This window comes from Egretta garzetta, unplaced genomic scaffold, assembly GCF_000687185.1.
Source record: "Egretta garzetta isolate BGI_Z169 unplaced genomic scaffold, ASM68718v1 scaffold57, whole genome shotgun sequence".
Lineage (NCBI taxonomy): Eukaryota > Metazoa > Chordata > Aves > Pelecaniformes > Ardeidae > Egretta > Egretta garzetta.
This window is the reverse complement of record NW_009260180.1, coordinates 576,642-636,732: the sequence shown is the minus strand read 5'-3', so window position 1 is coordinate 636,732 and position 60,091 is coordinate 576,642. Positions and strand designations below refer to the sequence as shown.

General features: G+C 40.8%; 1 protein-coding gene across 1 annotated transcript; it reads right to left on the bottom strand.

Annotated features, from left to right (window-relative positions):
- Positions 1-9,826: 9,826 nt before the first annotated feature.
- CUNH7orf50 (chromosome unknown C7orf50 homolog) lies at positions 9,827-48,747 on the bottom strand. The gene is made up of 6 exons (XM_009641829.2): positions 48,678-48,747; positions 47,067-47,116; positions 44,492-44,667; positions 22,706-22,787; positions 15,881-18,338; positions 9,827-9,897 (listed from the first exon to the last, which is right to left on the bottom strand). The coding sequence occupies exons 1-5, from the start codon at positions 48,745-48,747 to the stop codon at positions 18,156-18,158; spliced, it is 561 nt and encodes a 186-aa protein (XP_009640124.1). The 3' UTR covers positions 9,827-9,897; positions 15,881-18,155.
- Between the last annotated feature and the right edge of the window lie 11,344 nt (positions 48,748-60,091).

The window sequence follows — 60,091 nt, the reverse complement described above, 5'->3', positions numbered from 1 at the left end:
TTCAGGGTAGAGAAGCATCACTCATCCCATGGTACAGCGAAGCAGCAGGTCCTGCAGGTGAAGAGACTTGCTCCAGGCCACGCGTGAAGCTGGGTGGACAGCATCTTCCCTCCTCTTCCACCTCCTTGTGTCCTTGCAGTGAAGCATTTTCTCCCAGTGAAGGGAAACAAAACTTCATGGGCAAAAAAATCAGGACCCATTTGTTGCCCCTGCGGATTGGGAGCTCTGTTGCTTATCTCTGCGCTCTTCCCATTTATTGACACTTTGAATCTGGGCCGTCCTAAAGACCTATATGGTGTGCAGACAGAAAGCTACTCCTCCTTACGTCGGGGAGCCCTATAACCTGGCTTGAATGATTTGCCAGCCCTGTGTAAAACACCTAACAAGTTCTTAAAGGCCTGTAAAACTGTAAAACACCTCTTACAGTCCTTACGCTTCCTTACTGCAGGCTACATTATGGAAAACTGAATAAAATGCAGAGCTGCTGACTGCCTCTTGGTTTTTTCCCCATCAGAGGCTGGCGAAAAACTCATTCACTGCTGCAAACTCCAAAGTTGTAATTCGGTCTCATGCCTCCCTCTTTCATGAGCGGGTCTTTTAGTGGGGGGCATTTCTTCCTGCTCCCATCCAGGTACAACCAGTCCCACTTTCACTCTATACACAATAACAGGAATATTAGAACCATGTCTTGGAGAGCTGGATTACTGAATCAATATGAAGTCTTTGTTAAAAGATCTGCTGTTCCCCCTGGTTTCTGGCAGTATCTAACAGAGCAAGACCTGTCGGAGACATTCATGGAAACACACATCACTTCTGTGAAGTCACCCCCATCTCACAAATGATGCAATGGCCTCATAGGTAGGAAAACAGCACTTGATATCTTTTTTTGAGCCCTTTTAGATTGCAAGGATTTTGTGCTGCTCCATACTGTGATAGGAGATGGTATCAGCCTTGAGGATGCTTTGGGACCGTTCCAAGGTGCAGGAAAGCTCACGCTTACACTGGACACAACGCTCATTCAAACCCAGGCTCTTCCATCCACCGCAGGCAGGCCACGGGCAGACCGGAGAGGATGCGATCTCGGCTCATACCCAGTCCTCTCTCAAATCGTGCACTGCTCAGGAACATCCCAAACCTACTTGTGCTACAAACAACTGCATCTGTGGTAAGAGCAGGAGACTGGGAGTCTGGATACGCGTGTCCGCATCCTTGCTGGGACAATGACACGTCTGTGTGGCTTTGAGGAGCGCGGCGCAGGGCTGTGCCCCGGGACGGCCCCAGAGCCTGTGTCAGGGCCGGGCTGTGAATGCAGCCCTTGTGCCCAGAGCCCCACGGCCGGGGCTGGCTCAGCTCCCACCCTTTCACTGTAGTCATTTCTGGGAGGTGTTTTGGGCTCCCCGCAGAAAGCAGGTAAGTGAGGAGACAGTGTAGGAACAGCATCGCCTCACCCCGTAAGAATTACCAAAAGTAAGAGGCAGAGAGATGTCACTCTGACACTAAAAATGTCTTTATGATTCCCAAAGAGAAGGGAGTAAGGGAGCAATCAGCCTGCCTCCCTGCAGAGACCCAGCCAGCGGGAGGGAAGGTTACTCATTACCTGCGGGGTGAAGCAACCCGTGAAAGGGGCAAAGCTGGGCAAAGATAACAGCATCTTAGACGGCCTGCAAAAGCATTTTCACCCAAGAGATTCAAGTTAAAAATTAAAATGAAAATTAATCTTTATCTAGGAGTAAATGATCTCTTTGGGAAAAAAAAAATCAAACCTTCCGAGTCAGGGCAGGGTCACATCACAAGTCACAGGAGAAATTATGGAAAGGGAAGCACAGAAAGAAAAGCCCTTACGCAGGGTGCCCCGGGACCGAACCACCCATGGATTTGTAGTTGGGAAAGGAAGTCATTCCTTGGGCTGTGCATAATTATTTGGAGGTCAAGCCCTTCCAAATCAGCCACTCTTGGGCAGAGAGGACTGGAAAGCAGAAACCGAGGTCTCCTCCTCTGCTTCTGCCCTTGGCGCCAGCAATGGGCAGGTGGGGTTAAAATTCAGACTGTGGTCATCACCATTTCTGGATGTATTTACCCGACGAGCACTGGGCTGAGCTGTTCCGTCTCCCTGGGGGCCAGCCTGGCAGAAACTCTGCTCTGAGACCTTTTACTCTTTTCTGAGGCTTCAGGGTTTTCTCTTCCCCATCACACTGGGCTCCTCCTTCCCCAGCACCACTGGCAAACCCACCTGCAGCACATTTTAAAGGAATATTTGCTGTACTTTTTAAATTCTCTCTCCCTGGCATTCTCATCCCATCTACCTGGTCTCTGATCCTTGAAGCTTCAATCCCAGGTTTTAGCTGGCGCTTAATTATGCACAAACGTGACATATTTAAGATAAATACTTCTTCACTCCTCTCTTTCTGCACGAAGATTTCAGCTTCTTCCCCTCCCATTTCTCTCTGAAAAAAGCAGCCTCCCGCCCCGATCTGCTCCCTGATGGTACCCGTGGGCAGCCCTGCCCTGCCTGCGCTGCATTTACCTGCACAGAAAGCTCTGCACATCTGAGCCTGTGCCTGGGTGGCAAAGCCACATTGCCATCCCCCATGCTGTGGGAATAGCCACTTCTGCTGCCCACATTGCCCTGCACCAGCCCGGGACGCATCGTCATCCCCCGCCGCTTTCCTGGCATCGACAGAGCCCGAGACCAGCAGTTCTTCCAAGGCAAACACAAAATCACGGGCAGGCAAAGCCTCCCACCTCTGCAGTCCCACGTTGCTACACACCAAACAAAAGCCAGCCTCGCCAAGATAAAAAGGTCAGGCCTCCGGGGTGGAATTTCAGGTTGCAACCATGAAAACACCATTCCCTCTCTCTCTTCCTGCCCTGCCCATGAGTGGTTTTTTCCTCCCCATCTCCACGCAGCCCCCCTTCAGGCAAGCACGAGAACACCGAGGGCTGTGCCCTGGGACACCAGTGGGACCCACGGGAGGCAGCAGGACCCACGCAGAGGGCAATCAGCCGGGAGGGAGCCAGCAGCCCTCCGGCGTGGGTGGCCTCGGCAGCGCTTTCTCTGCTCCGCGGCCACAGCTTGCAGGCAGCCACAGGAAAAAGCTAAGCCCTTCTCCATTTATTTTTCTTGCAAGCTGTGTTTTAAATGTTACCCTGAACGGCCCTTTGAAGCAGCACGAGCTGCCTCAGACCTTTCTCTTCAGCTAATTAACACGTGCCGACAACCATGACAGCCCGGTGCAGCAAAGCCGGGAGAGCCCCGAGCAAGCTCTGGCCCAAACCCCACTGCCCAAACCCCTCCACGCCTTGCACAGCCAAAATGCTGTTGACCCTGAAACCAGCAAGTGCCTTTAAGTCATTAATCCATGCACAAGCTTTGTCTTCTGGGTTGGAGCTGCCTATCGTGGACTTGTCTCTCGTAAGAGAGCTTGGGAACACCAGATCTTACTGGGTTTGGAGGGGTTTGGGGTTTTCTGTTAAGAACTGCAGGCCAGGCACTTGTCAGAGAAAGGTTAAAGTGCTTAGATGGTGTTAAGTGGAATACAAGCTCCTCCAGCCCCATGTAGACGGTCTTTTAAAAAGCCCCATCATATTTCTGCTGCGCTCTCGGGCCCATCACTCGTTCCAGGGATGCGAGCTGCTCTCCAGCGACAGCACTTCACCCTTCCCTTGAATGGGAAGTGCACTCCAGCAAAAGAATTGCCATTATCCTCGGTTTATATAGGCAAAATCCAAATGGAAAATGGAAAGAATCAGTTCAAAGGCCGCATGAGACAGTGATAGAAACAAAAGCAGAATCGCAGTCATCGCAAACAGGTGTATGAAAAAATGCAACACAGTAAACGTGCCCCCAGCAGATCACGAAGTCACTCAATCCATCACAGTTAGGATGTTTTGTCACCCATGGCGCACTTGAGACATGATTTGCAGTTGTAAAATCCCGCCTGTGGTTTTCAACCTGTAGGCTCAGAAGTGGCCACACTGAGAAACAAGCCCATCTCCGTTTGGTCGAGAGCCGCTTGAACGGAACCCAGACCTCCCCTGGAAGCATTTTAGGGATTTGCAGATTGTGGGGTTCGGAAATGCTCTCATATCCCTGCACTGCATCACCAGCCAAAGGGGCACCGGGCTCCTTTTGAGGTTACAGATTAATATTTATCCCAAGCAGTAATTTTAAGTTAAAATGTAGCAGCTTTATCTGACAAGGTGAACAGCACGGACAGTCCTCAACTGCAGCAAGTGGATGAGGCGCTCGCCTGCTCTGAAGGAGGATTACGGCCCTGGCCAGCTTCCTTTCCCTCTTGTTAGCAGTTCTACAGGCACCAGGCAATAAATCCTTACAGGTTGGCTCCATAAACCTTTAGCCAGTAAAAGCCTAATTAGGTCAGAGACATACGGTCTTGAGCCAGTAAAAAATTCAACATCAGTGGCTACAATGCTGTTAACCTCACAAAATGCGGCTGCATGACAGGAGCTGCTGGCTGAGCACTGAAAATTGAATCACGTTCAGTCTTCATCAGTAAAACTTTGGCTCTCCTAAGCCAGCAAAGAAGGGAAAAGGCAACACTTCTGCTAATGCAAACGGCATTTTTCTTGCTATCGTATCAACTATGAGCGTGAGGATGGTACAAAAGACACTTTCTGAACAGGCTTTCCCCAGCCATTAAAATAGTCTTAGAGCCCCAAAGCCTTAGTGGAACAGGAGATGGGAAGAGAAGCCAGAAACAGTCAGTACACCTTATGCACTGTCATTTTATAGTTACCGTAACGTAAACCTAGTTGTTGAAATAGAATCTTCTAAATCACTGTGAAGAATTTGTAAGTATTCTCCTTTTTATAAAGAAGAGCCCCCTGTAATCTCAAAAAGAAATTCCTAGGTCTTCATCTCAGCTCTTGACTACCACAACCACAGCTGAGCACCTCTCTGCAGCTTGGCTGGCCTGTTATCCCAGACCCATGAACCACGGGGTGTCGATCCCGCATCCCCACCACATCCCCACTCTCCAGGCAGGTGAGCGGCCTGCGGGAAGCACCACTTGGACCCAGAACTCGTTGGATCAAGGAGCTTCCTAACTCCAGAGACCAGCGGGAGTCCTCAAGCTTGTCCACCACAGTTTAACTTTCATCGCATCTCATTTACTTTGGGCTTCTGCCGAGTGGAAAGGGACTCAAAAGGAGCTGAGCTCTGGGATGAGATGTCTTAGGGAAGCTGCACCAACTTCACCGCAGCCAACTCTTGTCCCTCTGACATCAGCGGACTTTTACCATGAGTTTATATTGCAGCTTGCCATTAACAGCAGCACGAATTTGGGACGGTTTTTTGGCTCAATCCCCTACACCGGCTCTAACAACGCTCACTTTCTCTTTCAGCTGTCCCGGTGACGATGTGTCCATGATCCCTCTGTGCCGTGTTCACAGTTTTGCTGGACACAGCAGTGAATCACGCACCGCCGTCACCAGCTCCATGGGGGATTTCTGAGCAAGTGCAGCTCCATCTCACACCCTGCCCCTACAAAGACTTGCGCAGGAGTGGCACTGTCAGCATTTAGCCCTAATTTGCAGCATTATGGCCCTGTAGTGAACACAGGGAAGTGTCTTTAAAAGGAGACTGCTTTCTAATTGCTTCTTAAAAAAGCCTTTAACATGGACTCTCTTTGGCATGACTCAAGGCTGCATTTCTAAATTCAGTTTCTCCCATGAAGTTTACTCTGGCTGTTTGGTTGGGTTGCATCCACATGCTATTTTTATTTTTTTTGATCACCAAGCCTGTTTACAGCATAGAGGAACAATATGGGAACAGAAATAAAGCTGGGACAGGCCCAAAGGAATGAGACCATTAATGGTATTGCCAGCATCCCTGGCTTGAAGAGCAAGAGGCCCTGCAGCTGTGCAGTGCCTCGGTGAGACTCAGTTCGCTGCTCCCTTCTGGTTATGTGTTTCAAACCTTGGTTGTGTTCAATTTACCCATCATCTGCAAACTTAATACCAAACAGAATGCCTGCATGTCCTGAAGCTGCCAGTGCCATATCTGCGGTACCTTATATTTTTATTATATTTTATTTATAATATTTTCTCAGATAGGAAGGCCAAGGGACTGCCTGTCACAACAACATCACTTTTGGCTTCCTTAAATACAGTAATCAAAGTATTTTGAACAGTAGCCTACCGCTACTGAATACTTTTCTGTCTCAAAATAGACACAAGCCTCCTCCCACCTTCTGCCACGAGCTGCTTGGTCACTCTGAGGTTTTGGTGGTTCAGCCCCGTTCCCTTTGCCACAGGCAGCGAGCACAGCCCATCTGGTTGCTGAGCCTTTGATCCAAGTGCTACCAGCTTATGCTGTGAAGCACGGAGTCAAAAGGACACGAAATGTTAGCGGGAAAGCCTTGAAAAAGGAAATATTTTCTATATTTGCATTTACATTTTTAATATAGTCGTGTTGTCTAGAGGCCAGATTTGGAATGGAAACCAGGAGCCTGGTTTCTATTTTCAGCGCAGCCGCTGATTGCTCTGTGTTGCTGGCAAATCTTTTAATCTCTTTCTCTCTGTTTTTCCCCTCTGTAATAAAGGGATGATCAGACCTCCCCAGCTATGCCTTGTGTGGCAGCATCCTCTGATGAAACACGGCAAGGACGAAGTATTAATAATCATTCCATACAGAAAAGCCAAGGGGTCGCAGGTATTTAAGTACAGTTTAGTTATTCAGTGCTCCTTCATGCATGCACCATGCCTTGATGTTAATAGAAGTTATATATTAATATGGAATGGAAAAGTAGGCCCTTCAGGGCAAAAAAACCCCATAACCAGAGCACCACTGAATAAATACAATATAAAGATGAAATCACTCCAAATACTGAACAAATTGAAAGGCAAGGAGATATTAAAGAGGAGAAACAAAGTCACCCAGCCCTCCTCCCAGCTGGCATCTAAGGGTGGCCTCAGTGCAAAAACGTGGATGAAGGTTGTGTTCAATTTACCCATCATCTGCAAACTTAATACCAAACAGAATGCCTGCATGTCCTGAAGCTGCCAGTGCCATATCTGCGGTACCTTATATTTTTATTATATTTTATTTATAATATTTTCTCAGATAGGAAGGCCAAGGGACTGCCTGTCACAACAACATCACTTTTGGCTTCCTTAAATACAGTAATCAAAGTATTTTGAACAGTAGCCTACCGCTACTGAATACTTTTCTGTCTCAAAATAGACACAAGCCTCCTCCCACCTTCTGCCACGAGCTGCTTGGTCACTCTGAGGTTTTGGTGGTTCAGCCCCGTTCCCTTTGCCACAGGCAGCGAGCACAGCCCATCTGGTTGCTGAGCCTTTGATCCAAGTGCTACCAGCTTATGCTGTGAAGCACGGAGTCAAAAGGACACGAAATGTTAGCGGGAAAGCCTTGAAAAAGGAAATATTTTCTATATTTGCATTTACATTTTTAATATAGTCGTGTTGTCTAGAGGCCAGATTTGGAATGGAAACCAGGAGCCTGGTTTCTATTTTCAGCGCAGCCGCTGATTGCTCTGTGTTGCTGGCAAATCTTTTAATCTCTTTCTCTCTGTTTTTCCCCTCTGTAATAAAGGGATGATCAGACCTCCCCAGCTATGCCTTGTGTGGCAGCATCCTCTGATGAAACACGGCAAGGACGAAGTATTAATAATCATTCCATACAGAAAAGCCAAGGGGTCGCAGGTATTTAAGTACAGTTTAGTTATTCAGTGCTCCTTCATGCATGCACCATGCCTTGATGTTAATAGAAGTTATATATTAATATGGAATGGAAAAGTAGGCCCTTCAGGGCAAAAAAACCCCATAACCAGAGCACCACTGAATAAATACAATATAAAGATGAAATCACTCCAAATACTGAACAAATTGAAAGGCAAGGAGATATTAAAGAGGAGAAACAAAGTCACCCAGCCCTCCTCCCAGCTGGCATCTAAGGGTGGCCTCAGTGCAAAAACGTGGATGAAAAGGAGTGCCAGGTACCAAGAAGGGACACAAGTGGGCCCATAAATGGGTGTTCCCAGTCCTCCATTTTTTTACCCCTCTGGCTTCTTCCTGAGGATGTGTCAAGGAGGTGGGTAAAGGACTGAGCTCCCTAACTGAGCAGATGCTTTGCTGTATCACAGTTGCACATGGAATCAACCCTATAAATTATCCTATCGGTCCCTGCCTGCATCCTCCAGGTCTGCCACATCGCCACTCCTCCTTGCCTCCCGCAGAACCGCCCCAGGGCTCCCTCCATGCAGCCATCCTGTGCCGCCAGCTACCAAACCCTTTCCGGGCTGCTCAGCAAAGCCGCTGCCTTTCGGATCCCTGCAACCTGGTCCCAGCTGGGCTACAGTTTCCTGGGCTCTGCCACATCTTCTCAGCCCCCTGTCTGCTTAATGCCAACTGCTGCACCTCTGGCCAGATGTTACCTGCTCCTCACACCCACCGTCCCCATCACTTGTCTGAACGCTCTCTTGTATGAATGAGCTCAGACGCTGCTGTCAGGACCGGGGGATGAGCAACGCCCTGCTGTTCCTTTCATCTAAGCCACCTTTGCTCATTTTATTTACATGAGCAGCTGCACTGGCAGATTTTTGGGAGGATTTGGGGGATCTTGGCGATGAGCAGTCTGCAGCAGAGATCTCTCCACTGGACCACTGCAGCCGCAGGAGGGTGTGTCTTTAAAACTTTGAGCATCCTCCTAGCTCTGCCTTCGGTCCAGTTATTAAAATAATTTCCAAAAAATCAGTGTTACATAATGTTGTGCAAGTCAAGCTGCTTATTTCTTTGCTCAGCTTCTTGGATCATGCTGAGATAACGTGCATATGCTTTTGGGGCAGAGACCAGCGTGTATTTTAAGAGATGCTTTAGGATCAAGACAGTCACCACTAGCTCGTCACATTTGCTGTTCAGGATTATTGGGCCACAAGTGACCTTTCAGATTCTTAAGACTTGGATTATGAAGGGCTTTATATACTAAACCTAATGACCTGAGTTATAGCCTTAGCATCCTGACAATCAGAACAGGACTATAAGCATTTTACTTTCTTCTATCCACAAACCAGCTTGGGACGGATTTTGAATCCATTTCAAGGGTATGTCAAAGCTGTGCCCGTTATAATGTTGAGTTGCAAGAAAGATCAGATGACCCAGGTAAAGGTCACGTCTGAAGGAAATGGCAGGATTTTCTAGATAAGCCAACTGAGACATCTGTCTTCCTTCCTCTGAGATAATTATTTTCTCATTTCCAAATATTAAAAAAATCACTCTGAAATGGCACATTTTAATCTGTGGGGCTGCAATAGCAGGACACAGTATTTTGCCATTTTCAAATCTCCGCAGCAAGTTTTGTGGGACCAATAATTATTTTCCTGTAACTGGCTGAACTGGAAATACCTTTCAGCTCTCAAACCACCCCCCCCAGGTATCAGCAACTTACAGGGCACCTGGTCTCAAGGCATGCATGCTGTCATTGCCATTTTCAATCAGCATTTACACAGTTCGATGTTACAGTGAAATGAGCTTCCTGTTTAAAATGCCTCAAGCTTGTGCTCTCCATTACCTGTGTCCAGTTGCCCTTTGCCAGGACGGACGCTGGAGCCCGCAGAGCATCCTCCAAAGCGCTCCTGCAGATGATTCAAAACACCAGTGGCTTGCAGCCGTATCGCAGGTCAAAAGTTTAATTTGACCATTAAAGCAATTTTATGAGGTATACAAGACCCGCAGCAGTGATGCAAATAAAGGTTGACTGATGCATTCTGCTGGCTGAAACGCCGTTCTGTTAGCAAGGAAGGGGAACATCGGCACAAGCGGAGCAGAAAGGCGTGCAGGACGTGCTGTTTGCAGAAGGACGGCATTTGTCGCATTCCCTTCGTGCCTCTCTTGGAGTAGCAACCATCTGTAACACTCCTGTAGGGAACAGCATAAACCAGGGCTCACCTGCCACGCTTTCATCTTCGAGCGGGACCCCCCAAAAAACCCCAAACAAAAATGAACTGAGACACTCTGTCTGCTCCGTGTTAACAGGGCAATTCAACAAGACTCAGTATTCTCTCATTAAACAACGTCAAAGATGTACTCTTGATCTCTGTGGTGACTTTTTTCTTTCTCCCTTTGTCCAAAGACAGCTGAAATAATAATAAAAGGATTTAGAAAACAAAGGGGAAACCCCTGGGGTTTTTTTTTTAGAGATCCAATGAATATTTTCTAGGACTGAACCAATCTGTGGAAAGAACCGTCAAGTTCGCTGTAGTTTTCCTTCCAAACACTGTGCTCCGCACTTGGCAGTTGTAGCTGTTCAAAAGAAAGGGAATACCATATAATCAAGGGCCGAGAGCTATTCCATGCCATCGTGCTGCACAGGTGATCATCTCTGAATGAGGTTTATTTAAATATCACAGACTCCGGATCCAGACAGCTACACCTCACCTGTTTCGAAATAAAAGTTACGTAACTTCTGCATTTCTTAACCTTGATGAGCTGTTTTCTTCCTCATCTTTGCTAATTCCCTCAGCTGAACTTTTCTGCCTATCTGTTAAAGCGAGTTATAATCTGCTCAGGAGCTTGTATGGGAAGGAGAGAAGGATGCTGGTGCAATATTCGTAATGCAACCGTCTGCTCACTGCAGATTTTCCATCTCTGAGATGAAACAGCATTATTAAAACCACTGGAAATTAAAATTATCTAACATCATTGTTTCTACGAGCCGCATTTCACCGTGACCGTACCTTCATACCCTTCAAACCACCACAGCCAACTGCATGAGGGGTGGCGTGGTCTCATTAGCAACTCACTAATTTGGCCAGAAAGTGCTCATTTACATGAAGGCACAGCCTAGAGAGCAATCCTCCCGGAGGTGATAGCGTCTGGAAACCCAAAACAAGGAGCAAGGGGAGGTAAATGCACAGACCGAATGCTGGAAAGCACCGACGCACATTTCCCTAGCCAAACAAGAGGCGGATGCTCATGAGCGTTAGCAGAGCACTGATGACCTTTTGTGCGAAGGTTTCTTTTTAGTCATCTAAGGCAGTTTTAAAAGTGCTTGAATGATCTCTGCCACCTCCCCCGATGCCTACAAGTCACACACGCTGTGGGGTGAGGCTCAGACCGGCATCTCTTCCAAGCAAAAGCACCGCTACACATCCAGATGTAAGGGCTGAATTTGCTTGATGAGACATCTCCCCAGGGAAGAGCTGATGGGGACTGAACCCAGAGTCATCTTGGGAAGGAGTTTGGGTTGAATTTTAAGGATAATTCAGTTCTTATGGACCATGATATATTGAGACCTTTAAATTCCCCATGACTTCTGCTATCCTAGCTGAAGTGACAAGCACCAGAAAGCACTTTTTCACAAGAAGATGGATAGTGGAAGCAGATCATTGGGTGCATGGAGATGGTGTGAGTAGAGCTGAGGGCCTAGAAGGGGAGTGTGAGGACTTGCTGCTGGTGAATGCTCCTGCTTACAACAGGCACTGGACGCTTCCAAAAAATTTTGGTAAGGGTTACCAAGGAACAGGCGTACTGACCTGAAAGGCATCATAGCCTACAAAGGGAGGACGGGTACAGGCAGGGCTGTGCAGTCGAACTGGAAATCCGCATTGCCTTCTGCGGCCCTCAAAGCTGCCACTGAAACGGGAGAATTTGGCTTGGGCACAGGCTTCAGATTCATCATGGACAGCACCTCGCGTTGAGCACGATCAGGAGGAGGAGAAGGTAATTTCTGTGATCCTGTGCAGTTTGCAGGACGCAAAAGAAAACTCGAGCACTACGTCCCTGCTGATTGCTTCGCTAACTGAACCAGAGCAGGCGTCTCCTTCGTGGGACTGGAAGCGACCTGCAGGCAGGCGCGGTGGGGTGAAAACGCTTCGTACTTCTGGGGCGAGTTTCAATTTCATCCACAGTAACTTCAACAGCTTTTCCATCACCCATTTTATTGCAATAAGCAGCAGATCGTGGCCAGGGGACTGCGGCCGTCCAGGTTACAGGCTGCTTGCAATGCACGGGCACTCATCGTGAGAAGGGACTGGAGGTCCTTCCCGGGGCTGAGACACCACCAGTGCAGCAAACTGGTTTGATGCTGCCGATGAGCATGCTCAGACACTGGAACTTCACCCAGATTTCGCCTGTTTAACACCCACAGTTTGTACAGAGGGCCCTCCTTACAGTCAGGCCTGGGATTTTCAGCCAGTTTGCCCCCGAGCAGTAACCACAAGTAAGGGTTCAGGGAAGCTCCATATTTATTCTTTCTGGCGTACCATAGTGCCCCGTTAAACAAGGACAAAAGATTTCCTTATGCAATAGGGATGCTATTTGTTATTTTTAACCTGATGGCAGCCAGAATTCGTGCCAGGTGGCATTTTGCCTTAACCAGGCAACTTCAGGAGGCTGCATTCCCGGCGGTCATCCTCGCCCGCTGGTATGCTGGGTGCCCATACATGGTTTCTTGGCTGTCTGTCGTCGTGTCTATCTGCTAGCATATATTTGTGACAGCTCACGGAAATACCGGTCTTATTTAACAAGATAATTCAGGGTGCTGGTCGGTCATTCCCAGGATCCTAAGGAATTTCGGCTTCTACTATCTGTGTGAAATCCATTAAGTCTATTTACACGTATCTATGCTACCAGAGAAACACTACGGCTGTAGCTTAAGCTTTCAATGTGCCAAAATAGCTTTAAAACAGTTTGTTTAGTCAAATTAAGCCCACAGAAAGTAGACAAATAAAATGTTTGCAACTCTCAGCAGCCCAAGACTGAAAATGGGCGCCAAGGCCAAGGGAGGCATTAAGCTGAGCGTCCCAAGCCGCTGAGATCCTGCAGCCTCATGTCTCAAAGTGCTCCACAGACAAACGCTGCTTTCACTTGGCAAGTTCCATAAGCAGCATCGTTGTACCCGATTTGGGCAATTTCATGGAGCTTAGGAAAGTCTGGCTGATACAAAGGATGCTGCCAAAGCCTGGTGTAGCTCTGGACCAGTCCAGGGAAACACTGCATGAACATCCTTCTTCGGGTCCAAAGGAGCTCAACAGCAAATGATGATTTGCACAGTGTCATAGCTCGCTCTAGCTCCTAATAAAGCAAGTGAGAGCGACAGATCCTGTGTCCCAGGGCTTGCAATTTTATAAATACACGTAGGACCATGAGGAGAATAGATTTAAGTTCTCACAGCAAAAGGCTACATGATATTTCAATTAGCAGCAAACCTCCTTTAAAAAATCTGAATAACTAAAGCTAACAGGAAATGTAATTCCACCTTCCCATGAATAGAAGGGTAACTGGTAATCTTTAATTACGTACCCACATAATTTAGGGGTTTTTTGCTTGTTTGCTTCTAACACAATCCCCGCTCATTCAGTCTCCAGGCTGGAGGCGCAGCAGTAGAATTTGAATTCTTCTGGCCATTTATATACATGTGACATTTCTTGACCATTAAGCATTTGATTTTGAAACCCATTTAACTTTTTGACGTAGGTGTTTTCGTGGGTTTTGTTGGGGAATGCCAAAAATGTTCTGCATGGCGGGGGGGAATCAGTAAGAGCAACTGTATGACTGCTCTGTTCTTAACCAAAGGGCTCTCCCTCTGTGTCTGCAACAGCAGCCAAACTTTCTTAGTAGCACAAGCTTCTTATTCAGCTTTGTTTTGACAAAGAAAGATAAACCACTGTTTTGCCTTGCCCTTCCCCCACTATTTACTCATTAGTTTCATTTAGTTTGGTATTCTCTGCTCCTTGTAGGAGAAAATAATATTTAAAAAAAAATAAATTCTTTTTTACCATATTAAGTTGTTGACCATGCATGTTCTTATGAAGAATTTAAAATAGAATGTAATCATAAATCACTGCTAAAATGAGCTTGTCCTGCAAAGGCAAGGACATTTACTTGTGTCCTTGTATGACTGGAATCACTGTAAACAACTAATATTCTTATTTGCGGGGACAGAAATAACGAGCTCATTCAGCGGTGCAGAAAGGAAGACATAAAAGGAAACCAAGGACTAAACCAGAATAAGCCACTGGAAAGTTTTATGTCAACAAAACTGGATTTAAATTAAGTAACATCAATTCAGTATTCTGACTGTAAATGAATCAGAACATTAAAATATGTTTTAAAGGGAACATTTGTGATGAAACACCCATGACTAATTCCTATACTAAATGAACAGGAAAGTTCCTGCTTATTTCTTCTGTGCAGGATCAAGTCCACACAGCAAAGTTATTTCTCTAGCTTTAGTACTACTTTGTAGACCTAAATTTTGAAAATGAGAATAGCAGCAGAACTGCAGGGAGAACACCGAATAAATGACTTACCAGTGATACACACCGGAAAGTACGGAACTGATGACAGTTAGAGGTCGCATCATACTACATTCACGTGAAGGAGTAGAATGAAAATTACACAGACAATTTCCACTCTTATGTTTTCTAATTTTCTGAGTGCTTGACTTGGTAACTTAAATCTCTTTGATGATTGTTTTTTTCTGACACCGATTTGCAGAAATGCAACAACTTCAACGTTCGTTACTTCGCCTTACTCAGTGGCAAAAGTTTAAAAAAACTCCAACAAAATAAACCCAAGCTCAAACCAACGAAGTACATTTCTAAGCTATTTGAAATGATGGGAGATGAGTCAAGCGTCACCCTGCTTTAAAATCAATAGAAACACAGCAGAGCTATTCTCCAGGGAGAGGAAATAAGGAAATAAACTACACGTTCAACAGCTACGATACACCCTTTCCAAATAAGAACACAGAATTCATTTACCCGGTAATCTTACCACAGTGATAACAAATTAAAATTGTGGGCAGGCGGCAGAGAACCAAGATGATATACAATCCCTGGAAAGGATCAGCCAAATTAAAGGGAACTTCTTACATTGTCAAATTTTGAGTAATTAGAACTTCCATTAGAGGCACAGCTCCAGCTTTAAGCAATTCTAAGTAATTAATGTTCCTTTATTTTGCCTAGAAGTCCTGACTTCAGCATTCTCTTAGGATAGAAATTCTTCTAGCCAGAGCCACACAATACAGATTAACTCAACTAGAAGACAATTAGAGTAGGCAGATGAAGATGCAATTTGTCAGTCTGTACACACTGTTACTTCTAGCCTTGGACGCAGTTTTTATTAACACAGCAGACTGATTTAAATGGAGGCAGAGACACAATTTTGTGCTATCTGTATCCATATGATTGCCTAAGCTACAAGCAATGCTGAGATTTGAAAATTCTACATGACCAAATGACCAAACAAAGTGCATGAAGTGACAGATTGTATCTCCTGTACAGCTCTGACCAGGTACAGGAATTCAGTAACTGATTATACACTTAATAATTTAAAATGCATCGTTCAAAATATATGGTGAAGGAAATCTTGCTACACTTATTCATCACCCAGTGTAAAACCTTAAATTAAAAGCCAAGCTGAGCAGGAAGCAGAAGCTGGCCTGGTGGCTAGCATATGGAAAAGATGGAATCTGATTGCATTTGCATGCTGTGTTGGGTCAGCTGCCTGGGTCCTCACAATCTTGTCTTTAAAATGGGCCTAGCAATACGTATCTCCCAAAAATGTGTTTGGTTTTGTGTCTGGTGAGTGTTTTGAAGAGGACTTGTTTGCCAATCAGCTGAAGATTCTTGAAGAAAAGGGGCAAAATAAAAAGCGAGATGTAATTAAACGTCCTTTCCTATTTGCACTTATCAAGTATATGACAACACTTTAACTATTTCATACTGAGCTTTGAAACCCAAGACACACAGTAACAATACAAAGCAGAAGTTTTACAAGCCTTTTACACAATTTCCAGACACCACTGATCCTTGAACAGTACCACACACCAAGAGACATGGGGCAGAAAGCATCATACTTCACTTTCTTTACCAAACACAGCCATAGCAACAATTACCTTAGTTTTCAGCTTCTGAATTTTCCATAACTGCAAGAAGCAGAGGCCAAAGACCATGTCCTTCACCCCATAATTGGTAGCACTGCAGGGAAAGCTGGAGCTGCAGCTGAGGAAGCGGAGTGCAGAGCAGGACCTCCCTCGCGGAGGGCTATTACCGCACTGGTGAGAGGCTCGAGCTGTTCTTTTCCAAATGTTATTTTTCACATGGACTCCAGATCGGCAGGCCTTATGTGCTTTTAATATTCATTGATAGAAAAAGAAATATGACATTCTTGATCTACAAAGCCTCCCTTCTCATAGATTTGCATATGGCCAGCACCAAGGTCCAAGAAAGGCAAATCTTGCCAAATCTGTCAAAATCATCAAAGGTTCACATCTTTTTGCCCGGATCTTACCTTTACAATCCCTTTTACAAGTCTCTTTCAAAATATGGTTCCAATGTGTTTGTGCTTTTAAGCTACAAGGTATATTGAGTGCACAGTGAGGACCTACATTTCTGTGTGACAGAGAAACCTAAAGTGGTGATTTTCAAATATCTAAGGGAGAACACAGAGTCTTCTCTGACACCAAAAATGCAATCAAAGTCACAGAAAGACACTGAAGACTTCATCCCTGAGAAATTCTTACTTTTCCTGATGGAAAGAAAAAAAGTGTCAGCTTCTGCTTGGAGTGACAATAGTCCTTCTCAGCTGCGTATTCTCAGACATAAAATATAAGAACCAAAGATCTTTCACTAGTTCTCTTAACGCCAGTATCGCTTCTTTTTATTACAGACACTTTTCACCAACTTTTGCACCGGAAGCTCAGTTTTATACAGCTTTGGGCCTCAGAAAGACTTCGCCACTGCATGCATCTCCTGCAGCCCCCATCCAACTGTCACCCCATGGTACAGGACCAGCACTGATGGTGCTGGTATAGCACCAGCTGCTGATGAACCACCAGCAGCTCAATGGAGAGGGCTGCTGCTGCATACTGCTCGCTGTTGTGTTAAGCTCCATTGCAGATTACTGTGTTAGAGCAGGGCATACTGGTCTCAATTTTTTTTTTGGCTGCAAACATCATCTTCAAGACGTCAAAAAGCATAATTTATTTGTTACTGGCAATATATTTCATACTTTTAAAGATTTGTAGTAATCCATGACTGTGAAGGCTGTCGAAACCACTCAAATGCTTCTTATTGAAAAATTAGGCCTGCATATCCATAGATCCTCCCCTCCTTCACCCATCCAAATTAAAGCCGTAATTCCCAAAGACAGCCACTCTTCTAAAACACTACACATCTCATATAGTTGTTATTAATAAAGTATGAACAATGTTTGCAGAAACATTAAAGAATCAGGTTACGAACGCTGTCTGAACACAAGTGTTATTAAATCAGCCGATCATCCAACTTTTGAGTAATTAATGTCCTCGGTTTTTACTTGAAAGCCTCGTTTTCAGCGCGTTCATAGGAGACAAATGTCCCACGTCAAAGCAAATGAACACAAATTAACTCTTTTGGATGCCAATTACAAGAAAAAGATGCAAATGCAGCATTGGCAGGCTAGATACAGAATGTTGCAGCACAGCACTTCTCATTGTAGGCTAAGTTTAGGTACAATCAGATGATTTCACTACATATGGTCAAAGGATTTGATCTGTTCCCATCTGTGCATTATCTGAATATCTAAACAATTGCCATAAAGCATTTGAAAACCTTAAAATATAAAAGGAAAACTACCAAAGCTGATGGTATCTCCAGATCACTGCATGAAGTACTAACAAGCAACTGTGTTATACAACCAGTGTTCAACAGACTGAAAACGATCTTTCCCAAATCCAAATGACATACTTCTAAAGCTGAAAGTGATAGATTACAGCTGGCTGAGCAAGCACTGTACTGTACGCTCATTTTAAAAGCCACCATTGTAAAAGACCCTCCAGGCTTTTCGTTGGTTCCTTTGCTCTTCTTATTAAGAACTGCAAAGCTCTTCTTATTTAACAGTAATTACATGGGGAGGTGGAGAAAAACTAACAAGAGAGGTTTATTTTTCTAAAGATATGCAGTACATTATTTTTAATCAAAATAGCATGTCTATGGAACAAATATGGTATTTTTATTTCAAATAAAAACATGATAAATATTTGCAACTGGAAACAATTATGAGTACAAAATCTGAAAATTTAATTTTAGGATTCTTATTAGAAAATATGTCTTTACAACTAATTTATAGTATCTGTATAACACATCCTACCCTTCTCTCCACCAGACAACCATTAAGACACAAAAATACCCTCAGGACAGCAGTTGCAGAACTTGTCGTATGCGCTCGCACTTCTCCAGCAGGTTTGGGTCTTCTGCATTGGAACCATCAAATTCCTTCATAAAAGCTTCAGCTTTCTGCACAGTTAAGTCTCGCGCACTACCTTGAAGGCCTTGCAGATAATCCAGTAGAATTGTGAAATACTTGTCTGGAACCTTTAAAGAAGAAAACAAGGAAGCAATAAAACCTGCTTTATTTTCTTCTCTCTCAGTACTCATTCACAATCTTGTCAACCCATCACCTGAAAGATAATTAGGGGAACTGCATGGGCTTTTGTGTTTGCCAATGCCCACCTCTGAGGGGAAGTGTTTCTTGCCAAGGTTCAAGCTGCCGGGAGGGATGGACCATGGCGAGAGGACTGTCATGTGCTCAGATGGGCAAAGCATCTGAGAGGAAATTCTAAGCAGATGTGAAAATGCTGATCAGCAACTGCAAACACTCCCTTGACAGTGAGCTCAAGGCTGCGAGGGTTATTGGGAGGAAAAGAACCACTAGTCAAATCCTGCTTTTGGAAATACGTATGCAAACCTTGCTAAATTCAGTGAGAACTGCATGCACAAGTATGAGGAAAGAATTTTGCTGGAATTACCCTTACCCCTACCCAAAATTATTTGTTTGCTAAGATGAGATATGCACCATCAAGCACTTTGAGACAATGCTTATACAAAGGAATAGAACTTGAAAAACAAATTGAATTCAGACATAAGGAAATACTTTTAGATCAAGCTGACTACAACTGATACGCTCTACTGACGTGTCTGACATTAAAAGCAGTTTAGTCACCTACAGTTGCATTACCGCCATTTCACTCCCTTTCTAATTAACCAGTCATAGGTTAAATTTGAGCTTATCTGGTACAACATAGAATTCAAATGATCATTACATTAAATAATCTTGGCAACAACCTAGCAAAGACTTCTGAATGATTTATTTAGCATTTCAAACCAATGTATTTTCAAAAGCATTAGGTGAACAGATCGACATTGAAGCAGATCTTAACTTTATGTTGTGTATCTGTGGAACAGGTTTCAGCCAATAAGGGAATATTTTTGCTGTGAATCAGGAGATGTGAAAATGACCTAATCCTGCAAATATTTTTCTCCATGTTTAACTTTACACATGTAACTTTAAAAGGCATACTTGACATGAGTCAAGTTAAACACATACGCAAGTATTTAAAGGACTGGAGACTAATTATTCGAGGGCTGTTTCTATTCTGCAAAGTATCAACATTTCAGAGAAGACAGAGCTTCAACAGATACTTAATTTACAACTTATTTCTCCATCGACATTTGGCAGCATAACTTTGATCACTAAAACTTCTATCACTCCAAAAGAAGAGGAAGAAAGAATATTCCAACACTGCCTTCATCAATCAGGGATATTACAAAGTAATAAATCAAAACTGAAGTCTGCATTCAGCCTCATAGCTTATATATGGAAAACCTTCTAATTCTTCACACAAACACTCTTGTGCTAAAGAAACAATACAGATACAAAAAAATATTAATTTTACAGTGACTAACACTGAAATGGATGATATATGAAGTGCTGCTATAATATACAAATCAAACACGTTTAAACACAATAATAAATGTCTGCATTTTTGAAAGCTTCTTACTCACAATAAACTGGTACTAATAACACGACAAAAACATTCAGACACAAACAATTTCAGCATGGCAGTGCTCCTTTAACGCAGATGCTCACTACCAGGTTTTTAAAGCTCAGCAACATTTCTATGCTTCAAACCTTAGCCAAATCATCTATATAATTTACACCTCTTGTTCCCAGACCTCGTGGTATAGTCATACCCCACTCTGCGGAATTACAGTTATTATTATACCATTTAAGCAAAGTGTTTGAAGAGGCAATTAAAAGCCTACTCTAAACTTAGAAATACTATGTGTGCAGACAGATATGTGGCTGCCTGAAGCCTAGAAAGCATTTAGCATTTGGCCCTAAGGATAACTGCTTGAGTGTGCAAAGAGTCTGATTTTTTTTCTTTAATACAGCTACTAGGTTTATTTCAGCAGGCGCTTACAATACATATCATGTAGGCAAGAGAATGTATTTTTCCTCCTAACTTACACTTAAAATAGAGCCATAGCAACAACTAGACAACAGGACATAAAAAGTGCCAGCAAAAAGTTAATGAAATCCAAATTTTAATTCTTAAAATACAGTAGCACACGAGCTAAAATTTCAGAGATACTTGGCGAGGTTTTACAAGGAGGAACACAATCCTTCCCTACGATCAGCCTGAAATTGGATATCAAGATCTCCCATCACGCCTCTAGCAAGTGGAAGTGATGCTTATGGGTTTTTATTATTATTCTTTTCTTAAACTCTTTTGACCTTTTTCTCCCTCACACACCAACCTTGCCTCTGTTCTAACGAGCTAATATGCACTGGAGCTGACTAATATGGAAACATCCCAAAGTGAAATAATTACCATCATTGGGAAAAAGGGAGGAAACACTACAAAATAGTAAAAGGGAAAGAACAGTTATCACTTTTAAAATTATACCATGTAACTCAAGAGTTTCCAGACTTTTTAGACTTGCAGATGCCCATAAATTTACAAAGCAAATACAGATATCTGCAGCGTGAACTTCAGCGTTCTGCCACCAAGCTTGCTTTTCTCAGATACCTCCTGAGGAAGCTTCAAAAACCCCTCCAGGGCCTTGCAGTCCAGAAGCTGAAGACAGCTGATATAGTTACTTTCTAAAAATGCTGTGTCAGATGACAAAGACCAACAAATGATCTAGTGTTTATTTTATACTGGATCCTGAAGAAGTATATATGCCGTAGGTATACAGGCTTGGGTTGGAAGCTGTCAGCCAACCACCAGATGGACTTTAAGGGGACTTAAAAAAAATACTCATGTTGCAAAAGACTTTAAAACCTCAGCTTTTTTCTTACAGAAAGAGGCCTATCAGTACAGGAAATTCAATTCACTCCTTTGCCTGCCTTTTCAGTAGGCATCCAAATGACACCATGAGATCAAAGATGTGGCTTAGGAAGGAAGGAAACTCATGTCTCCTTTTGTATTTTAGTCATGCTTGGATATCCAACGGATTTAATTCTGTAATGTACAGGAAGTTGAATTTGGGTATAAAAATATATTCAGAAGAAGCTCTTCTGCCCTCCCTACAGTCCCGATGAAGAAAGAGACTTCATCATATGCTTAATTATAAGCACTTCAGCAGTTCTAACTTTACTGAATCTGGATGCAGATGTTAATCATTATCTAAAGCTCATATTCAATGCATCTCTGATTATTAAACTACAAAATATGTTAATTTAAATAAGTCATAGCACTTTCATCAGATTTTAAAAAAAAAAATGAAGTTTTATTTCAGCATTGAGAAATAAGGAGTTAAGCTGTGTTTTGATACATAAAACAAATAGCACTTACAGTTAATTATTTCCCAGTATATTTCAACACAACCCCCAAAGTAAACAGGTAAAGAGTAAAAAACATCATTCTGCCTGTAAAACAATTTCTAGGCAGCTTTAAAGAGCATAACATTGATTTTGGAAGGCTGATAAAGACTTTTAAAGGAGAAACTTAAAAATAGAAGACAGTGCAAATACCCTAGATATCTACAAGCAAATTTGTATTCTGCAACTAATCTTTTTAAAGTATTGCACTGCGTGAACATTTTTGCTTTCATGAAACTCTGCTTTTAATTATCTGGTTCTCTAGAAGTATTTTTAATCATAAAGGTAACACCCTATGTCAGGTGATTGGCTTAAGAGCTGCTGAGTAATTTGGGTCAGGAAGACTGGTATGCTTAAATGCTTAAGTGCACACAAAAAATCAGCAAAAACTAACTGAACGTTGACTAAATGAATCAATAAGTAAAGCACTGTGCAAATGGCTGGATGTTTGTTCTACTACACAACAAAATGAATGACCTGAAACCCCCATTCAATACCACAATGGTCAGACGCTTATTGGAAATTCAATCTATGTTGGTTTTTTAAGTTATGAAATGAATGGATTTCAGTAATGATGCAAGCCTAGCTTCTGGTTATACTTTATGTTTTTTAAAATCAACATCAGGTTTCACTTATATTTTAATGAGAAAGCTATTTTAACATCTTGGCAATATGGCTGTACATCTTATATTGAGGCAGAGATATCTGAAGCAATGTAAGAATCATGGTTTACAGTATTGGGTTCCACATTTAGAACTTCAAATTAAGGACAGGACTCAAATTCTCTTTATATAAAATATTAATCTGCTCTATTTATGCTTGACATATATCAAATATAAAAATCTAGCATACACAGGAAAATTATCAACAATAAAATAGAAATACTAATTACAAGCAATTAAAATGATTCAGCATTTTGGTTAAAACCAAAGTAACTGATTCATAAATTATTAAAAAATTATTATAAAAGTGCATGGCTAGTACCAGCAACTTTTGGTTAATAAAGAACAGCTATAACTATTGTATAAAACTTTGTGTCATATTTGTTAAGAGAAAAAGCAGCGTTAATACAAACCTTCTCTTTATCATACATGTTCCAGAGAAGCCAGGTTTGTCTTTTCTTTTGAAACTTCCATTCTTCTGGGTTTTCAGACCAGCTGTAGTAAAAAAAAAAAAAAAAAAAAAGCTTAAATGAAGTACTGTGTGATTGAAACATTCATTATTCATAAAATATTTCCTACAATTACTCCAAGTGACTTTGTATGCACAACATGGAGTTTTATGACATTGTGTGAAAGAGATAGTAGCACGCATTTTGTACAAGTGGCAAAAAAGAACACAGGAACGGCTACCTGGCTTCTCTGCAAAAAGATTATAGGAAGACATTATGGCCAAGAATGTTATGACTTTTCATCAGAAAGCACCAATTCTTTAATGTTAAAAGTCCAGTCCCACCCCTCAGCTTTGACCAGTCCTCTATGAGAGGTCATTGCCCTCATTTGACCCACAACAACAGAGCACCCTAAATCCTTACCCCAGCTGCAGGACCACCTGAGTATTTGGGGAGGTGGAGTGGATGAGGAATCAAGTCTTGGTTTCAGAAAGCTGATGTTTCACAATAAATTCATATGAAATTAAGCAGTCTCTAAAGGACTGGAAGGAGCGACTCATGCTACAACGGTCACCTCAGCAATGGCTGAAGCCCATCACAGATGACTGTTCCACAGCTGAGAAAATTCATTCTTCAGGAGCATATGTTTTAAGGCTTGGATTTGTCTAAAGGTGTGACTTAAATATTGATGTTTACAGGATAGAAAAATGTTTTTTATGTCTCGCTCTCCCCCAGGAATTCTGATTCCAATATTTAGCTCAACTTCAGGCTACTTCAATACTGCTTAAACTGAGCGGGTAGAACAAATGATTAACATCTGCAAATGTTCTTTGACTATTTAGCAAATGCATTTTAAATATGCGAAATTTTAGCTGGGTTAAAACTGCACATTTATGCACGTCATGAACATTATTTTAAAGCTAGCATATTATGTTTTAGATGAAGAAAGAGACATTTATCTCTATGAACAAATGAGCAAACGAGCAAATCTCACTATAAAATAAAGACTGCTTTTTGAAAGGATCTACTTGAAAATTAGCATCTTAACATGTACAAAATTTGTCAGTACACTGAAATATCATTTAAAGATCCAGAAGAAAATATATGAGGAGAAAAACCAGAAAATTTTACACTTATTTTTCTCTAAAGAAAAACACGTCTCAGAGGGTAGCATGCAAGATGTTCCAGCTTGTTTTACACAGCAACAGAGAGCACAGAAATCAATTGAAAAGCCAGCTGGGTATGAGAATTAGTATTGTTTAAACACTGTCAAGTCTAATAAAGCAAAAGAGTCTTCATATTTGGTGAATGCTGCCCCAGCAAATACATTGTTCAGTCAATTCAATGAAATAGAAAAAAACAAGACCACAAATTTGTACAGAAGGGTTTCATGGAAGCTTCTGCAGAAAACCCAAAAGAAAAAAAATATTGTCTTGATTTTCAAATTCAGGATAAACAAAAAGCAGCAATACCTCATTACAGTTATCCCTAGCGAAATTCAATTAAAATGTCTATAAGCAACATATAAGGTAAATATCAAACAGATATCAGTAAACCAGGAAGGATGGACAAAACACTAATAACCACAATATATCATATTTTACATGCTCAAAATTACATCCACAAATGAGCTGATTTAGAGGTCTCTTTTGGGACACTGTCAATGAATAAGTAAAAGTTTGCAGAACAAATACTGCACAAGGACAGGAGCCCAAAAGCTGACTGCCAACAGTTACAGAATCAAATTAAAAATATTATGATGGGGCAACCATCCTTCTCCCATCATAACCAAACTAGAAACCAAAGTACTTGCAATATAAAGATCATTCAACGCCTGGTGTCACTTGCCTTCACAGCAAGATGCTCAACAGGACGACAACCATCAGAACTACACCACCTGTGATGCCAACAGAATGAAGTAAAAAAGGCTTTTCTTGTGGGTGTAGTTGGTGGGGCAAACTACTTGCTCATTTGTACCCAATTTCTCTGTTTGCCAGACAAACACAGTAGCTTCTAACTGAGAAACTGGAACTTCTGCAGGAAGTGACTGAACTTCTATTACTCCTTAAAAAAAGAAGATGACAATAATGGTGCTTGCTGTTAAATGAAACCCATTATTTTATAAAGCTCATCCTTCTGAATGGTTACCTGGAAGATGTTATAGGAAATACTGTGTATTTTCACAGCACGAAGAAGAAGGTAAGTTTAAAATTCTTTTTATGTTAAATAAGCCTGGAAACAGTTTACGCTATAATCTTTGCAAGGTGACAAGAACAAGCTGAATGACAGATCTGCAACCGCATCCTGTGAAAACAGTCCCTCTTCTAATGAAAACCTTTAACACATGTTTTTATTTCTTTAAACTACACTATGTATTTATACATAGTTATACATTGGTTAGACACACCACACAGTACTCTGAATATTTTATTCTCTGCTAATTTTACGTTTCTGTCACTCACGCTATCACCTGAGTACTGTCAGGCATTAACTTGAAAAATACAGCCTGATTTCACTGATCTCCTATAAAGCTATAGGATGTTAAAATACCTTTATTACCTAGTTTATAAACAACTGAGACCAACAAATGAGTGCACTATAAGGTTAATTGCTCTTATTAGCCTATTACCAAAACCATATGCTCTCTGCCACACGTTAAGGCAAGCCGTCATACCCCTGCATCTAAGATCCCACACGGACTTTTGCTTTAGTGAATTCTCTTGTAGAAACAAACAAAAGTTTCAGCTGGACTTCCTGAAAGGTTTCACTCCATATACACCATAATAATTCATATAAACAACAAATACTTTAATATAATCAACCACACAAAGTATGTTTGTGCCCATTATAGTGCTGGAGCCTCGCAAACCATTTCTTTTGTTTTGCATGCTGTCCTATAATAATCAAATGCTAAATGAGTATGGTTAAAAAAGCAGTATTTTCCTTAATAGACTACGGGTGTATTCATATTTTCAGAAAATGCTCTCGTGTTTTTAACTGGTACTCTATCTACGGATGCATCAATTCCTGCTTCTGCCCCTCGAGGAAAATGGTCCTTCTCTTGACCTTAATTCCTATCAAACTGTAGCCAAAACACTCAAGATAATGGATGCACAATCTTTAAGAAACATAACGTGGCAGTTGCTCCCTTTAATTGCACCACACCCCCCCCAGCAGTTATTAAAATAAAACCTTTCCACTGATTCCTATGATGGCTTTTTTCCTACTGCTATGACAGCTTTAAAACCTATGGGAAGTCTCGCTCTTTTATCAGAGTGACATAATTAGTACATTGTTAGAAATGCTCAGCTTTTAAACTACAAAACTTAGAGCTCTGTAACACAAGAGTGGTCTGATTTTGCTGTTTATATGCAGATAAGCTTCCTTGACATAATACAGCAGTAGAAAAGGCTTTTCCTTTGAGAGATTAAATATACAGAGTAAGACCAACTACATTATAGTTTAAAAAAACCTTTTTGTAGACAATCACAATCTCTTTCCCAGTTTGAATTCATTTGGTGGCCTTTAGGAGTATCTGTGTCCAGATCTAATATAAATTATGGAATTGGATGAAAAATATACATGTATAAACCACATATTTTTCCAGTATGCCCAGGGCTAATTTCCAATATATTGTACAAACACTAATTGCCTTCTTTACACAGTTAATGTTTGAATCTTTCTTAAGAGCTCTAGCTCAATGAAAAAACACATTGGTTGACTTTAGTTAAAGAGAACTTTTATGTTTGTGCAAATGATCTTCCTAAATGCCTTTGAAATTGAAGATACAGAGGAAATGAATCAAATTAATCAAGCAGCTTAGGGAGTTTTACATTTGGGCTTTTGGTTTTTAGCATGACAGTCTCATGTAGAAAAGCTGCCTGAGATTCTCACTGGTCTATCTCATGAATGACATTTAGTCTCTACATTAAACCAATCTCACACAAATCTATTCCCAAAACATGGCTGAGTTGTACTTTCCAAGCTGCACATCACAGATGTAATTTGCCTTTAAAATCCTTACCCACCTCCCTTCTTAACACTGTGACAGAAAATAGGACATTTTCTGAGCATGGGCAGCATAAGCAGACAAACCAAAGACTACTGGTAGCATCCATGGCAGAGCACTCTCTGGGATGTCCCAGCAGAAAGGGAAGGGGAAGGGAAAGTAGTCAAATTGCTTCCAGAAGCACAGTAAGAGAAAAACATTATTGTTACAAATTGGATTCAGGAAGACAACACAATGCATCTGCTTAAAATACCGGCCAGGACAAAACACTGAAGCTGTCACAATTACAAAATAACCTTCTATATGTAGGAAAGCATTATGCTGAGGAACCAACCATTTTATTCATTCATCTGAAAAGATTATTGGGTGGAGGACAAGTCTTAAGAAACCAGGAAGAAATAAAGACGTGACTGTCGGAATGGGAAGTCGGCTCGGAGGAACAGTGGAGTCTCAATATGAGTATGGTCGCTCTCCTTTATTGCGCAGCTAACAAAAGCATATATAGGCAGAAAACAATAACATACACACACGTCACACTGTGGTTGGTAGAATGCCACTACACACACGCCTCCATCGCTACCGTGATTGGGACAGATCACCTGTCCATGCGGAGGGGCTTCTCCTTCTCTTCCGGTCATAGTTCCGCCCACATCCGCTTAAGAGCAGCGGCTGGCGAACGGGACTAAGGCGTGCTCATTCTCACTCAGCCACTCCTCCACACGTGACTGCTGAAAATCTTCCAGAAGACAGGAGAGCACTGTTTCATGTGAAATGCAAGGGCATCTGCACATAATTTTGGGCCACTGACTGCCCAGCCCACCTCTGATACACCTTCCAGCCTGGATAGCTATCCATGGTAGAGCAGACTGTCACCAAATTTAGATTTCTCCAGCAACAGCCCAGGCTTACCATCAGGGAATTAATTTGAAAGGTTTCTCCACCCCTGAGGACCAGGTCAATGTGGAGCCTCCTCTTTTGGTCCTGTGATTTACCATGAGGACCCTTATGCCTTATTCTCTCAAGCTTCACTGAATCTCAAAGGACGGACAAATCAACAGATCTGGTTGATTACACCATATTCAAGGCTACATTGAAAAGATCTACTGAAAACATTAAATGAGTATACTGCCAACACTGTACAGGAATTGCCACATTCTTCTCACCCCATTTATCTGGGTCCTTTTCTGGTTTGATCCACTCAGTTATTCATCACCCTGAAACCTGTCTTTAAGGTTCACCTATGTTCTTCTACATGCCCCACATGGAAGGATGAACAGAAGTTGCAGCACGTGATTAAGGCTTGCAGGAATCAAGCACTTTATTCCCCAAGGATTCTGCAAACAGTGCAAAAGGTATCATTTTGGCACTCACTGCCCTATCTGTAAAATGTGGATAACAGGTGCTTCCTCAATAAAGAACAACCATACTCTAAAATATTCCCTTAAAGATATTTAAAGCCTTGCTGAAACACTTGGCACTCAAGTGATTTGCTGTTAATATTTCACAATGCAATACATACAATAGCAGTGACTTTAAAATACCATGCAGTTATGTTTAAGGCAAGCTCACTGCCCTTTTAAGTCCTGAATTTGGAAACTCTGCACACTGTTATCAAGTCAGTTCAGGAGTGACTGTAATGCTACACATGGCCAACAGGTGAGCACGGGAACCCAGCACCTCAAAGAGGCTCCCTGGAACCTCTGGAAGCAGCATGGAGGGAGCAGAAATTTGGCATAAGCTCGTTCTTGTGAGAGAAGAGCCATTTTATGGATGGAGGTTTTATATGGATATATAAAAAATATATGGATGTGGATGGAAGTTTTATATATGCCCTACAGTGCACATAGTGAAGTAGGAATAATAAATTTTTGTCCAGTCATAACACATACAATTATTTAAAGGGAAATGTAAAAGTGTTTATTTTTATTGGGGGTATTCAGAGTTTCTTCTATTTCTCTCAGGGGCACTTAAAACTAATTTACTTTTAAAATGTCTGTCTTTGTCAATACCTGCATGCCCAGAAAGCCGCCTTGTGGTGTTTCAGTGCTCAATGCAAGATAACAGGAAATCTCATTTCACGTGCATGCAATGCTGATTTTCCTCATTTGGAAAATTTAAATTCTAAATAGATTTTCAAAGACTTGACTGAAATGGCTGTAGTTAAAATCACAGATACACTAATCTGTGGCAGGACTCAAGATACAGACGTAAGAGAGAGTCACAGACTTTATTTTTAACTGTTTTTCTCGCATCATGGATGACTCTGTTTATCTCCTAACTCCAATTCCTGGAGAAAGTTAATATATTTATACTGATATTCTCAAATCCAGTTTGGAAGCTAATTGAATTATGACTGAGATAAAAGTTTTCCTTATTTTCCTGGAAGAGAAGAAGAGACACTAATGAAGCTCTTTTGCCAGAAGAAAACTTTCTAAAATTGTCAACAGATTTTAGAATCAGTGCCACATTTTTGGTTGAAAATCCTGGCACCATTTCTCAATCTGTGGTTTAAAAAACAATTTTTAATATATTCTTCCATCTGGTTTAGATGCAGGATAATGACTAAAACTTGTGAAAATGCGAGGGGAAGAAGCTTTTTTTTATTTTGCTTTTTTTTTTAAAATTTAGAAATCACACATGCAGGAAGAAATAAACGTGCTTTTTAGTGTCACATTTTTGTCCTGATGTCCAATATAGGGACAGATTGTACCTGATTGTATCTGTACAGCAAACTACACGGGTCAGAGAAATTTCTTAGAAAGTATTTATAAAGGAAAAGGAAAGGGCCTTTGTGCCTTAAAGCAAAACTTTGATGAAATCTACATAAAATGTTTATCACAGCATATCTTTTATTATATGCACTTTTATCACTTGCCATTGTTTGTAACATTTTTGTATTATGTTTGCATCCTGAAGCTTCAGCCAAGCTAGAAATCCCCTTCCTCCCCCACTACAGGCACTGCTCAAACGCAACATGAGACATTCCCTTGAAGAGCTTCGAGTATAAACAGATGAGACAGATGATAAGTGGAAAGGAAGGTTGACCCAGAAAATTGCAACAATGCCTCAAAATCATACAGCAGGTCACCAGCAGAGCTCATCTCTCATATATGGTACAACACACGTAGGGCATCTTACCGTGATTCAACTTGTCAACTTTTCCTAGACACCAACCTACCTGCAAATGCCACCAGCATTGCACTGGGAAAAAAACATTTTCCTTTTTTTTTTTTTTAATTCTTTTTCTAGTACAATTATTTAGTTCTTGGTATCTGTATTAGCCTGCCTGCAGCAAAACTGCATTTTGATCTGAAAATATATACAGCAGTAATAATATGCTGAGAGCTTTCTGTTGTTTTCAGTAATAACAAAAAGGTCAGCAGTAGGCTTGAAAGACGACAGTTAATATTACTATATCACTAAGCTAAACATGTTTTTTATTTTACATACATTCATAAAAAACAAACAAAGCAGGAGTTGAATTATCACAGAAGAAGAATAAAAACCAGAATTTGAGCCCTTCCAGCCAATCTGTTCTGCTCCTGCAAGGAATATACAACTAAGTGCTATCCCAACGCTGCGCTGAAGTCCCATCTCCTCTCCAGATGTCTATCTTTTCTTGCACTTAATTCTGGTCATACTGGTGCCCAGACCAGAAATAAGGGAAAGGAAAAATGAAAACAACTGTTATGCCTCCCTCCCATGAAGAGCATCCTGGGGGGTACGAGGAGATAAAGAGGGCCCCATAGTCTGTATGAAAATAATGTAAGAAACCAGCTGCAAGTAAAATCGTTTCCAAAAGTTGGCAACAATCCATTTATATAAATACTTGCTGATGATCAGATGAGGGATATGCTACCAGACCCAGGAAAAACAAATACCGTCACTTCTCTTCTGTCTTACCATTACACCACATAATGCCCAACTGTGGTACAGAATACTCCTGCCAAGGCACGGATTCAAGCTTAGTTGCAACCGGTAGCTCATTTTCACTGTTTTTTTAAATTTTAAATCAGCTTTTGTAACTTTGAAAGATTCTCTCTCCTAGCATCTCAAAGAGAAGAGATTAAACAAATGAAAAAAATGATTTCTTAATCTTTAACTGTTGCATTTCAAAGGAAGGATGTGAAGAACATGTAAATTGAAATCAGGCTGAAATCACTGCTTCTGACTCTATAACTCCATGTTGCTGGGTGAAGACTGGGTTCTGCAGTTGTTCTCAGCTAGAGCAAATAATCACTGGATTTCACTGCTCACCAGGATAAGCAATGCAAGTCCTTTCAAGCTAGATCTAGAAGATTCAATTCTATTGTTCAGTACCACTAAACTACACCAGTAACACCTAGTAATGGGTACACAGCTACTGGAGCCTTATATACCTTAACCTTTGCTCTGGGTGTCATTACAAAAAATTTCTACAGTTTCAGCAGTGCTAGGTCGTACCCATACTAGCTATACTTAGATTCTTACAGTGTTAATTAAAGAAGAATTATCTGCTATGAAAAGTCAAATATTTACTAACATAATAAAAGAAGTCTGTATAATTTTTAAGGTCTATCTCAAAGCTAGCAATGATAAAAAAAATACTTTGGGCTTTTAATAAGGAAACACCACAAATGTATGAAAGTGTCATGGTTTTCCATACAGTGATGCTGCAAGAAAATGCTGGAAGAGAAACCAACTTCATGGGAAAATTTATCACTGAAAGTTTTTGAGGAGGGATGAAGAAATGACCACTTGGGAGAAGGATTTGAATACTGAAGATGTTGGCTGATCGATTTTACTTTGAAGCAGCCAGGATGCCAAAGTGCCAATTTATTGCTCAGTATGTGGAGTTGAAAGTTTGTGTTATTTAGTTATTATGCATGAGCTATTTCAAGAAGCCCTGAAGCTACAAAGCAAGGCTGGCACCCTATGAAGGTGTCTGATCCAGCTGGGCCCCTGATCAGCAATACTGCTGTAAATGCATTGCTTTTTTGTAATCAGATGTCTTAAATTTCACTTCAGGTTGGGTGCTTCTGTGCTGTTTTTACCTTTGCAAAGACCTAATGGACTTCCATAGTCAACAGGATCAGAAGTGCTCTTCTGCAGTTCCAGACTCCCAAGTAACATTCAACTGCAATGTGAAAAAGCAATGCTTTCTCATTATGCTAACGAGACGCCCATGTGTCAAATGCCTACCTGCGCTAAGTCCCAGCACCATACACATTTTTCCTTTCTGACTCCCAGCATCCAGGACATCTAGCCCCAGTTGCAGGGAGCCCAACTGGCCTGCTTTCCTCTCTGCAAGATTCAAATCGTGTTCCTGCAGACTTCCCAACAGGGCTTCCTTACATCCTTGGGGAACAGGAGCCTCTTAGACCATGGAGCGTAGTCTCAGTGAACGTGAGGGGTACAAGGGGTGCAACCCACACTCTGCAATCCGGAGGATGGCCAGGCAGGCTGGGTGCCAGCAGCATCTGTGAAGAAGTAGCTCCTGTGTCTTCTCCTTGCTTGACAAGCAGAGATACTCATACTGACAAATAGCTGGCCTCAAATCAGTCCAATCCGTTGTGATGTCCAGGGGCTCTAGCTGAAGCCTCCAGGAAAGGAGAAATCCCTCCCTCAAAGGGGAGCTAAAACTTGAGCCTATGCTGTAGGACTGGCCCCTCACCTTTTCTACAGTGCTGGCCCATTCTGGTGACGATATTTGGCAGGCATACAGAAGACACCCTGGATTATCAGATTCTTACCTAGCCCTTTTACTTAACTGACTCCTCTTAGGACAGTATTAAAGAATGGGTAATTATTAATTTGGATGCCAGCCCTACACGTTGCAGAAATTACATTTGCAAGCTTTTTTTTTTTTTTTTTTTAAATGAAATCCAAGTATTTTTATTGCTAGCTGATTAGACATAGCTCATCTTTGTTACTGGAAGCCCCGTGAAGCCCTCTCCAAATAACTCATCACACAGATGGCTTTTACAGTGCATGTGAGAGGATACCACAGTTGAGGTTATTCTGGACCAGCAGCAAGAACATATATAGAAGCTTTCAAGAAACCCGACCCATCAACCATCTTTGTTATTTTTTACATCCCGGTTTGGATATCCCACAGCTGCATTCATTAGGAGGTGTGGCAGAGGCAGAAGGAGAGAGAGTGTTGTAGACCCCTGGCCATTTGAATCTCCGAAGTTGTAGCCTTACAGAATGATTTACTCTTCTTTTTGCCGAAGAGCTCTAAAAAGGGCCAAGCCAATGAAAACACCAAGATCAACCTACAAGTGTACAGCAGTTGACAGCCCACTCGCATTTTCTTGATTTAGCTGATACGTTCAGGCATCTCACTGCATAATAAAATCTGCCGCCGCATTACGGTATTCAGGACAGTATCAGATTCTCCTCTTCTAATATCCTGTGATGTGCACTGCACTTCTAAGATTTTAAGTAATCTACGCTTAGAGAAACTGATCTGCCAATTACTGCTTCCTGCAGATGGCTCTCATTCCAATTCAATTTTATTCATATAAAAGTAATTACTGATACCTTTTTGGGCATCATCATATTAATAAATGTGCGAAGCAGGAGACGAGTTTTATTAAGGATCCAGTTTTATTATTTAAAAAATACTGCTTGTTATTCTAACTCTGGCTAGGAAGCCTTGACAGCTCCCTGGAGCTAATTGATTAATAATCATTGCCAACTGTATTTTAAATTTTAATTTTGGCTTTGGCTGGATAGATTAAACGATCCTCTAGAGCTACAAACCTAGTCTCCACTATTTTGAGTATTTGGGCATTGGATGAAGAGTTTAAATGTGTTTGAGGAAGTGAGCAGCAGTGTTAATTCTCCAAGATCTGAATTTTATGACACAGAGAAAACATAAAACCTTCCTTTTGCATTTCTGCCATGTCAAGAACATAGTCTGAATGGAAGAAGATGGGAGAGTAGAAAATGCCTTTCCCTGAATCCAGAAGATGGGTTAAAGATGGGATGCCTGGGCTCGGAGCCAGACGCTAGGCAGGGGTTTGGAGAGCCAGGGGAGAGCAGACTCCGGAGGTTGGGAGGAAAGACCTGTGCTTCACACTCCTTGAACAAACACTCACTGCAAACCATATTTTATTCAAATAAAGTAAATAATCCCTGCAATCTGCTTCTAGTTTAAAAATACCAAAAAGTAGTTCGTTGTAACACTTATATGTGAAATGGATAACTTTAATTATTCTGGTTTTATTTGACCTGAATAGTGCACAAGTTTTCCTCAAGAAAAATGGAAAAGGTCAAAGCGATTGTGTGAAGTGTTGAGCACTCACAATTTCAGTGGGCAATGAAGGTGGCTAGTCAGGGTACTGTCCTGAAGCAGACTGGCCTGTTATTACAGGCTTCTACTTCTGAATCTCCCTAATGTATCTCACGAGGTTTCTAAAAGTAATTTCAAATGAAATAATATATTAAAGCTGCTTAATTATTCAATTAGATGCAACCGTTTTTGTGTAATACTATGGACAGATGAAAGCTGGATCTCAACAAGAAATATCTAATGACTACATTTAATAAACTGTTAAGAAGATTCATTTATACTAAATTTTATTTTACGGGAAATGAGAGTCATTAAGAAAGGATGCATTAAATTTTCTTAACTAGGTTTGGAAATAAAGATGTTATTTTACAGGAAGGAGAATCAGGCAAAGAAACCTTAACTATTTTTAACCCCAATATTTATGGCTGTAACACGCATAATCTAGTTTTCCCCATCTGAGGAAGCTCTTTACAGCATGACAGTTAATTACTGCTAATACAATTAATAGCTGCAACACTATATATGTGAAAATTTATGAGGAATCTTAAAGATCTAACTGAAAAAATTATAAATAAGTAAAAGCAAACTAAACTTTGAAAAAAATCAATTCACCAAGACTGCATAGGAAGCCTCCTCAGGCACATGAGAACAAGTCATCTTAAGGGCCACCAACCTCATCTGATACAAGATCATATGCAGGAGAAAAATCTTGTATATGTGGCTGAGAATAAAAATGCTGTCTGTAAACCGCAGCTGGCTAACTCGGGAATTTTTGTTCCTAGTTTTATCAGCAGCAATGAAGTGGAATAAAGCTGCTCTGGTCATTTGCAGCAATACCGCAAAGGATCACAACTGCAAGGAGACCCCAACCATGGAAGACAGAAACCTCTTCCAAAGTAGCCAGAAGGATTTGGAATATTAATCCACCCACTGCACGCCTACCCAGAGATTAGTATAGATGCTAGTGGCTTTTAGGAACGTCTTGAGATGCCACTACAGAAAAAAATCCATGCAACCTCCTCTTTCAAAATAAGGAATTGAGAAAAATCCTACAGGTCTGTTGGGACCAGACATTGGTATAGGGCCAAAGAAAACAGAGCCTGTGTTCAGATGAGAAGAAAGTTATGTCCAGTTCCCCTCCTGTCACTTGCTTGAAAGGAGACCTTTGGATAGTACAAGGACTTTGGAGAGTCAAAAACTTCATCACTGCTTAATTTATCCATCTGAAAAATGGGGTAATATAACAATTTCTCAAAAGCTGTCATAACAAGAGTGAATAAACTAGTGTCAAAATATTTTTCATTTATTTTGTCAAAATACAGTCCTGATATGCTATCAGGAAAGGTATTCTGGGAAAGCAAACTACCATTACTATGACAGGAAAAGATAGAGAAAATATTTTTTAAAAAACAAAAATAAAAATCCCTTTAAAGATGGGCATGGTTAGTCCATAACATACTTTTCAGCTGATCCTGTAAATGATAGATGTCAGATGAAAGGATTTGTGAATTCATGTTAATGATGCTATTAAATACACTATTTCCCTATGAGAATGTTTGAACCAAATGCCCAAGTAAATATTTTGACAGCTTTGTTTCACACTGAAAAAATGGTAGAAGCGCAAAGAGATAGAAGGTTTCCAAGTAAATCACTCTGCAGCTTTTACTGAAATATGCTTTGAGATGTGTACTTGTGACCTTCCATAAAATTAATTCAAAGATTTAGAAAGACAAATTATTTGGATTTGAATTGATTTGGAGCCGTAAAGAAGGATTAGAGTTTCCTAATCTATTTCTCCCTTTTTGTTAAATTTAGTGACCATTTATGGTTATGGAAATTGCAAGAAGAAATCTTTTTCCTCTGCCATAAACTAAATAGGACGATGAACAGATTTAGAAAGATAGAACAGCTACTGACTCTGACCAAGAAAAATTTAGCATTGACATAAGCTTCCCTTGCTTCCTCCTCTTAAGCCATACATTAGCGCTAAGCAAAGGGGTAAGAAAGCTACTCCAAAACCATTCTCTGTAGAAAGGAGTTTACCCAGAATAATATTAACAGCTCAACCATAAGAGGTTTGGTTCAGGGAAAGTAGTGATAGTCCACCTGCTTTTCCAAAGCTCATTTGAATGAGTTGCATCATAAGCATTTACTAATTTGGCTGGAAAATCATGCAATCATTGACGTTTCTGAAACTTCCTACTGCTGAATGACTTGACAATACCACAGAAATCTACCTGCAACATCTGAGAACTTCCATGCATAACTAACCTTAGAAGTCTTAAAACCCGACATTTCAGAATCTTCAAAGCAATCACCTGTTTTCTCTCCAGAAATGAGGGTTGCTTACCCAGCAAGCTAGAAATAGCAAAATACATCCAACAGTATTTGTAAGTACCTAGGTTCTTCAAAACTTAATACACTAGTACGGACAGGACTTGCTAGAAACAACTGAAATTATGAAAAATAAATAAATAAAAGTAATTCTGTTCATCTGGAACATTTCCAGGATAGTATTAGAGATACCCAGAATGTATTCCTATGGTTCATTTTCTTCCCAGAAATTCTTGGTAAAAATAGCTGAGATTGGCTCCGAGCTACTTAAAGTTGGTTTTTATTCTTACGTTTGGTTGCTGTTTTTATAATTATGTAGTAAATAATACTATCATTTGTCAGCATTAGCTTTAACTGACAAGTTTATCTTCAGTAGCAGCTAAAGAAGCCTCAGTGCCCACTCTGGCACTAGAAGCAGTATAACTTATACATCAGCTCCGTGCAGTTGCCTGAGCTCATTTGCTGTCAGCCATGACTTCTTAATTCAGGCTCATCTGGGTTTTAACCTGGTTATTCAGCTTGCAAGTCAGTCCCAGGTCAGTGTTTCTGCACAGCACCGCGTCATGCAGGAACCTCCCTCTGTTCGGCACCGGCGCAGGCATCTCTTTAACCACCTGCATTGCAAAGATGGACTCGTGTGGAAGAGCTGCAGACCAAAACTGTTGCCTGCCTTTTTTTGGTGAGCTTTCTTCAGGAAAACCCTGGATCTCCGTCTGGATAGCTGTAATACTTATAGATGGAAAAAGAGATGAGGTATACATAAGGAACAGTAGATTAAAAGTAAGATGTTAATGTGCTTCTTGCAAAGCAGCAAATTGTTGTATTAGAACCATAAAAAGCAGCTAACCCACCAAGACGTTAGTACATTTTAAAAGCAATTCCTGCACAATGTGACATCCTGTGGATGTCATGCGGGGGTTAGAAAAACACTGGCATGGCTCCAACACAGTTCTGCGTATCACTTGCCACCAAGATACAGAAAAGTGAATCCAGAAGTCAATGAGTGTATCACAGGGACTGAAAATCATCAAGTCGGGCTGCCGGCAGACATCTTGATTAAACAGGCAAAAGCTGTATGGTGCTATTACCGAGAGTGTAACGTGACATTCACAGAATCCTAAATGCAGAGTTTGAATAAGCAGATGATAATGAGAACAGTAACATCTGGAAATGTGTATCGTAAAGCCAACTCTGAAACGATAGGGTATCTGACTTGCTGCAGCCAGGCTGAAGTAGGATGAGAAGCACTGTCCCTTTTATAGTCAGTGGTGAAAAATTTATGATGGCTATAGTTGGCATGTTTCTGCCAACACTAGCATTAACACAAAACTGAGTAATAGTTGGGGGGGGGGAGGAAAAAAAGCAAAGGTTTTCGCAGCAAATTAAATGTGAAATCTCAATGTGCTATGGCTCACTGCTGAATCCAACATTGCTGCCCATAAACCAAAGGCAGAGTGACGGGGAGCAGGAAGGAATCACAGACTCCCAGTCCCTTCTGCGTGAGGCTGGAAGGCGGCTCCAGTAAAACAGCGTGCTTGGTTCCAGGTCTTGCACTTCCAGAACAATCACAGACACAGAAGTTCAAAGAAGAGCAACAGAGCACATCAGCATCTGGAAGGAATAGCAACAGATGAAGGATTACGGATATTCTGCTTCACTAAAGGGGCAGTGAGATTGAGAAAACCGATACAGCCATGTGAAGGATGTAAATACCAGGAAGGGAAGAAGTTATTTACAAAATGCGGGGCAATACAATGATTTAAAAAGCCTTGCTCAGTAACAGGTCCAACATAGCAGAATAATTTTTCTGCTTCATATAACCTAACAGCAAGCCTTGCCTTCTGCAGAAGATAAAATGCTGAAGTACATTTATAGAATAGCCATCAGAAGCACCAAATCTGTAGAGTGAATATGCCCCCTCCACCTACCCCCACAAGAATAACTACCAGCATACCAGCACCCTAAAAATAGGAAAGGTGTAGGCATTGCAACAGAGAGCTTTGTAGAGTTTCTGAGTAATGCCAGGGCTGCTAGGGAACTGCAAACAAACTGAGGTGGCTTCGTCAGATGCCATGGGGTACTGAAGTTACACAATGGAGTGTAGGATAATGCCAAAGTAACTCACTCTTAATGAGATTAAACTACTTTTCTCTGCCATGAACATAGACAGTGGCTTCCTTTAAAATGAGGAAGATGTGTCCAACAATTAGCAACAATTGGAAAACAGTTTTACAGACATGCTGATTTAGGTCAAGGAAAGGAATCCCACTTAGAGGCAGGTCAGACCCTGAATGAAGTTAAAAGTCAAGCAATATAGAAAGTTGGAGAAGTGCTAAAACAAATTCACTGATCTCTAGAGTATTAGGAAAAGTGCAAGCCTTTGAAATCAGATAGCAGCAAGCGCCTGCCCGAGTTCACATAAAACAGCCACAGAACAACACCAAATGCAAATTTATCCTGTATCCGACTCTCTGGATTCATGAGGCTTCTTATGGAACTAATGAATGTGACAAAATGACTAAAACCATGTATGAATAGGTTAATTATATCCATAGTTAATGCTTGCCCCAGAACCTTTAAAAAATAGCCCTACGATTATTAAAGCAAAACTAGCCTCCATCACTATTCCCCTAATCTTTGAGGAAAAGCTGCTCTTTCAAGACACCTTAAAGCCCCAGCTGTTAAAGGGAATTCAGCAACATTGCTGCATCTAATTACAATAGCTTCTCTTAAGTTCACATGCTATTTTTGCTACTGGCTAATTGAGATTCATCTCTCGAGCAGTTCTCCAATTGTTTATGAAATTCAAGATAACGGATGAGCTTTTACATGTACTGCACCTCCTTAGCAGGAAGGAAACTCAGTCTCCATCCTGGAGGGTGGAGGAAGGAGAAATGACACTAAATGCTAATGTTAGTTACTATCAAACCCAAAGTGTCAGTCCTTGAAAGGAGGAAAAAAAAAAAAAAAAAAAAAATCTGTGTATGTTTACATTTCTAGGGCATCAGTTACTCTTAATATCTAAAAGCTTAAGCCATTGATGGTGAAACATCAACACCAGTGCCAAGTTTGAAATTAATGAAGATTAAGGCCAGCAGCAATGAGAATGACTGAAGTTCAGAATCAAACATCAAAACTCATCACTGACCACAGCTAAAAAAAGTACTTAAACTGTGAGAGGAAAATCAGCTTCAAAATGTTACGGATCAATGAAGCAAATTAAATCTGACACAAGCCCACTCAATGTAAATTTAGAAACTATTTTTCAACATTAATGAGCGTGGTTGTATTTGTGCAGAAGCTCTCTCAATATAGTCACCTGGTCCCAAATGTGGTAGGATGAATGGTTTTGTGATTTCCTGAAGGGCCACCTTCATCTCAGCTGTTCAGCCACAAATCTCAAATGTTGCTGCCTTCTTTATAGCCCAGGATAAGCTTCCATTGGTTCCTTCAAAAATCAGAAACTTCCTAGATGCTAACACTGAATGAACACTAAGCCCTAATTAACACTCATGCCCTTCTCCCGATGGCCTCTGCTCCAGCAGAAGTATCAACTTGATATTCTTTTTACATAAAATATATATAAACAAGTAAATATATTTACATATATATACACACACACATGCTTACAGCAATGACCCTCACATTTCTATGATCTTTGAAAGGAAGAGCAACATTTCAGCTTTAAAATCTCCCATGCTTGGCATTGTTTGTAATAAAGTTTGACCGAGGACTGGGATGTTTCCATTCTGCAAACACAGCAGATAACTGCCCTGGGTTGTACACTGCTTTCAGCAGTATTGCCACTGCGCTCAGCAAAAAACACCTTGGGTTCTGCAGAGTCAGACTCTTACCCCACTTGATGGGAAAGTCTGTGTCTTTCTTTTGTGTTTCTGTAATGTGTCCTTGCTTTGTATTATTCTTATAAGCATCTTTTTTTATCCTCTAAAGAAGTCTTTGACATTCTCTGAATTTCACCTAAATTTACGTTAGGATGAGAAAAGCAATGTCTGTAAAGGCAACTGAAAAGACAATGCCTTGGGAAACATTCTGGTGACACATATTACTAGTATAACATAAATCATTACAGAGATTCTCCAGCAGCTTATTTTTGAAATTTAAACATGTGATAAATAATATTGCAAGTCTTAGGTAATTCACAGCAATATACAGATAACCATATTATCTATCACTTCTGCTTCAGATAATATCAATCTTGTAATTCCACATACTTTCAGTGACATCTTTTCAGATCTCTGTCTATTCCTTTGATGGGTGTTAGAGAAAACCATATGGGCAGATCCATACAGCAATGAACTTTCTAAGCCAAACACAAGAACAGAAACGTTTCTAGGAGAGAGAGGCTTGCCAAGACAAACAAGTTCTGCCAACATTTTAACACCACAGAAGGTCACTTAGGTTATAATTAAGTCTAATTACCATTCTCATGAATTGCAACACCTTTTCACTGGAAAGCGCTTAATGGACAGAAACGGATGATTTTTTTTTCATATATTTTCCAAGAATCAAAGTAATGAGACATTCTAATCTTGGCTTTAAACCTGAATCATCACTTACCATCATAAAGAAAAAAGGCCTGTCATCATTAAAAGGAAGAGATTTGTGTGGTTTATTCAACCCCTAATACCTCCTTACTCCTGCTCTTCCCTACTCCTCTGCAGTAATTTTACAGGTTTTTCTATTCTGTTCAGTACCACTGTTTTTTATTTTTCACTATTCCATATTTTCTTTTTTCCTTCACATAGTTTTATAACCCTTCTGCTACCTTTTTCACTTTAGCTCCCTATTTTTAATCCTCTATATATCGCCAGATCTCCCCCTCTGCTCCCCCAGCAAGCTGGAGAATCTGACAGTAGCAACTTTCTCCATTTCCACAGGCATGCTGCGATTGCTGCGTTCGACAGAACTGCCCTGGGAAACCACCTGAGCTTATCTCATCACGGGAAAAGCTGAGAGAAAAATTGGTGAAGCAAAGACATTTTTTCCCCCTTTGCTTTTCCCAGAGGCCAACGTAAAGTGAGAGAGGAAAAAACTAGAAGCCATTTGGCTGCTTCTCCTCTATCAGGAGTGCAAAACCTGGTGCATGCCCATCCTGGTCTCATGCAAATGAGAAAGCAGCTGAAAAGCCTGGGCTATCAACGTCACCCAGCTCATAGGGGAAATCTTCAGCACCCTTGGGTCTAGCTAGGGACTGCAGTTTGCTACTTGGCATCAACTGCTGTGGCATGTGGCCATCCCACATGCATGGGGGAAAAGAGCCTCTCTCAATTGCTAGAATAGTCCTCTAATAAAATGATAATTTGATCTCTCTGGAGGCTGGCAAAGCATCAGGGACTTACTTGGTTTTAAGCTCTATTAACAAACCTGGAATATAGGAAGAACTGGTCAGCTTGTAGCACACTGCACCCAGGAGTAAAGAGGTTTACGAAGACCCCCAGCAGTCCCCAGCAGCGGGGGGCACACAGCGGCAGTGCTGTCATGGATGGCCACATGCCTTGGTCTGGCATTGCTCTTCGTGGGAAGCATCACCCTGAATCTAGCTCCCCTGTTGCAGTGCTGGTCTCAAAGCTGTCAGAAAGGGCAGCAAGCAATTAGCGGTCCTGCCCCCCGCATGCTGTATGCCCTCTCATCAATGCTCCCTTCATTAACTCATCTCGACTAAAGGATGAGGCACGTCTTTGTGAAAGTCACTGAAGTGACTTCAGTGCTGCCTGTGGGCTGCCTGCTACTTCCATTTTAATTTTTAAATGGAACATACAAAGCAATTGCAGAAACAGGGCCTTCTAAGCACAGGACCTGCCACAAAACAGTAACTGTTATTAACTGTGGTTTATTTCCTCCAAGTAAAATTTTGCTACTTCTCCCTGACCTTACTGCTTGAAACGGAAATTTATTCTCCTGGTGAAGAATCTCACATACCAGAAAAGATGATTCTGCACTCTGGGGAACTACTACCTCTTAAAATATGTACGACCTACAAAATAAGTTGAATTTTCCCTTGCATGTCAGAAGTCTAGACGTATAACAAAATCTTTCACTGAATGTTTTCTAACATTTTTCTTTTAAAGTTATCAAACCAAATTTCATTAAAACAAATTCAGTATTTTCCTGTCATAGGCTAAAGCCTCATATGGTTGTGCTCTCATGTTGTGAATAGTCTCCTAGTAAATAAAAATGACAGTTTTAGTTATCATATGGTACTTCAAGTTCCACCTGTCCTACAGGAGATTCACATGTAATTAGGGAATTAAGATGCCACTTCACTTAGCAACCCCTATGTCATGTAAGGCTTTTTATTGTAGGTGGGGCGTATATCCACGTAACACATAAACATATATCCACAGCTCCCTTTTGTTTACTTCCAGTTATATTAATCTCTTGCATCTATAAGATGAACTTGTCCTCCCCCATATTATTGACGCCTGTAGCCCTAACAAAAATACATAGACCGAAATCCTTGACCCACTGAAGTTGCTGGGGGTTTTACAATGGACTTCCAGAGCTCGGATTTTAGTTTCCCTTCCCCAGCTAATATATAACTTCTCTGATTACTTTAAATCCACTTGTTTCTTTTTCCAATCTTGCTGTGTTGAAAAAACATCTGAGGTGTAGAAGGCTTAAGCTGTTCTTCTGTAATTTACAACAGTGCAAGGTGGTCCTGGGATATTTGGGTCTTGAACACTGTCTATGGTTATGTTTGCTTGGCAGTTCAGCATCTTACGACTATCCCTGCTAAGTCTAGAATTCTAAATTCTAACTGTCTGTTGCTGAAATAATCCCACACAACCTGTTGCTGTACATCTAGCCCTTGGAGTCTGTGTATGACAAGACCAAATGACATAGCAGGTTTACTATTTCGAAGTAATTTGGTACAGGTTAAGTGAAACTCTAGAGTCAGATTGGTTCAAATATTAGTTCAAGTATAGTTTCATATTTTCTCACCTAACAAGGCAAAAATCCATACAGATAACAGTGGAATATCAAACAAAACCCCATGGCTTCTCCCTTTGCTTTCCAAACCTGAAAACCATTATCTCTAGATCCACCACTGACTAGCACACATACCAGAGTACAGTCTGAGCAGACGGTTCAAAGCTGTCAATCCATTTGCAGTTCAAAACAGTGGTGAACTACTCCAGCTGTTTTCCAGATCAAAAATATTATTGTCATTTTGCTATCGCTGCGTGCTGAGGGTTATGTAACAAAAATGCACGAGTCCCTCTGCCTGGAATGCAATTAATTTCCTCCCTCCCCACTGAGAGTGGTAAGTAACAATTCAGACAGTCTGGATACTTCAGTTTTGAGCATGGCCAGAGATGCAACCCTGGAATTATTCCACATGGTAATCCACTATTCATAATGCGCCAGTCTTCTGGAGGTCTTACAGACAGGGTATATTTTGCAGTTTGGAAAAAAATAAACACTGTCGTCCTGTTTATACATGACCTCTCACTGTCTGTAGGGTACTATGAATGCTTTGCTGCAGTTCTTTATTTCAACCACAGACTTTGCTTTATGTTGGAATTTTAAGTATTCTAAAAAAGTGCACTAACTAGATGAAGTAATTGCTTCCGATCTGAAATCAACCACTATACTTGCTACATACTTTAAAATAGTGGCATAATCCCATCTTAATTTACAAATATCCAAATATCATGCAGGCAGTTACATGCCGACTCCATGCTTAAGCACATCATGCAATTTGCTGATATAAAGTGAATAACAAACTCCTCTGCTTAAAACAGTACACTTAAGAAACAAAACTACTTTCCTTCATGTCATTTTTTCTGCAGTGTGCCCTTCATCTTTCTAAGTGCAGGTAACCCAGTGATATTTATATATCAACAATAAGATTTTCAGGACAGGAGCTGTCTTTCTGTACAATGTTTGCACCATACCTAACATCCTTCAGTTGTTCCTGTGATACAAATACAATGGGTGACCAACTGTACGCTAGGGTGTCAACCAAGGTGGAACATTAACTTAATACTTAACTGCTGCAATTTCCTTTAATGTGTTATTACTTGGTTCAGCTTACTCTGGATTTCTGGCACAGTTTACAGCTTACTTCTGTAGGGAGCACCTGCAGTGGTTTTAGCATTCTTACCTGGTTAAATAGGCCAGAGCTCGCTCAGATCCTGACTGCTTTTTGGGCTCCACCTTTTTAGTAGAGATTCCAGCTTCCCTCATCAGCTGTTTTTCTTTCTTCTTACGCTCTTTTTTTAATTTTCTCTCCAGTTTCCTTCTTTCCTCTGCAGTAAGTTCTTCCTCTTCTTTTGTTGCCTGAAATAATCAACATTTAAATCAAGTGTTTATATGTCTATAGGAAAGTGAACAAAATATGCGTAAATGCAATTGAAGGGCATGGGTAATATTTAAAACCATAAGCTCCAAGCTTCATAATTTTACTGTTCACTGTACTTCCATCACCCCTCTACTCTGCTCAATTCACAGAACTGTAAATACTACACATGCAGAAATCTGCAGAATTGCCCTCTATAGGTGATTATACTGTTCTCAGCAGTACAGCAGTCTGAGCACCATCTAGCTATGTATTAAACATCACATCTAAGGTTTGCTGTGCTGTTTATTCCCTCATACTCAAATCTGAAGGGGGAATGTGAACAGTACAGGCTGTTTTGCAGAGGAGGGAGGGTATAGATTTATTTTTTTTAAAACATACATGTATTTAAGTGGGAGAAGCAGGGTTTCCTTAAGGTCCTTAATTTCTGTTTGTCGTGTAACCTCACACTTCTCTGGACCAAAAAAACCTCTGTCTGCCACAGAGGGGCTGCATCTCCATTATGCCAAAGGAGAAGATGTGACAACTACCATCTTCATCCAAGAGCTCTTGGAGATCCCTTAGCAATCTTGCATAAACATACACATATATCCCACAAAAGTTGACATTTCCTTAGGTTTGCAGACAGAGCAGTTACTTATTCATATTGAAAACCAAATTACTACGAATATATGCGTAAGTATACCCCAAATGAAAATATTTATTTCACATACAGATGAGGAGTATTACATAGATATGCTGAGTTTATTGGGGAAAACCCAGTGTGAGCTCACACAGCGTAGGAATAAAAAGCTGTTCCACAGCAAGATAAGACTGACTCCAGGGACTCCTAGAAGTCTGTGAGAGGTTCGTTCCTATCTTTCCAGGCAATAGTCTCACTGAACTGTTAAGTGTCAACTGGAAGCCTAAAAATATCGCAGCTGGTCTAATAAGAGATAGCTGTTTACTCAATGCCCTCCTCAAGATTTCCCTGAGAGACCTTTACTCATTACAGAACCCTTACTCTGATGATCATTGTACATAGACCTTCACAAAACTGTACACAAAGTAGCTTCCGGGTATCTAAACCCCTATGTACTTCAGGAAGCAGGAGGAATTTGGATGCTATGAAGCCACCTCTTCCATGCAACCTCCTAGTAACAACCGAGCAATGAAAAAAGTATGAAATTCTGCAAACAAGACTCTTACACTGTATTGGTCTTGCTTTTATATATTTCCAAGTCCAAGACTGAAGGGATGGTGCTAATTCTTAGCTTATATGATAGGTATAGACCTCACATAGTCCCAAATAAAACTTTGATACCTTCATCATGGTTTAAGGAACCTCCATGGGTCAGGCACTGCGATAAAATGGAGGCTAAACGTATGCACAAGGACCATTTAAGTATCACCTTCTCTACCAAGTTAAGAACAGAAATCCGGTAGCAAAAATACCCCGAGTATTAGCTCTTGTGATGAGCTCAGGGTTTTTAGCTCGTGTTTGCTATGCTACTTCCCTACTATCATTTGTAGCAAACTCAAAATGTCAAACAATGACAGTCTTGTAAGTTATGGGCTCAGACTGGAATAGGCTGTCAGGCTCACATTTTTTTATCTAACCGTATTCAGCACCTTCTGTTTAAATGTCCTGCTCATGACATTTAACAAGAAGAGATGGAGCTGTCAGCAACACCATGGAAACAGTGTTTGCAGTAACGTGAAACGTGAGAGATGTTGGCCAAACAGTAATGATTTGCCAATGACTCCATTAATTAATCTACTTCCTCAGCAACAGTTGTACCTGGTTTGTTAAGACAACCTGAACAAGGAACAGATTCCTGCGAGGCCAGGCTATATTTATAAGAGGATGGTGTCTTTGGGGAGGGTAAAATCACCCACTGACAGCAGTGGAAATGGCACAGATGTAAGCTGGCCCAGGAAATGCCTACCTTCTCTGTACACAAGTGGACTTGGAAGCAGACTCCTATATGACAAGCACAGAAAAAGAGGATAGTGCATGCAAGTGTTTGTTGAGCTATTTAGATTCATAGTTCTTCTGCTCAAAATAAACACTTTCTGATGTTTCTTCCAAATCTGCATGTCCCTCAGACACTCTTGCTGCAAGTCAGTGAAGGTGGAGTATACAGAGCCAAGTAAGGCAGTCTGGAGGTTCACCCATGCCTACGGCACCTGTATTAGCATCTCGTATCCCAAGATAAAGGAGTCTAACCACCACGAATGTTGCCAAGAACAAGAATTAAATTCACAGAGCGGACTTGGTTCAGATCCAGTAGCTTTAGTACTTGCCAGGTGGGGTGTTCTGCTAGAGCATCAGAAACCCATGGAGGCCAAACTGAGTGCGAAAGGAATGCTCCTCCTCCTCTCTCCGCTCCCTCCTCACCTGTTTGAGGAACTCATAGCTGAAACCTGAATCCACCAGAAGATCAATCACTTTACAGAGAGATTGATTAAAGCCACTTCATAAACTTACAAATCCTTAGTGTTTCATCAATTAGTGATCATCAAGTCCTTTCAAGCGAAAATCCACACGTGATGCTAAATAACATTATTCTTGCTGACATTCAAGCAAAGGATGGTTAAACAAGACAACACCTGAACATGACCTTATTTGCCAAAGACACCTGTTGAGGACTAAACACTTGTTCAGTGTCATTTCGTGCATCATCTAGGTTTACTTTCTGACTCATCTTTGCAACTTTCTATTTTCAAAGACCAAAAAAGGTCAAGAAAGCAAAAATTAGAACAAATGGGAGTGGGACAGTAAAGAGGATTTGCTTTTTTTGTTTAAAATACTTTTTCGCTATTTTTATGGAAAAGCCAGCATTCACATGCAAACACATGCAAAAAAGCAACATGTGTTCCGTTTGTATGGGAGACATTTTATAACTCACGCTGAGAATAAAATAATATTTAGGGTGAAGGTAGGTATGTAATTGTTATACAGGAAACAACGTTTTCATTTGCAAAGCCACCCTGGTACTTACTAAAATAACAATCCAGCCACGCAAAGCCCAGGAAAACACTGAGGGTGGTCATTTATAAAGTGTTTGTAAAAGAGTACTACAGCAGCTGTCCAACAGACGACACACTACAGTTAATCTTCTTTTAAAAATAACGTAATGAATTTGTTTACTTTTCTGTGAGCCATGAAGCTTTCAAATAAAGTGACTGTGGCACATCATTACAGCCAGTCTGATAAAGAGGCCTCTGCTTCTTCATACTTACAGTAAATGCATATCTCTGTACCTTCCCTTCCCCCCACATTCCTTGCATTATCAAAAAGCTTTTTATCCCTCCCTGACCGCTCCATTAAAAACAAAACAAGTTGCTCCCTCCTGGTAGGTCCTAATGTAAATACCGAGCCCTAACAACATTTGTTTCCAGCATTGCAATTGATGCACCATGGGCCGTCTGAAGCAAGAGCACTGTTCTCCCTGCAGGGCTCGTGCTGTCCCGGCTGTGAAAGAGTCAGGATTTACAGCTGGAGGTACCTTCTGCTAGCCCACAGCATCATCCAAGGAAAATCGGATTCATCGGGCTTCTGTCTGGGACTCCCAGCACACATACTGCAAAAGCACTCACAACTTGACAGCTCAGTTCTTCTAGTCGCAGCTATACTTCTATCCATCCACATCACCTTGAGTAAGCTAGCAGTACGTACCACAATTCGTCCTCGACCGGTTTTTAATTTGAAAGCCTCGAGTTTTGTTTCCTTCATAAAATACCTACAGCTGGTGGTATATTCTCCACTGAAGCTGAGGGTAGTTTTACCACAATTAAAAAAAAAACAACCAAAAAACCACCACCACAACAACAACAAAAAAAAAAAAACCCACAAGCAAAAGCAACCTTCCTCAAAACCTGGGCCTCAAAAGAAAACAAAACCAAACCTTTCACTAGAATTTAAAGCCTAGCTGTATTTACTTTAAGTTGGATGATCTCTGTTATGCTACTCTACCGATGCATCTCTGCTTTAACTCAACAGCCTTACTTTTGAATTTCGCTTTTCCTGCACCATTAATGTGACTGTTCTTCTGAAAGATCCGAAGTTTGTGAACCATTCGGATTAAGAGTTTTAATACTATGTCATCATTTAAATTAAAAAAAGACAACCAACAGGACTTCATTGTTTTGAGGTCATAAATATTCCACATTGTCTCATTCTATATTTATAAAGCGACATCACAATTTGTAGTGCTACAATTTAGTCTTAACTACAACATTGTAAAGTCCGTATTTGAGCGTGTGAGACACTTGTTTATTGATGTGATAAATTTAAACCATATGCATACAGAAAAACACAACACTTGCTTATTTGCAAAGCCTGCTGAGAGCTACCACACCACCTTGGATCGGGGGCTCATTAGATCTCAATCTAAACAAGGTCAGGCAAGGTCAGTACACTTGAATGAATGACATTCAGAGGAGAGCCAGTGTTTTCTCGTGATTAAGGAGGTGGGAGTCTTCCACTTGGAAACTTTCCAGAAGGCCTGAAAAGGTGCTAAAAGGGATATTGCCACTGGATGCCATATTTTGAGTAAAAGACAGACCTCCAAATCTTTAACACTTACGCTCATAAAACCCCATGTCATCTTTGCAAGATGATAGACACCAGTTAACATTTTCCATTATTCTTTGTAATCTGGAATTATTGCACAAATTCAGAACATTTTAAGCCTTCTTTAGAAATGAATTTACCCGTTATAAAAAGACAGCCATCTCAAACTGAAGCAAAGCATTTAACAGTGTAAAGCAGTCCTGCTCAGAACAGAGAAAAATGACTATAACTGCAAGAGAAACTGGAAGAGGCAGAAAGATGTACCCAAGACAGGATTTCTTGACGATATCTGACCCTTTTTTCTGCAGCAAGAGTGGCAAACCCAAACAAGTGTAGTTTTTCAGAGACCACATCTGCATAAAAGCTTATACTGCCAGGGGACTATGAACCATAGTAGCTGGGCAACCAGTATCAAGGTGGTATTAACAATACTAATTGTATTGTGCTTCAGCAAAGCAGTAAGGTCATTTTTAATTTGTTTTCAGATTTATAGTTACCCAGAGGTTCTTGAGTACCTCATGCACGAGTAGGATTGAAGACATCTTCTGAAGACTGCTGTTCCTCCTCCTCACTCACTACTGTTTCAAAGATTCCTACAGTTGCAGCCCCAGTTGTCTGTTGCCAGCATAGAATAAGGTTGACAGAGTCAGAAACTCCGAAGAATTGTGACAATGAACCAAATACTCATTAATTACAAATTTGCCTTTGGAATTTCCCTGTGGAGGTCTGAACTTCCCACCTGTTCAGGGGTTCAGCTTTGCTTCCAAACCTCTAAGCAGTAACCACAGTCCAAACCACAACACCAAATTTATTATTTATTAGTACCAGTGAATCCAGCTCCTCCAAAAGCCAATAGACTTTCATCCTTTTCTACCAGCACAGCACCACAAGTCTGTACAACGGCAAAGCAAGCAACATCAGAAATTCAGAGGAATAAATTATAACTTGACTTAACAGTGACAAACATATAAAGAGGGTGCCAAATTTTTGAACTCCAAAGAGAAAGATGGGGAAATGGATGATCCAGCTTGTTTTGTAGTAGGAACATTGTATTACCTTGTTTGTTCATTAAGCTCATGTTATTTCATAACTTTTAATATAGAGAAATGTCAAAAGGGGCTTTGTTCATTGACCAAGAACTGACGAGCCGCTTCCCATCTGTCACATAATGGCTTCTGCTTACAACTAGCCTTTTGCCCCAAAAATGTTCTGTGCATGATATCAGCATGCAAAATGCTCAGTCTTACACAATACACATGAACCCAGATAAATAACTGGCCATCTGCCAGCTTAAAAACAAAAAGCAGAATCTATAAACACAGTTCAAAACCTACAAAGAAGAAAGCCCGGCAAATCCTTAGATGCAAGGTTCATAAAAGAAAGATTGACAAATGATTTACTGAGGCTTGCCAAAGAACTGTGCTACAACTACAGCTATAGAATTTGCATAAAATAGTTCACGGCCATATTGTACTTAAATAACTATTTTCTATCATTTAGCACCTTATGAAAAGAAGAAGTATGACCAGAGAAGGCACATGAAGTTTCCCTACCATGCAGAAAGCAAATTTTGAATGAAAAGTAACACTTGTAGAAGTATACCTCCTTACACCATGTCTGTAGCACTTAGAGAGGAAAATATTTTTTTTCCCCATTATACATTGCTCGAAGAAAAAATGAAAAGTTTTCAAAAAAGTGAGGTGTTTTTAGAATCTCAACTCCTCACAACAAAAACAACTGGGAATAACTTACATTAAAAGTTGATTTGGAAAGGTTTCTGCAGATACAACCCAGGCAGAAAAGCCTCAAACAAGTTCTGCAGGAAGCCAGATTTACATAAGGACAAACTTTTTTATCTTTCTGATCCAGGATAGGATTCTTTTAGTGGTCATGTAAATGTTTTTTTTTTTAAAAAAGTGTCCTTATGTACACAGGTATGGTATCTCACAAGCACAAGTGATCAGGTAGCACCCTCAATTTGCAGCTGTAATTTAGAATAGATGCACCTTTATTAACTTGAAATTGGGCTTAATTTACAGCTACGTGATCTTCACATGTTTCATAGATTTACATCCAATTCTGAAGAGCACAAAGTGTTATCATTAGGCACTGCTGAACAAGAAGAAATTGAACAATTTACGAAACTAAATGAAAGCATTTATCGGCACACACACCAACACGATTTACAGAACCTAGCTTGTCGAATTCCACTTTATAGATTGTTTGCTCCTATAAAATACATACTGTGGCAGACTAAGTTCTAAGGCATAAATTAGTACTGTATTTTATTTCTCAGTTTTCTCCACCAGTATCACAGTCCTGAATACAACAGAAATATTTAAGACACCACTGCAACTGCAGGCTTGGGGTTTTGCTGCAGTTTTGGTTCATTTGCAACTACAGCACTGCCAGGAATTTTCACATATTTGTCAAAGGACATTGCTTACTCTCTTACCCTTAATTAAACCACGTTAACCAATCAGGAGGAGATGAAATTAAAAAAAAAGGAAAACTCTCGGAAATCATTTGTATCCACATCCCTGTGGCTTACACACAGCCCTTCTAACCCCTCCCCAAAAACGCACAGAGGTATTTTAATAGAAGGAGCACAAGACTGTTGCAGCACTCGGCATTTTCTTCGCCACCAAAGTTGTCGCCTTTAGGGGTGCTGACAATTTCTTCCGAAGTTTAAAAAGGCTTTGGGCTGCAAGAGGAGGTAGAAGCAGAGCACAGGCTGTTTTGAAATCCTTGCTGGAGAATTAAAAAAAAAAAACAAAAAAAAACCACCACCAAAAAATCCCCCCAAACCACGAGCTCGATCTCCTCCAATGAAAGAGGTACCACAGGGTGTAGGCAGGTTGCCAGGCGAGCTCGGCAGCGTGACCGCACTGCATTGAGTTTCTTTAATGAAAGCCAGGAAAGAACACATTACACAGTGTTTCTTCTGAGAGCCAGCTAGCCTCCAGTGATTGAAATCAATAAAAACAGTCGGCAAGGGGCCCAGTGGGGGAAGAGAGAAATCTCCACTACAGCATTCAGTTAGCTTTCCACTTTCTCCCTCCCCCCCTAAAGTTAAACTCTGAAGATCACCATGACAAGCTACTTCGCTTCCAGCGCGGGGAAGACGCTGGTGGGGATTTAAAGGAAGCGAGCGCTTTCCTTCGCCTCCCTGCCTTCGCTCTCCCCCCAGCGCGAAGAAAATGAAAGGCTTGTTTGGAATTTGAATCCTGCCTGGAAAAACTTCTTCGGACAAGTGCATCGTTCTGCATTTCAGGAAAGGGATGGATTTTACAGTTGGAGAATGCTAAAAGGTGAGAGGGGAAAGAAAAGGAGGAATCTGATTCAGCCAGAGCCCTCGTACAGGCTAGGATGTCCACCACGGTGGAGGGAACCTCTGGAGCTGCGAGGAGGACTGCAAGCAAGCGCCTGAGACCGGCACGATCTGCACCCTAAAGTGGCCGAAACATTAGGGAACACGTGACCGCCGCGCTGACCCAGGTAAGCAGAACCTGCTTTTAACGATTCTCTGCACCGCGTCCAAATTCTTTCCGCTTCAGCCTCTGCAGATTGCCCCGCGTCCTCCCTCGTTAACCTCAGGCAAGTTAACACTAAGCTTGTCCCGTCTGAAAATGGTGTTGGGCCACTAATCCTCACTGAACTATAAAACATGCACAAAAGCCCTTTGTTTACTGTTTTTGCGTTGCGTTTGCTGGTTGACAAGGTAGGACGGGGCCGTTGCGTAACTCCAGCCCCTCCAGAAGGAGCTCACGCTCCCGACCCAGGAGGGCCTGCTCAGCGTAAGGAAACACAACTGACCCCGCATGCTGGAGCCGACTGCGATCCGAGAGAGTGCCAGTAATGAATTTCTAATATGGTCCATATTTATCTATTTTATTTATGTATTTTAATCACCATAGCAGCCACATACAGTACATACTTGCACTGAGTTCCATGTGCTGATCTGTACCACAAATCACAGCAACTTGGATGCACGGGGGCTTGTCCGATTGTTTTGTCGAAAAGAACTTTGCAATTACTTGTTAACACAGCCAAGGGGGATTTCTGGTATGTTGTTTAGGAATGACTGACACAGAATTTACCCAGCACATGTATATTTTGCCATTACCCTAATGCATGCAGGTTTTCTACAGATACCCCCATAAAAATGGGAAAGACACAGATCGTAGCTGTAGATCACAACATCCTTCTCAAGTTTTTGGCCAACTTCAGGTGATTTATCTAGACTTCAGTGAGACACAAAGGGTGAAATCAAAGCCTGCCTTTTGGAAGGCAAGCAGAAATGATGATGGCCACATCTCTTTTCCAGCAATGGCAGGAATTCACTGGGACAGACAATGAATAGGTGCCTACAGAGCAAGAGCAACCACGGCTGCCCCCTCTGTGCTGGCCATCCTTAGATGTTGACAGCAACACACAGGCTGGCTGCCAGAGAGCACTGGGGAGGGACTGGGTGCCTCCACTTCCACTCAGGACCCCCCAGGGGGATGTTTCAGCACCTCATTATCCCAAACCTGTGGGGTACAAACACAGCCTGGATGACTCTGATGGTAGAGAGAAGAGACTTCCCAGCGTCTCCTCCATTTCAGTACCATCAGACAGAATGCAAGAATTTAGTACAGCAAGTGCATGTGTATTTTTGCAGGTGCAAACGTTGTTCTTTCTTTGGAAAATGCAGCCTTTTAAGGGTGATTTTATTATTTTCTCATCACATGGAAATGGAAATGACCCATACACGTAAAGAGTGACCTGGAGAACACTCCCATGACCAAAAGTAAGGGACTCTTATTTCTGAATATAAGTTTAAGCATTTTTAAAGCATGAACTGTTCTAACCAAGCTATGAAAATAACTGAGGCTATATGTAAATAGTAGTAAGTTTTTACACTGATTTCATCACTCCAGTTTTGAACTCGTCATACAGAACAGTTGCAAAATTATAACTGAAGATGTAATTAAATAATAATAATTTACAATTTAAAAAAAAAGCCAAGTGGTGATTCATAATACAAGATGGGCCCATATGAGGTTTTGGGCATATCCATAGACCCAAGATTCACCTCACTTTCCACAATTTTCAAAATCTGTTCCATGTTTTGCCTCCTCCCTGCACAGATCCTTTGCAGAAATGACAGCACCTTCAGAGTTCGGGAATTACAGCCATCACTCCCACACCAATCAACAAGTCTGTTTTGCACTGCTCTTGGAGCTAAATTTATCCTTATGCAGAGGAATTCATTGAAGTCTTTACTTCAAATTAAACCAAGGAAAGCTTAGGTGAGACTCAGGCAATGCATCTAACTTGTACCGACATTCTCAAGCTCAGATGATATCCCTCCTCATTACTCTCTCAGCAGAAAATATAAATATTATCTTTAAAGCGGAGTGCAGCGTATTTTTGCTCAGTGATGCATTTTTCAGAAGCTAAGTGGTATGAGTTTCCACAGCATTTACTATTAATGGAACGTGTTCTTTTTGAAACACACAACATAGAAATGTTTTCTTATTCAGAAGATGTTTTGACCAAACACACATATTCTACCAGTCACACCACAAGGCAAGACTTGACAAAGTTTTTCAGTCATGCCAATGTTATTAAAGCAGGCTCTGAACAGTGACCTAGTCCTTCAGACTCTTCCTTTAGAGTATGGAGATCTGGAAGAATCCCACGTTGCTTTGCTGAGTTGGATACAACAAAATAGAACCAATGGGAACCTATTTCTCCCATTCCGACAAGCCTGATAGTCTCGTATCATCATCATCAATAAGAAATCACATCTTCACCACAGTCAAGAGTCCTAAATAGTTCACGCCAATCATCCTTACGGTGATATATGTTAGTAAAAAAGCTTTCTGAAAACAGTATATAAGGTTTTGTAACAGTCCGCAAAGTAGATTAAACGCTTTTAAAGGTGGAAGGACAAACATTTTGTTTTAATCTCACCTATCTAAATCTTTATGAAGGGAAATATCTGGGGTTCTACAAAACAAGTTGAATGGCTATTCCAAAAATGCTGACATTCAACAGTAAAAGGGCAAATATCAGGGTCTGCTAAACACCTGGATAGCCCATTAGGGGGGAAACAGGATACTAGTGTCTGCACTGGTGGAAAAAGAGCATTGCCATCCCTTTGAAATGAACGTGACTTGACACTTCTGAAATACTGTAAAGCTTCAAGGTATCTCCTTCCTTATTTACACCAGTGGTTCATGTTCACAGTATTGAATTCACTCAGCTGAGTACATTTAGTTTGCTCAGTCTCAAACTGACAGCTTCTCTGCAACGTACCCGTTCTGACTCAAAAATGGAACACAATTAAACATACAGTTGGAGAAGGTACATTTTCCCCCATCTATGGGAAAGACTAGTGGAGCAGAAGACTAGTTATTAGATGCAAAATAAAGGGTTATCAATCCCTAGGAAAGGCAGTTTTCCTTACAGTTCAAATAGGAATCCTTACGTTTTACTTAAGAAGAAAATTTTTGTTAAACACAAAAAAGCTATCAAAACCCCTAAAAAAACCTCATAACTCTTTACTAACAAGTTGCCATCAGCTTCAGCTCCAGAGTTCAACAGGATGCGTAGCTAGAGGGAATTAATGCCCTGGCACATATCCTCTACTTTCAAACTCTTTGTGTTCTACCATTCAATTAAAAGAAAAAAATAATACTTCAACAAGTTCCTATTAATTAATTCCTTATTTAACAAAACTAGTATGACCGTACTGTGCTAAGATATTTAAAAAAAAAACCTGTTAAATATTCCAGAATATATTTCATACATCCATCTATTTAAATATTCAACTGCACATGCACACATATGCAGGAACATGCAATTTTCAATTTGTGATGAACAAGACCAAAAAGGAGACACTCAAGAAAACAGAGTGGGCAGGATTTATTTCTTTAGCAAAATGTGTTCATGTCATGATTCAACAACCCTAAAATAGACACTCACAGCAACACCCACAACACAAGCAGCCCCTCAACTGTCCTGCACATTCATACCATGACAACTGAGCATAAGGGTGTCCAGAACCTCTACTCGTGTCCTGCCACTTGATTTGCTTTACAGTAGGATAAATGGTTTGAGAGACAGAGAGTTGGACCCTAAGTTTGGTTATGAAAAGAGAGACATCTTAACACAGAATAAGGAATGGATGTGATGGACTTTACAGATTTTTACATTTGACTTTATGTCCTGTGATAACCAGAGGCGGGTGACTGAGACCGTGACAATTACTTTCTGTGAAATTATTATTCTCGTAAATATATATAATTTCCATGAATAGACCTTTGAACACCTGGTATGCAGAATCTGAACCTGTTTAAAGAAACAAGTGCTATAAAGCTCCACGTGTATCTCAGATACAGTTCGGTTCCCACTGAACATCCTGTTTTCAGAAGTTTTGTCTGAAGGAGAAAGGCAAAGCAACAAGGGTTCTAGGAGCTGGCATGACTTACACAACCTAGCTTTCCTCCAGGTCTGCTTGCTGCTCTTGCAATCACAATGATCAAGCACAAGTAGCACTGTCTCATTAAACATGACTGGTAAGAAGAAAGAATTTGAATATATCATTTGTCAGTTTGAAATGGTCTCCTGAAAGTTCCTTAAGAAAATTCCATCCATATTTTCAGCATTTTGAAAGTCTCCGAAATGAAAGTGCAACCCATTCCCAAATCCTATTTATTTAGCAATGCTTTACCTGCTTTCTGTTCTTGTGAGCTCCCTGATAACTGTATGTCTATGATACTAACTCTTAAGCTCTCCAAATTTATCACATGGTCCTGGGACACTGAAATGACATCTGGTTTTTATAGCATCAGGTGTGCCTTCATTATGCTTTTGTGAGGCAGAGCAGAAAATTGAAAAACAATTATGATTTAAGACCCTAAATTAAAACCTGTCGACTGTTTAGAAAAAATACTCCATAAAACCTGTTTATATTTCAACAGACCACACTGAAGAATATCATTGTAAAAGCAGCACAAACCAAGGTGTTGGTGGTGTTTGCTTATCATGGAATTGAGGCACCTAGCAAGTTATCCTAGAATAAAATTTTATTAAACTATATTTCAATAATAAGTAGCTTATACATATTTATAAAATAAATACTATGATTTATGTGGATTGAATTTACAGCTCATGTTAGTTTCCAAAGTCAAGTTATATTTTACATCTTTGATAAACCAAGTATAAACGCAACAGAAAATGGCAGTTGCCCACAAAATTTTAAAGTTAAGTATAAAATAGAGTGGATAATTACAGACAGAATAACATGTGAAATTCAAGAAAGCATGGACCAACCCCCTAACAGGAGGATTAAGTTTATCACATACCTGTTCTGTTATCATGTATTTTTGCAGGGATCAAAAGAAAGGAAAGTTTTAAGGTAGGAACAGCAAGCAACTTCTTCATTGCACACAGGGCAGCCCAGCCAAAAGCATTGGAGATGGTCATTAGAAAATGCAGACTGTCAAAGAGAAATGTTTGAATTGTTAGTGAAAGAAGAGTCAGCATTTCCATAGCGCATCCAGGATAATGGCTAGAGTGGGAACAGATTGCAAAGCTTTGGAAGTGAAGTAGTTTGTGCTTGGTAGAAGAAAAGGAGAGCAAAGAAAGAGAGAGATTAATAGCAAATGGAAGATCCATCAAATGAAATTCTAATCTTCAAGAAATTTAAAAAAAAATTTAACTAGTCTGGAAAAAAACCCAATATATCAGAATTCTTTTTTGAATGGCAACAGAAAAGCTTCGTATTTCCTTTTACTTGCAAACAGTAGAACATACTTTAAAACAGAAAAATCAAACTAAAATAAAAATTAGAATGATTCTACCTTAACATGAGACATTCCGGTATTACGAATGTGGAATGAGAAAGCAGATATCATACTTCTCCGTTGAAGATTAAATTAAAAGTCAAGATGTCTCCTAAAACACTTTAAATAAAATTGCAATCTCCAAAAGAAAAAAAAAAGTTTGACAAAGAGATTTTCTCATCTTTTCCTTTTTGTTTTTTAAACTTTCTTTAGAAATAAGTACTTTCCCTCGGAATACTGGGAACTAAAATCATACTGGAAGGTCATATGGTAGAAATGGAGAGAGGACCTCCTGCCAGCGATACAGGCAACATGGTTACTGAACCGTGAAGTCAAGGCGAACAGGGAACACTGGAAAAGTCAGAGAAGCCAGGAAATTCAACACCTAGTTTGCTTTCAAGATAGCAAAGACAAAAACATTATATGCCCCGCACGGGATTCTCCTAGATTCTCTGAATTAACTCTGCCTTTATTTAAGGCTTTCATAAAATGTCATTGACCCTTAAAAACTTCTATTAGTTGACTCCAAAAATTCCAAACCAGTTTTGAAGCACTGACTTAGCTCCCACTGTACATGACCACCCAGGCATCCACTAACAAGAAGAGGTGCAAATTCATGATAAATTCCAAGTTTCAAGTTATAAACAGGAACATGATTCATACTTTTCCTGGCTTTGAAAATATTTATAACTTTTTTTTTTTGGTACCTCTACACCCAGATCTTGCTATGATTAGACTTGGGATACAACTGAAAATGAAAGATAATAATCTGATTCATCAAACACTCTTGACAACTTTCATGACAAGAAGTATGGTTCATGTTGGCAGTTTTAAATCAGACTTTGCTACTTGCCCAAAGTAACAAATTTAAACCAATTCTGGAACTTCCCAGCCTAAGAAGTCCTAACTTTCAGGCACGTGGTCAGCAAAACAATGTATCATGGAACAACATTTTCGCCTTTCATGCAGTACGTATTCATTTTTACATACATAAAATCAAAAAGGGTTATAGCTCCTAAAGCCTCCAACTGGATAAACATTCCCAAACTATTTTGTTTCGTGTACATTTTTGCATGTCAGCTCTTTTGCACATGTGTGTCCGCCCTCCTTAGCTGCAATCAGCGTGGCCCAATGTCGCAAACGGAGCCAACAGCCATCGCGTCCTGCATCCCTCCCAGGGCCTTGTGCATCCCCTGCCCCTTGCAGGGAGCCCTCGGCTCGGGAAATACTAAAGCCTAAAGCCCCATTGTGATTGGCAAAACATACACGAGAGAGTTCTACAACAAAATGGAACCGCTGCCCAAGATCAACAAAAAGACAAGACAAAACAACAACAACAAAAAAATAAAATCAAAGAACCTTCTAAGAGTTAGTCATGATGCTGTTCAGTCCCCCAAGGTGGTACAGCTCCTCTCTCGTTCGACATTTGTCACACCAACAATTATATAATTTAAGTACCTGATATCTTAAATCTGCCATACCTTATGAACAGTAGGAATAGAAATTCTGAAATAAATACATGAAGCCACCTGGCCAATATTCCAGAGTTTTCTGCACCCAGAACCAGCAGGAAGGCCACGGGAGATAACCCTCGTGCAGAATGAGGGTAGACCTGTGCCCTACAACTTCCAGGCAATGTAAAGCTGAGCTTAGCCGCCAGAGAAATTGTGCAGGAGAGAAAGATAGCAAGCAAAACTCCAAGGAGTAGGTAATACAGTTTGCATAACATTTTTCAACTCCCAGCTAGATCCCTGGATTTAGGGGATCTGAGAGTTCAGAAAGGTACCAAACTGTGTTTTAACTACTGTAATTAACATAACAAACAGTTCTGGTCTATGCTTTCTAATGTTTAGATGTATGATTCAATTCTAGTTGCAGACAGACCTTCTAAATTTCATGTGTTCTTAAGCATCAGCAGAGCCTTCTATTATTACCCTGCTAGGCTGGACTTGGCCAAGGGTGAGATACTGCAGTTACCAGATCTTATACGTTCATTTTTTCTAGTGACTA

What these genes read in the sequence shown, in the direction of transcription:
- CUNH7orf50 (XM_009641829.2), bottom strand. Translation starts at nt 48,747, where the DNA reads ATGGTTCACAAACTTCGGATCTTTCAGAAGAACAGTCACATTAATGGT. An exon ending in AGGAAAAGCGAAATTCAAAA is followed by an intron (nt 47,117 to 48,677) that starts GTAAGGCTGTTG and finishes CTCTCTGTAAAG; the next exon opens with TGATTGATCTTCTGGTGGAT. An exon ending in GCTATGAGTTCCTCAAACAG is followed by an intron (nt 44,668 to 47,066) that starts GTGAGGAGGGAG and finishes TGATTATTTCAG; the next exon opens with GCAACAAAAGAAGAGGAAGA.